The following is a 72,089-nucleotide window of genomic DNA, read 5'->3' as shown; positions in this document are numbered from 1 at the left end:
CAGTAACCCCTTGTTTGACTGGTATAGCTCAATCCGTAAATTGTGGTCCTATTGTCATTTTCATTATGTTGGTACAACCCAATCATAAGCCATGACCATCCCTCTAACATCTTTCTTTACTTCTTGAAAGAATATTTTGTAACCTTATGCATATAAGTAGGGGTCCTGCTACATTATTCCCCACACCTAGTAGCCCTAAACTGGTTCCTGCTTGGGAGCAGGAGAGGGAAGGAGGATCATAAAGAAGGGCTGATGACTACTCCCAGCTTCAAAGTATTCTGTGGGTCGACACTCCTTCAACTACAGCTCACAAGCTCCCACCAGTGTGCTTCCCTTTAACAGTCAGCCCGGGGACATAATTAGTTCAAAGCAAAGGCATTGACTGGAATGGCATGTCATAAACGAGGGCAACAAAACATTCCCCCCAAAAAACCTTAGGGCTACTCTCCCACAACTACATAGCTAGTGGCAAGAGTTGGCATACCCAGGGTACACTAGAAGAGACACACAAGGAACGCAAGCAGATTCAGCAAGTCCTATTTTTGGCACTGCAGAACCCCAATGTCCCACTTCTTCTCATGATGTCTTCATGCCGCTCCTCCTGGGTAAACTGGGGCAGACGGCTCCGCTAGGCTCTCGAGGCCTGCTCGTTTCCACAGCTCAACTCCCAACGGTCAGGGTTTTCTCCCTCTTGACTCACGAAGCTCTTCTTACCTCACTTCTTGACTCACTGGATTTGGATAGTTTCTTATTGAGGGAGTAGATCCACTGTAAGACACCACGGCCCTTGTGGATGAAGGGAATGTGGAGCTGGGAGAGGAAGTGAATCAATCATTGACACTATAAATAAACCAGAAGACAAAAGGAAGCTGTTGACTAAATGCTGAGCGCTCCCAGATTCTCCTTGTAGAAACAAATAAAGGAACTGGGGGATGTGGTTTTAATGTGTATCCAAAGGAAAACAAGAAACATCATTTCATGGTACATTTGGTCATCTCATACTGCAGTGGTAACTGCAGCTTTATATATACATATATATATACATATATATGTATATATATATGTATATATATATATATACGTATATATATATATGTATATATATATATATATATATATCTCAACAGTTCTTGCAAAGGATTAGAAAACAGAATTCTGTAAAAAAGTTGCTAAGACCCTCCAAATTAGATCAACATATAATTTAACCTTTAGAGACTTCAAATGAAAAGGTGGCCATAGGGGAGGATATAAAAAAAAAAAGGGGGGAAATATGGCATAGGATTAAAAAACAGACAAGATCAAAGGTTTGTAAGCTACACAGAAGTCTTGTACCTACATATCATGAATATTTTCTTCGAGAGTTGGGAGGCATTGGATGTAACAAGAGCCAAATACCACCAAAGAGGAAACTATTTTGGAAAATGATGGCTTACCAATGTGGGTGGTTTCCAAATCAGCTGTCTGTGTGGAGTATGGCTATCAACTGTTAGAATAAACATAAAAATCAACTCCACATGAGAAAGAAAGAGTATAAGGGGTAAAATTAAAATGGCTCTTGCCTGACCTAACAGTTTTCAATGCCCTTTCAAATAGGGAAAAGGCATTAACAAAGACCATCATCATTTCCTAAGGAAGTTTAACCTCTGTAAACCAACTGCCATAAAAGCCTAGAAGCAGAAACTGCCTCCTCCAACAAATACAAAGTATATTTATGGCCAAGTACAAAGAGATAGTAGGCCAAAGTAACAGCAGTTTAGAAAACCAAATCATTTGAAAATGTAAAATCTTATGGAAGATGATGAATGATCATGAGCCATTATAATTCACAAAAGTAAATAGTAGAGGAGTAAAAAAGCAAATTACACAAGTTTGATGACTGACCTGTATGCAGTTATTCTGAATACATTAAAGAGACAGAGAAACAGATGAAAAGACAAAAAATATCTATCAAGATCTTTATAAGAATCTATTCTTTTAATCAGTGAGAGTGAAGACACCATGTTCAGACACTAACAGAGAGACAGCTACATGAAGAACGGTATAAGGAAGAAGACGTGTCACCAAGTAAAATAAAGATGGGAAGAGCAGCTGAACTATAGACCTCTATGCTGGAAAGGATGCAATTTTTTTTTTTTGCTTTTTGGTGAGGCAATGGGGTTAACTGACTTGCCCAGAGTCACACACGGCTAGTTAAGTGTCAAGTGTCTGAGGCCACATTTGAACTCAGGTCCTTCTGACTCCAAGGCTGGAGCTCTACACACTACACCACCTAGCTGCCCCCTAGGATGCAATTTTGAGGGCACTCTCAAGATAATTCAGAGGAGGATAGCAAAAGCTTGGGGAAAATCCTAGATATTACTACCCTGAAAAGAGGTGATCAAGAAGATATTACTAACTACCGACCCACAGGCCTACTTTGCAATCTTTACAAACTATTTAGGAGAATGAGTTACATAGCCTATCAAGGACATTCCAAAGGGCACACTTTTGCATCAATAATCCTTAGCAGGCCACATCTTTACAATCACACAATTTACTTAAAGGTACAGAAGAATACAACATCCAGTTGAGCTTACTGTTTATGCATTATAAAGCATTTGATTCAGAGAAGCAAAATGTTGCTTTAAAGGCTTTGCTCCAACAAGGTGTCTTCCAAATAGATACTAAAAACATACAAAATTCTTGGAAAGCTGTCACAGGAGAGATAACTTTGATTAGTAACCCTCTGATTGTAAATAACAAGTGAGACATAAAACAGGAAACCTACGTTCATTAAAGGTGTTACTATAGTCATGGAGTAAGTACAGCATAGAGTCCAGATTAAAAAAAAAAAGATTCCTTATAGATGGTAAGGGTCCTATTTCTGAGTAACATTATATTGACTGCATCAAGCCCAAGAACATCCTAGAACCTCCCGTTTCCTTGTCTGTAAAGAGAAGGGTTAGACCAGATGGCCTCTGAGATCTCTTTCCTGATTTATAATCCTATGATCCCAAGATTCATGATTCAATAAAATTTAGTTGAGAAATCAAGGAAAAACCAAGTGGAGGAAAGTCACCTGGTGGTATTTAGTTGGATGCATAGCTTACAGAGCTGGTCTTATCAGAATGTATACCTCGGACAGACAATGCAGGTAGATAATGAACCAGGTCCAGATTCTCATAGAGAGCAGGCTACACTGCATTTGGGAAATTGTACAGCACTGATTGATAACCCCAAGCTTCTCCCTGAAATAGGTCCATCTTCTTAACATCAGAGCCTCTGAAGAATTAAAGATGTCTCATCCAAAGGGCAATGGAGAAATGTATCTTTAGTAGCTGGAGTATGTATTAACTATGAAGAACTACACCAGAAATGACATTAAAGAGATCAGAGATGTATGGCCGGAAAAGGAAGTAACCTGGTCAAAATGGCAAAAAGTGAGGGATGAGAAAAAACAGTTCACACGCTCCCTGATTACTCATGTAATACCTAGAAATCTAGATAAAAGCCCCCAGCCCATTAGGTGGATCCCTGGTGCAGTGTTAACAAGAGGTTATGGAATGAGGAAGCATAGATAAGAATAAAACATAACACTGAGGAGCTATGCATGGGTTGCAATCTTCACAAGTGGAGGTTAATACTCACATGGTTTATCTCATAGAGCCACTGCAGTATCAAAATATAGTGACAAACTTTACAATACAGGCTATAAGAATACTTGATAAACAAATTTTCACTTTACACGATCTACTTATGAACGCAAGGTCAAGGCATAAATTTTAGGGTTAATAACCAGACCTGCATAGAGCAACAGTAGCTTTGAGCATCTAACTTTTATTTTCACAGGGCTTAAGCAATAGATCTTAATAGATTTAATAAATCTATAGATTTTTTTTCCACTATCATCAGCTGCTACAAGGTTTCTGAATGTGACAAACATTTATTAGGACTGAATGAGGGATAACTTGCTATTACTTTAAATGTTAAGCATATGTAGATTTCTTAATTTTTCTCATGCACAGGCCATGTGAAACCCTTCTTCTAAAATGTCAAGGGTTCCAAGTGCCTACACCACAATATACTGGAAAGCACAGAGGGCTAGGGAGTAAGAAATCTTGTCTTCAAATTCCTGCTCTCAATCTACTCGCTAATGTGAACTTGGGCAAATCACAGACGGGTCTCAGATTTCTCATCTATAAAAAGAGAATGCTATTGGAACAGCCAATCTCAAACACTTGTGAAGAAAGCATTTTATAAAGCTTAAAATGTTACAGACTTGAGTTTACCCAATGCCAAATTAAATATAAACTCATTAGCCTAGTATTTAGGGCTTACCACAATATGGTAAACTTACAGAATCACAGGTCACAGTATATTTAGGGTTGGAAGAGTCTGTTGAGAATTTTGATTTCTATTTACAAATCTATAGCAGAAGGAAACTGGAATGAAATTACTTGCCCAAAGTCACATTACTGGTAAATAGAAGCAAAATTAAAATTTGGGCCACTGGATTCTAAATCACTGGTTTAAAGAAAAGTATCATGGTATAGTCTAGGAAAGGTGTTGTATTTTCAAGCCATAAGATCTGGGCTTGGTACATAGAATCTTGACTCTGGTACATATTAGTTATGTGACCTGAGGAAGTCACAACCTCTCAAGGTCTATTTCTTCTTCAAAAAACAGTAGCTGGGAAAGGGTTGGTTTCATGATCTCCAATGTCCCTTCTAGCTCATAATCTATGGTCTGATGAGTTTTCCAGCATGAATTCACAATACTGTATGACATATAAACCTATATATTAGCCAATCTCATCCTGACCTCTCATTTCTTTGGCTTTGTTCACACTGTCCTTCATGCCTGTTCTTCTCCCCAATCCCTATCTCTATTGACATTCTTTACTTTCTTCAAGGCCCAGCCTCCATTATAAAGCTTCCCCAGCTAGAAACAACTGTCTGAGCACCTATGACAATACTGAAACTTAGAGAAGAAAGCAATGCCATAATGTAACATACAAAAAAGAGAGCAGACAAGACAGAATCTTCACAGTTCAGTTTTCCAACACTAAGATTATTATCTAGTTGCTTTTGCAGCATTTCATAATACCACAGATTCATTATACAGTTCCTTTAAAAGACAATCTAGTCATAGCAGCTGATTTAACTTATACTTTCAGGCCCAGCCCTAATATATCAAGTGTTCTAGGTAAACAGTATGAAAATGGGGAAATTTAAAACAATAACTCTGCAAAATATCCAAAAGTACAGAAATCAGATCACATCAGTCTATTAAATAACCAACTTTCTTCCTACGATATGCTAGATTTCCTCCTACCTCGTATTAGTTCTTATGCAAAGAATTGACATATTGAGGGGAGTGCTCCCAACATACTCAGTTTATAACATTATCGCTTCTTAAGTAGCAAGAAGGAGAACAGTAGGAAAAGTCAACAAGCTTACAAGGAGTCTAGCATATTATAGTCCAGTAGGAATATTCCCCACCCCAGACTGTTAAGTTACACGAGGGATGTAACAGACTGTTTTAGGTTGGCTTTGAGTTGGACCTTTCCCCTGAAACCCCCAGTTTCTGTTATAATGCTCTATGCACAGTAGATAATAAAAGCATAACCATGACATGGAAATGACTGCCATTACTTTGGCTTGAGGAGTCCAATATCATATACACAACTTTAACTAAAAGTCTGTGTAAGTCTATAGTAGCTAAGAAACCTGAACAGAAATGTTAATGCTCCAGGGGGCTTAACAGTTTAAACCTCTTGATTCTGAAGAATCAAATATCCAATACAGTCTGTATAAAAGCAGTTTTCTCAGGTTGGTACATATTTTTCTTCATCATTAACAAAGGAGTTCAAACAGTTATCTATCCAAACTCATAAACATCCCAATGGTTACAAATTATTTTTTAGTCAATCATTTATTAAGCACCTACTATATGCAAGCCACTCTGTCAGGCACTCAGGAATTACAAGTACAAAGAATGAAACAACTCCTACTAGGCTCATTTTAAAATACTTACAAATAAAGCATTCATTTTTTTAAAAGCTCAACATAGTGGGCTCACCTAAGCTTCACACTTCCCCACCTAATTTGTCATTTATTACTGTAACAGAAAAAAAATGTTCCCAGAAGAAATAGTTTCTATTAGTCTCTATCACCAAGCTTCACAGGTATGTTTGATATGGTTTGTTTGGGTGCTTAAAGCTTCTCAACAGCAATAGACCCCTGGATCAAAATCAGAAAAAAAAAATTCTTTTTCTATTATTAATAGACATAAGACATGTAAACAAAAAAGATGAACAGATAAGGATTTTCAGATCCCCCTACCACAGGAAATTCCCTCCAAAATACTTTTAACAAATTTGCAACAGCCCTAAAGGGAAAGATGTTAAAGTTCAAATTCATGTGGTTTAGGATTTATACAAAGTGTTACAATTTGGTATGGCTTAAAATAGTATCATTGCTAGGTAGATGACTTCCCCAGAGTAAAAAAAAAATTGCTTGTGAATTTTAGAAGGTGGGTTAACTATCTTTACTGAAAAGGGAGTAGACTGTTAACACATCTACTTTTATCATCTTCCTCAAAGGATTCCTATTCCTTCCTCTGAGAATTGCAATTATTTTGTGAAATCTTTATTGCAAAGTATTCAAACTACTTCCCATGTGTCGCATTTATCTTCACACACTTGTGAGAGACTCAAAAGGAAATTACTATCCCCATTTTATACCTGGAGAAATAGGAATGCAGTTTAAGAGATTGACATGAGATCTTTATGATCTAGTTGAGGACTATATCAAAGTTGAAAACCTTCCACAAGTGGCAGCTAGGTGTCACAGTCGATAGAGCACCGGCCCTAGAGTCAGAAGGACCCAAGTTCAAATCCAGACTCAGATCAGACACTTCACACTTACTAGCTGTGTGACCCTGGGCAAGTCACTTAACCCCAATTGCCTCAAAAAAAAAAACTTCCACAAAACTATGCTGAATCTGCTTAATGAAGATGGGAAAAAATAGAAAGGTGCCTATTAATGACACGTAATCAGCTGACTTAAAATGTCAGAAACTGGTATTTAAACAGATTGAATACTTATTGCCTTCATGAATAAAATGGTCTTATGTGTGCATACATGTATTCTAGTTACATACACACAATGGCATATACGTGTGCATCTACATATACCCATCTTTTTGCACCTCTCCCCCTGCCCCAGAACAAATATGGGTGTTCAACTATCAATTTCAATTTTGTGAAAAGATATATTTGCATTATTTTTTAAAAAAGAATTCCTCTTTTAAAGTTCAAAATTTGGGTCTGTTTCTTCATCAGTAAAAGTTGCTTCCAGATCTAAATCTAGTGTAACAGGGAAAAGCCTGAGCAAATATTTAGTCTAAACAGAGCAGTACTCTGCATTAAACCACATTATCTGTTGCTCATCTTGCAATGAAAAACGCAGTTAAGAAATAGCATGATATTAATATTAGAAAAACATGTAAATTGCTTAATTTCAGTAGGCTTTAGTATTTAAAGAGAAACCTTTTCTAATAATCATCTTGTATTTTCCCAACTGATACACAATCTAGACAAAAACAATGGATTCCATTCATGAACTATGAGAAATTAACTGTGAGCCCATTTCTAGAGACCCCCAAAAATGGCTAATTCAGCCCAATACCGTCAATAGCTTCAGCACATAAAATCTGGAATGATTTTCAAAATATCAGTGACAATATACTAGGATATATTTTGCTGGCTATAACTTTGTAGGATTTGCAATCAATAAAAAATGACTGTCATTGGAATAGCGGAGATGGAAGGTACCATAGTTTCGTAAAAACTTTGCAAATTATTTTTAAAGGTCAAAAACATTAATTTTTTTGTGCTCAAGAATATAAGCCATTACATTACAATCCTTAACACTGTCCAATGAGCTACTGATAAATTTCAAAATTCTCTTCAACTGGGGTGAATTAAAAAATCAAATAAAACATTTTTACTACATTAAGACTCCAATAAACAACAAATAGCTGATTTTCTGAGGTCCAAAACAGATAAAATCATAAAAATCTGAAAGATGTTCAGTACTCAAAAGTATACCTCAAGACTTTATCTACTAATAAGTCACCTAAGAATTCTTATAAATTCACTTTATTTAATCTGGAAAATGTCTTCTTTTGAAATATTTTGTGAATATAACAAACTTATACGCTATTTCTTTGGAGGAAACCACTATCTAGATATTATAAAAGGGGTTATGGGAAAACATTCTGTTAAATACTAAAACTTTTACAGTTGGTGAGGTCAAGCAGGTTCAAGAAATCCTAATCTGATAGAAAAACATTGCTTCGTATTTTGAAAAGAAATATGAATTCGCTTTCTAGATCGTGAGGGAAAATAGCCTCATCCTGTCAGTTCTAGAAAGCAATTAGCCTTAATGCATTCATCGATCAAGTACAGTTATAGTGGGCTTGGGGGTGATACAAGCCTCAGGCCTCTAGGCACAGAAGTGGTGAACAACAGGTGAAGAATGAGGCAAATGTTTTCAGACAGGCTCAATGCATTGATCTGTTCTGCATGACTGAACTTGTTATACGGGAGAGTTCTAAACGTGGAAGAGACACTGTGAACTGTTAAGTGATGTAAAAAGAGTATCAATAAAACATTTCTAAACGACTGTTTTAAAAGACCACTTGTACCATGTTGAATTTTTGCATCCTCTAGCATGAAAAGATTTTTACCAATTGTGTGAAAGAGTCCATCAGCCAAAAACTTTCCTTGAGTAAATATTGCTTCATTTTTAGGTTTATCTCTGTTCAATATGCTTTTTATCTTTGATATCACGAAAGGGTAAGAGCAGACGTCAAAATAAAATCTAATATTACAATACCAGCTAAGATAGAGCTGTAACATTTGATTTGTTACGGGGCAACTTGAGAAGTTCAATATTAAATAAAACCCTGATTAAACAGAATGTTTGAGATTTGAGGTATTCATTTAAATTTCCTACTAACTTTTGAGAATTCTAATATTAAGCAAAATCTTGATTAAACAGAATATTTGAAACTTGGGGTAGTCAATTAAATTTTCTATTTGACTAAAATTTAAAAGAAAGCCCCTTTTATTTCGAACCACTACTGAAAATGCTCTTTAAAATGTTAAGAGTTCACTTTCCTTTTTAAGTTAAATGTGGTGTAATAAACTAAAGATCTTAGAGTATTTCATAGCTATAGTAATCATTAATAATGATTACATAGCTCTATAAATGGCACTGGGCATTGGAATGAATCTGTACAGACTGTAGATATCTCTCAGACGTTGGTGGCTTGAAGAGAGCTCTGATGTTACATTTGCTTGTCATTTGTCTTTACGGTAAGACAAGTGTAAAGGAAAAATGTTATTATTAACTGACCTTTTGTACTTATAAACTGTCAAACTTTAGTAACAAACTTATAGCTTGAATTATTTAAGAAACTTTCAACCTCTATAATGAGTTAACACGATATATAGAGACAACTATTTTACAGCTGTCCTTGGGTCAGAAGGGTATAAATATGCAACAAGTCTAATAGGTCAAAATTATGCCTGAGGTCTTCATACAGAACTTGCCATGTCAAATTTCCTATTTCTTAAACTAGCCAGAAACAAAAAACAGCCCACAATGTCCACCCCAATGAAAACTCCTAGTAATGAAAATCAGAAAATAAAACTTGCAATACTTTTTGCCATTTCCTACTTTCTTTTGCCTTTCACAAATAATCCAGTTATAGAGTCACTAAGTAAAATTGCCTGGAGTGCACTGGAGTTAAAAGTCCAGGTAGGGATGCCCGGAAGGGAAAGTAGCATAGAATACCAAATCCCCAAGCTGCAATTCATCTAAGGTCACAGAGAGCATCTGGTCCAACTTCTACCATCCATCTCACGAATACCATCCACAGCATCCAGATAAATGGTCTTCCAGCCTCTGCTTCAATGCTTCTAGTGATGGGAAACTCCTGACTGAAGTCAGCCTATTTCAGCTTTGGACACCAATTGTTTGTGGGGGCTCGATGAAGAGATTGTGTAAATACATGTCTGTTCTAAACTAGAACATTCACATAGCCCCATTTTTCATGCTCACAGGGAATAAGTGGACAGAGTTACTATAAAGCAGAACTTATAGGTAAAAATCACACAAGCATTATCATTGGAATGGAGTCCACATAATAAGACCACTTCTGCAACCAAGTAGGTAGTTCATGAAACAGCAATACGAAAGAGGGTAGTGTTGGCATTAAGAGTTGAGTCACTGACCCGAGTTCAAATCCTGCCTCAAGATAATTATTAGCCATGGAATCAAGGGCAAGTCACTTAGCTTCTAGTATGATTGTTTCTCTGCTGTAAAAATGAGGAGGACAGACTCAAGTGCTTCTAAAGTTCTTTCCAGCTCAGAGTCTATGACCTTATAAACTGCTTATACATGACTGGCTACAATTTATTGCTAATAACTAATACAGCATTTCTTCATTCTCATTCACCTTTTTTAAAGTAAGGTCTTTATATAATATTTACAGAACGATTCTCAGCTGTTTAGGATTTATCACTGGCTCATCTCATCAATGGTCTTCTCAATAACATAGATGAAGATATATAGAAGGTATGCTTATCAAATTTGCAGATGATGTGAAGCTGGGATCAATAGTCAATGTTAGAGAGCAGAATTTAGCACCTGATTTCCAAAAAGATTGGAAAAATGGCCACATCTAACAAGGAAAAAACTAAGGATAAATATCAAGTCTTACACGTCTATTAAGAAAATTAAGTACAGGATGGGAAAAGGTAAGACTCAACAGAAACTAATTTTTTTAAGTGCTTTTTTACTTCACAACAAACTTATCGAGTTAAATAAACTAATGCCATTTCAGGGCACAAAGAGATACAGAGCATCAAGACCAATAGTTTATCTTGTGCTGATTAGGTCATATTTAGAATCTTGGATATGAAAGGGCAACATTAACAAACAAGAGTAAGTCCAACAGACAGCAACCAGGACTTGAAACCATGTCACATGAGAAATTCAAGGGTTTGGGGCAGCTTATCCATAAAGGAAAATGGGGGAGGGGGAGGGAGAGCAAGAGGATGGGAACATGACACTGTATGGACCACAATATAGATGTATTAAAACATATTTTAAGAGCTATCATCAGAAGATTTAGACCTATTCTGTATAATCTTCAAAAACAATTTAGAACAAAGGGTATTAGCTATAAGATTGTAAATCAATATACGGTATAATTTTCTAAAAAGCAAAGATGTCCAAAACTGGAAATAAATGGACCTTTTTGGTACAAAAATCTCCTCTACATTAGACCACTGCATTAGGAAAGAGGCTTAACTAAATGAGGTGCTTTTCGATTCTTAAAATTGCATGTGTTTATGAGTTTACTACCTACTTAGGGAGAAAGATTATTAACAGCTGATACTGCAGATGGAAACAGAGGTCTCTATTAGCAAGTCACACTTTTTGGCCCTTAGTTTACATATGTATGTAAATGAAAGATTTGTGCTAGAATTTCCAAGTTCCCTGGAGCATTAAATTCATGTAATTATAATATCGTTTCATTATAAAAGTTAAACTGGGAAAAGCTCATCAGCTTTGAAAACATTTTCTACCAGCCATTAGCAAATGCTTTTAAACAACCAATACTAAAGAATCGGTAATTTGGAAGAAGAAAGAGATGGGGATAAAGACACAGATACATGACATCTCCCTCTTCACAGGTGTTTTCTTCACTCAAATCACTACCCACTTTGAGGAGCTGAGCAACAGCTATAGCTAATCCTTATGGACTGATTTCTAATGATGTAATCACAACAAAACTACACAGTGATGAAAAAGGAATATGCCCCTGGGATTCGTTAAAATGTATACATTTGCATAAAATACTCTGAAAAGGGTGAACTGGTAAAGTTCTACTTCAATACCTCACTGTGGTCTAAGGGTTACCCGTGGACGTCTCAGAGGCTATCTCAGCCCAGAACACAGATTCTAGCAATCCTTACAGGAAAATGGAAAGGCTTCAAGTATAGGATCAGTGATGGGCTATGTGTTATTTGACCAAAGACTAGCATTGCTAAGATCCAAGAGCCTCATCATTACACTGGCTGCAAACTGATGCTTTTTCAGCTGCAAGATACTACTGAGGAAAACATTTTTAAGTCACAGAAAGGTCATAATGTCAGGAGAAGTACTCACAAGGACAGAATCACAGATGTCTGAAGTATTGAGTAAAAAATGGAACGCAGCACTGATTGTAGCCTAACACATAATCTGGCTGACTCCTCGGACTCCTCTTTACTTTAGTAATGAGGAAACCAAGAGCCAGGAAAATAAAGGTGACATATCCCTGGTCAAATGGATAATTAGTGACTGAGTCAGGCCTCAAACCTGTCATTAGTGTTCTTTCCATATAACACTGTCTCTAGTTAACAAAGGTAATCAGAAGTCTAATTCAGCACTTAAATCAGAAGCAAGAGTAAGGAGAAGGAGGGTGACTGTTTCTCATTTCAGTGCAACATCAACCATTCCCTCTGGTATTACAAAATAGAATTCCAGATATATCAGAAAAAGCAGGCTGCAAAACTCAGAATAGAACACGTGTTCCAAAAGTTTAAAAAAAGAAACCCTTGAGAATAAAGAAAAATCCAACATGTGAAAATGCTAGGATTTAACTTTTAGGTAATTAACAATGACATCCCCCCCAAAATCCATGCATGTCAACCTCCTATTCAGTCCTAGAGCCTGCAGTATTGTAATTTATTGTGAAACCAGAAAACCAAATACTTAAATATATCCACAACATCTACACCTTGATAATGCATAGTACATAATATACTAACATCTCTAAATAAATTTCTAATTACACTTCTATGCAAATTGCTATAAGAATATCAACTGCCACATATAGAAACGGCAGAAACTTCATAAAAGATTCCATTTCAAAGAATTAGCCCGCATCCTTAATAATAGCAATGTGTTGTGCATTATCAGAAAATCCCAAATCAGAGCATGGAGCTGACAATTAATCACTACAATGTGCAGTTAATTAATACTACTGCATATGCAGATGTGTAAAGCAGTTAGGTTACACAGCAGGGAAAACAATCTTAATTCACAGTTTCAAAAACAAAGGGTGCAGTTTTCAAATATCTTTGCTTCCCATTAAAATTGGCCATTTAGGGAACCTAATGGCTGCCTCTTTCAGTACATGTGAACTACTATAATTGAACAGCATTAGGAGATGCCATTTATTTCCAGAAGTCACCTTTTTGTTACACAAGCGCCATACATTTCTAGGAAGAGGCTACAGTGTGAAATGAAGATTGCTTAAGTATGTGTTGAAAATTAGTCAACTAAGGAGTTACTGCCCAAGATTCCCCCACCCCCCACCCCGCCCCAGAACAAGTCCTACATTCAGGAAAAGCAACTAATGTTTACCAAATATAGTTCACACTCCATAAAGGAGGAAAAAAAACACAAACCTTATTAGCTAACAAAAGTCCTGGTAACTTGATACAAAATTACCTTAAAATAAAATTTTTAAAGTTCATGCCATAAAACTTCATAACAATATATATAGAGAGACCCAAAAGGATGCAGAATATGGCTCATGAACTTCTAGGTGGGGAAAATAAACAAAATGGATTATGAGAAAACCTGAATACTTAAATAATTAAATTTAAAACAAGAAAGTAAACTTAGTATTAATAGAAAAAAGGTGGCAAAAGATTAAGGGAGTAAGAACTTGATTTGTTGTAAAATCTGAAATTTCTCTCAAACTGACATTAAGAAAACCAATGTAATCCCCTCTCCAGAAATGTTTTCTGTGCAAAAATAAATATCTGAAAATTGCACTGATACAATACTTATTTAACTTGTACTATGAATAAACTGCACATGCTGCTTTACAGACAATATATATTTGTAAACTTGCTCATGCAAAATTAGTGTGTACAACAGGGGTATTATTTGCTAATCCCCACACTTAAAAAAAAAAAAAGATAGATACCTTCTTTTTGTCTGTTTTTCTAAAATGCCAAAACCCTCTGCGGTATAATAAATCTTACACAGAAATTCTTATCTGCCAGCCAAAAGAAATAAATTTATATTGTTGAAACAAAAACAATAAAAGTTATACAAAAACATGGTATGTGTCTTGAGGCTTTTCTGATTTTGTTTTAAAACAGTAAAAGAAGGAATTATAAAAGAAAGAAAATTCATGGTCACAAAATTTTAACATTTTAATCCTAAACATTACAGGGCAAAATGGATACTGGAACCTAATTCCATACTCCATAAATTCTAACTTTATTTCCATTGAAATGTGGCTCAAACCACTAAAACATTAGTAGTTTTACAACCTTTGGATTATGGAAATACATATTTTTGAAATAAAAGCTACAAAAGCAACAATGGAAGAAAGCCAAACTGTCTCCATGAAAGAAAACAAAAGTGGAACATTATGAAGTTTCAGATACTTCTCTTTCCATTTTTATGGTTAACCTGTCAATTCAGTGCATTGTTCAATGTAACGGTCCCCATGGTGAACAAACATTTAACTAGTGTCCATTGATTCCAAGTTAGCAGATGATGAATCTTTCTGGATACTTTCAAAGATGGCTGCCAGCTCCGGATTAGAGCTGATTTGTGACTGGAATTCGCTCATTAGCGGACTCTTCTCCGCTTCTGGAATGGTTAGGAGCGCTGCTACAGCCCTCATGGCAGATCGCTTTAGCTCATCTTGTTTTTCAAACTCCTGCTTCACTGAGTTTGCCTTTACCTACAACAGAGAGCAAAGGGAAGAAATTAAACACATCAATTTCTTCAGATTCATTATCTCGAGATATTTTTTGGATGGTTTATAAAGTTCCAGACAATAATCTAGCCTACAAGATGTGCAACCTCTAAGTCCAAGCTTTACCATCTGCCACCCAATTCTGCACTGTCTCAGTCCTGTTACCTGACCTATACTACCTGATGCTGCCCAAGGGCTCCAGCCTTTGCTCTGCCCCCTCCAGACAAACTTTCTTTCACATACTATCTCCTCTAATTAGAGGATAAGTTCCCTGAGAGCAAGGAGTTTGTCCCTTTTTCTTTTCTTTTTTTTTTTTTGACCCCCAGTGCTTGGCATAGTGCATGGTACACAATGAATACCAAATAAATGCTTTTTCATTCATTCACTCATTTAATTAGACAAAACATTTTGAGATTCAACTTGATAAAGAAATCTGAAATCTGTTCTAATAATTAGATATTCCTACTTTCAATAAATTTGGATGATTAGAAAGCCTATAAGTATCATCAAGTTCAACTGAAGTCAGCTCTCCGAAATATTTACCTTAGTTGTACATGTGGCACGTAATGGCTCAACAAGTCGGTCCAATCTCTGCAGTACTGCACTTGGACAAAGGGTAGATAGTCTTACCAACATTAAAAATGTAAGCATCTATTAGGAACAAAAATAGACAAAAGTTTAGTTTAGTACAATTTTCTGAATTGGGGCTGCATTATAAGGAAGTTCTAGATGGTCCTGTTAGAAATGACTAGACATTAAGTACAATCCTTAGTCAATACTATAACCATCCTTCTTCTTGGGCTTTTAGTTGGTATAAGATAGGAACAGGAAAATATGCAGGTCATGGTGCCCAAAACTCCCCCCCCCTTTTTTTTGAGGGTCTCAATTTATTAAAATCCTCACAGGTCACTGTCCATAAGAGGATTTCCCTTTTCTATTGTCACTGTGAGAGGCAAATAATTGCAGCTAACTATATACTACTTCTTGCCCAGTTAGGCAAAAGGCCCTAACTGAAGGTAACAAATAAGAGACATGCAACCCCACTTTACTAATAATTTGATTCTAGAACCTAGCTTTATTGTCAATTTTGCAACCCATGGCTAAAAATCACTCAATTTTCTCAAACTATTGTCCATGTGGGTTGGGAATCATTGCCATTAAAACTAAATTTTTTTCACCAGAGGTTGTATTAAAGTAGACAAAAAGAATGCTCTTAAACTAAGCACCTTAATTATGGATGAAAGACAGTCATTTTCTTTTCTTTTCCTAAATTAAACATTCCTCAATTAGTTTTTTTAAGCAATTACCAAGATTTTAAGTCACATAACAGTGAAACAGACAAATTCTGATAATTTTTAATACTGCTTAGAGATATATCTGCAAAACTGTCCAACTCTTTCACAAAGATGAGAATCATCCAAAAGCTGTAATATTTTAGGACATCTTCAAAATCACATCTAATGAAAATAGCCAATATTTCTGATATCAACACTTGAGGAGTACCTATTATGTACATGGAACTCTATGTTAAAAAAATCTGGGCCTTTAAAGACTTTACATTTTAGATGGGAAATTAGGACACATACATGAAATTAACCACTAACACAAGGTAGCAGGTAAAGTGCCAAATGAATGGAGTGATACAGCCAATAGTACTTAGTTGGTTGTCCTTCATCCATGAAAAGAACGAAAGAGACATCACTATGCCGGGGTCAAGGTTTGGTGTGTCTGTGTCTGATCAGAACAACATGAACTCAGAAGGCTCTAGCTCACGTCAGCCACAAATAGTCCATATGAACATTTGGAGTGGATGTCTCTAAATTTGTCCAACTCACGTGTCTTTTGAACTACTGCAATTCTACTTCGCTCATGGAGCTCAGAGCCTTCTTTGATGTGAACACACCATGCTGGGTGGTCCTGTGCCAGCTTCTCCCATTTCCCAACTGATTCCAAAGTTCACAATCATCTGTGAACATCTCTCCACTTCAGTCTTGGCTTGTAGCTTTTTCAAGTTAAATAATTTACTGTCACTGCTGTAGCTGGCCTTGATGCCATTTCAATCTCACTGAAGGTGTCCAACAACATCACTGAAAATATTATTCTAAAAAGCATGGCAGCATGAAAAAGTTTTTGTACATTTTTTGTGTTCTGACCACAGAGTGGGATCCCTGCCTGCTGCGGCAAACAGGCCAGGCTTGGGTGAAACATTCAACTTTTTCATTCATCTTTTCTAGCTCCTTCCTCATGCCAGGAGGTAAGCAATGTAGTCCTTAAAGAAAGGCTGCTCAGACACTCAGGGGACTGCCAAATCCACTGCTGTTTTTGGCCAGTAAGAAGATGACTCTGTGGTCCAGGCCGCCTGCACGCAGAGCTGTGACTACAGCTCTCAGTGTATCCACACCTGCTGCTTTGCCACTCGCTTGTCCCCACAGGACTTTGAAGTCGATAAAAATGGTATGGGTGATGTCTTCTGACTCACGTACAAATTGTATTTAAGTGAAGCAGAGTTAAACGAAGTCATCAGCCTCACTTTCTCTTCCAGTCATTGGAGTCCAGGGGCAAGACAACAATCAAGACGACCAATGATGGCCTGGGATGCAGCGAATGACCTTGGCATCTTTGATGTCTGACCAATCTCCAAACACTCCACAGTGCCTTCTTTGGCCATCAGAACAAAATGTTCTCATCCACCCATTCCACCATTGGAAGTCTTTATATGTTTGGGTTAAGCACCCAGCTAACTCATCGATGGGTCTGAGGTCCCTCACTTGCCCTTACCCTGCTTTAGCCCATCTGCTGAAATGGTTTGCCAGAATGTGGCCCCTGTACATGCTATAGCTTCTTGGAGTCACAGGTGAGAGCTGAGTGAATCAAGTGGACACCAAAGGAGGAAAGCAGTCCTGAAAAAGGCTTGGCAGCCCTTAGACCAGAGATACTAGTATTTGCTGAACCTCCATACACCCCAACCAATACTATTATACTAATTCAGAACAGAAGAGATCACTGTGAAGTGCAATGATGGGGGAAATTTGCTCCACAAAGACTATGACAAATGTCCATACTCGGAGAGAAAATGTCATCAGTAAATTAACACTGTGATACCTTGGCACAGAGCTATTTCTGGCCCAGTACAACTCATGGAACCTTACTCCCTTCTACAATAATCTCTTCTATAATGTACACAAACAGCAATAGTCTGCTTTTTCTAAAACACAACTAACAGTCATTTGTCTGGGTCATTATTACATATGCTAACTATAAACAGTATACTATGACTACATATGCAAGATTATTAATGCTTATAGTAACTGTAACCAGTAATTCTACTTTTCCATTAAATTACTAACAAATACTTTAAGTCATTTTAGTACTTCTCAAAGACTTTCTGCAAGACATTTTATAAGGACACATAAATATCTCACCTTAATATCATAATGGTCCTTCAAACCATCTTCAACGTGGTTTAAGAATTCAAAGATATCTAATCTATCAAGACAACTGTCTAGAAGTGTATACATACACTCAAAAGCTGCCTTTCTTATATCCAGTCCATCATCAACAGTATGCTTAAATGGTCCCATTTCTACCTGTTAATAAGACAGAAAATTTGAGTACATATGTGAGTGCTCACACAGTAAACTTAAACAAGCTTATTTAAGCATTATTTAATTTAACTTACCTCTCTTATAAGTTCCTTTCTAACTTTTGTCTCATTGTAAAGATGTGGAAGAACAGTATCTAAAAGATCTCTTATTAAGGATGGTTTGTTATGTGCTGCTGAATTAAATGTTACCAGTGCTACTCGTCTTACATTCAAATCCGGGTCTTCTAAAGTTTTTAAGAAGTCACCTATAAGTAATGAAAGAAGCTACTTAAAAATCAAAACAGAATGAAAACTTTACAACTTATTTCATATTTCTAAACGTGTTTCCTTTGATCATTACTCTTCCCAAACTTTTTTATCTAAGAGGAGGCTGTCATGAAACTCTAAGTTCTAAAATGGGGAGAGAAAATGAATGAAAGAGGGAGAAGGAAGTGAGGGGGAAAGGGTAGATAATAAATTGGGAATTTCAGAAATTCCTTTATCCCTGTGTAGAAGCTGAATAACTCCCTATTAGGTGGCTTCACTCTACAAATGTGCAGTGGATTCCCTTGATGCTCTCCAACAGAAATCACCCTAACGGTCCAAGGACATTCAGTATCACTTCTCTACACCTCCCTTCACAGATGCACAGAAAAATAAATGTTGGAGTCAAAAAGCAGAGTCTACAAACTTGAGAACAATGATCTTCCCACCGCCATTTAGCATAAACTAGGGTCTAGAAAAGACCATGGAAGAACATCCCCTTTCTTAGTAAAGGAGTATAGACTGGGGCAGCTAAGTGGCACAGCTGATAGTGCTCCAGTCTTGGAGTCAGGAGAACCCGAGTTCAAATCCAGCCTTAGACACTTGTACTTACTAGCTCTATAATCCTGGGCAAGTCACTTAACCCCAACTGCCTCACCAAAAAGGAAAATAAAAAAAAGAGTATGGACTATAGTTACAGAAATACTTTACTGGTCAGTTCTGCTTCACTACTTTTCTTTGTCACAATAGCAAATGACATATAAAACAACAAACAGCACCAATTTTAAAAAGATTAAGAAAGGACAGGAAATGCTAAGGTGGTAAATCAACTGGATTAATCATTAAAAGCATGAAATCAAGAAAAGATATTAATTAGTTCTTGAATTGTTTCTCCAGAAGATTCTCTTCTAACAAAAGAAAAAGAAACAAGAACCACAGTATTTGTCAGTATTTTATACAGTACATACAGTATTCTGAAACAACCATTTAAAGAAACATTATTTTAGAGCTGAAAGACCTTAGTCTTTTAGATGAATCCAGTTCCATTAAGAAACTTAAGTCCAGAAATTTATGTGTCTTGCCCAAGGCTATACATCTAGTTAATATCAGAGCTGGGTTTAGAACCCAGACCTCTTATTATATAATTAAAGAGCCTGTACTATTCAATATACCAAGTGTAATATCAAGTCTGTGTCTTTCAGAGCACAGGCACACTACAAAGCATTTACTAAATTATTGTTTCTGGTACAGTCTGTATCCTAAGAGAATTCATTCATCTCTAAAGAGTAACTGTAATTTACTCCATAAATAATTAAAGCCTTTTTTTCAACAGATAAACAATAGAAGAATCTTATTTTTTCTTATTTCCTCTTCAACTCCATTAAAATCTGGCATTTGGTGATGAGTGGCTAGAAGAAAATTTTAAGTTTATAGGTTTAATTTTAGACCCATTACGCTATAAATCGTATGGACTCCAAAACTGGATGTTGGAAGTTAATTAAACGAGAGTTCTAATCCCAACTCTGATACTACTTGTATAACCTTGGACAAGATATCAAGTCCAAATATTTCCAAAAACCAAGAGAGATAATCAGAGAGATAATCTTTGTCCATACTTACCTATGCAATTCTTTAGTAGTGGATCTATGGGCTGTGGATGGTCAGAAATAGTAAACTTCACAGCCGTAACCACTGAACTTCGGGCATAAGATGAGCCTGATAAAGAACAATAATTTATCCATAATTATTTTCAAGTTGACAGAGTCAACCAAACTTTTTACTTCTTTAATTTATATTCAATGTAGAATGGCATTTTTATTTTACTATTGTTAGCACAGTGAAGACTCAAAGTTTATGGACTACTTTATAACACGGAAAATGTACTTTGACTTTATATTCTACAACAGGACAACTTTGTCCAATTAAAAAATTAAAAAGTAACTATTTCCATAATCATTAAATAAAACTAAACCGGGGGGGAAACAAATCAGAAAAAAAAAAACAAAACACTTGCTTGGCTTAGAAACCTTAAAGTTTATTTTAAAAGAAAAAAAATTCAATGATATTAGTATAATAGTTCAGACACATTCTAAGTATTTCTATATTGATCTAAATCCAAAGATTTCAAAGTAATCAAGAGCATCATCACCTATATGAATTTTTACTTGTCTAAATGGTTGAGATACTCAAGTGAATCTGAGGGACCACAGCAAATGATACTCGTTTCAGAGAAGAACACTTTATGTAGGCTGTTAGGACTAACCATATGTACTTAATAGCATTAAAAAGTAGCATAGTATACATTCCTAATCCAAATGGATGACTAATATTGTCCACACTTATGTTCTTCAAAAGTAGAGAAAATGGCATTAAAGTGGAGTATTTGCTACTAAACAAAGTAAGTATTTCTTATGTATTAAATAGAAACAAACCTAGCAATCATCTGACTAAATACTATATATCTTTTGGTAGTAACAGAAATCAGAAATGTGGGTGACTTCATGAATTAAAATTCTATTTCATTGAATAAGTCTCTTACTGCTTCCCAGTATCTAGGCCTCACATGTGCCAAGATCTTTTTTTTATACTTAATTACAATATTTCACATATAGAATAATTAAAGACTACCCACAGCAAAATACATATCCCTTTGATTCAGAAAGCTTATATACCAACCTGATACTAAGTACCCTTTAAGTCGTGGAAGCAGAGTTTCTGGATCAATTAAGGTGAGTTTGCCCAAGCATTCGGCAACAACATTCCTGGTTCCTTCTTCTGCACACTCACAGTGCTTCAGCAGTAAGGTCCAGATGTTTTCAACATATGGTTTAAGGCCTACCACTGACGCAGAGCTAATAATTTCCTTCAAGGAATGAAGTAGAAGATACTGCCTCTTAGGCTGACTGGTTATTTCTTGCAAGACAAACGGCAGATATTCAGGAAGATTGCCAACACTAATGCTACCTAATGCATAGGATGCTGCTGATTTGACTTCTTCACTAGGAGATGAGAAGGCTTCTAATATTACAGATTTAAGTTCAAGTTGCCCACTTAAGTCAATGTGATGTCCAACTTCCCCAAGGGAAAGTAGAGCTAGGAGACGAATGGAATCAGTAGACCTTGAGTTCTTGACATCTTGAATAAATTGCCCTACTACAGCTGGTCCCTCTTTAGGGCATGCTCGAGTAAGGGCAGCTACACATTTGGCAATGGAATAATAAGACTGCTTGTGAGTAAGTGCTGTGCTCTGAGCATAAACTGGGCCTGTCAACATGCGTAACAAATCCATGTACCCTAAATTATTTGTTCCAGTTACAACCAAAGCTTGGAAAAATTCTAACATGGCGCTGAGTGCTCCTCCCTGCAGCAAAGGTGATCTCACAAGCCCGATAAGTTCATTGAGTATGGACCCGCTTATCTTTGAAAGGGAGGAGGGGTACACTTTAGCAAGTGTAGTCAGAAAGCTGATAGCCATCTGTGATACATGCATATCACTTTCACTGATAAGAGGTGGAAGCTCATCCAAAACAGCATCAATCATGGCAGCTGTCAAGCTGTCGCTGTAATTTTTAATTAGGATGTCTAGAGCTGAAAGGGTACCCAGTTTCAAAGCTCGCTGGTTTTTCCTAAGAAAAGAAGCAAGAATAGGTACCCCTTCTCCTAGAACAGGTCGTAAATCTATCTTCAAGGGGGACCCGGCAATCAGTGTTAAAGCCTTCACTGTAGTTAACCGGGTAATTTCATTCTTTAGTCTCTCCAAGAAAATCTGAAGTGTACTAGGCAGATCACTACCTAGATTGTCTCCAAGGCTGCAAATGATTTGTCCCATACAGGAGATAGCCCTCTCTTTGACTTCCTGATCAATGTCAGCTGCTTTTAATCGTTTGATGGTACAGGTAAATAAATCTTTGATGTAGGGAGTTGCATCAAACGAAGAAGGTTGATCTAAAGGACGAATAACTTTGACAAGCTGCTGGGTAACAAGAAGTGCCTCAGATGTGATCTTGTAGAATGGATCACCAACACAAGCCACCACTGGAGGCACCAATGCCTGAACATGAGGATGGAAGACTTGAGGAGAGTGGTTACAGAGGATTACATACAGGCATGACAAAGCATCTATCTTCAGATTAGATGAGCTGGATTTGTCATTCAGTGAGAAAATTATTCCTAAAATGTTAACAAAGAAAACCCAGAATCATTATAATGCATTTTGGTGGGGGGGGGGGGGATGCCCCCAAAGGTAATGGAATTGTTCAAATTATCGAATAATTGAATTGTTCAAATTTCTTCCAAAATTCTTCCCTAGTTATATTTTGTACAAACATCTACAAAAACAAAAGATAAAAATAAAAATTAAGTTCTTTCCACTTCAGTTATCTGTCAATCCAATTTTTCTTAAAAACAAATTACTGTGTTCAGAACAATCAGTTAAGAAACCGAAGTTACAAATGTAATTTAGAGTTACAACTGTTTTCACTTTTCATTTTGGAGGAAATATTTTAAAACTCAAGATAACAAATCTGTAATAAAAATCATCACAACTTCTAACAGCAATTCTTTGTTACTTTTCCTACCTGGTACAAGTACAGGAATGTGCTGTGTGAGTGCCCCAGGTAATACATTTACCAGCTCGGTTAACATGTTAAAACAACACTGTCGAGTCTTCACACTTTTCTCCTTCATCTGTTTGTGAAGAGCTTTAACAATGTTGGGAACCTGTAATTATCAAAAACCTCCATTAGCCGGTTTAGTCATTGGGATTTCCTCAGTGTAATTATCACAAATTACTAGGGAAAGGGCAAATGTGCAGGCCGGAATGCATCTTTTATTTTTTTCTTCAGTTAAAACTCTTTCACCATGGATCTCCAACTCATTTCTTCACTACAAAAATTTTAGAGGAAGAGCTTCACGTTTCATAGTCACATTTAGCATTTTAAAAAAATATTAGCATTGGCTAGTTTTATGTGAAAGTAATTTTGCCTATGTTAAAATTATAGGCTAATTTATTTCTGTATAAAAAAAGTCTCTTGGTACTAATCAACTTAGAAATCTAAGAAATGTACTGTTTAATCTCTCAAGATTATCAAAGCTGCTATATAGTGAATAATTTTTAAATGATTCAAAGGAACACAAGAAACATGTTTAAAAGAACACTGACCTTATTTTAACTGGAGAATGCTCTAGCAGAATATTGTGAATAATAGTGGTACTGACATATATAGTTAAAGAAAGGCTATTTCTGGTCACCCTGTAGTTTTTCTAAAGGTTGCACACAAATCTTTCCCTTCAGCTCTGCCTTGTAAGTATTGTGCCAAGGAAATAAAAACCACTTATTCAAACACAAACACACACACACACACACACACACACACACACACACACCCCTCTCTCTCTCTCTCTCTCTCTCTCTCTCTCTCTCTCTCTCTCTCTCTCAATCCTAAATGCTAACTGATGAAATCCACTCTGAGAATACTTGTCATCAAGTTCTTAGCTTAAAGATACCAGCCAGCTATCCAAAACAGGATCTATTAACAAATATTCACTGTGAAAGCTAGGTAACTAAGTTTCTAAAAACTCCTTAAAAACAGTAATACAAAAGCATCAGGCAAATAAATGCACAATAGCAAGACAAAGATGAGAAAAAGGAAACTTTCCCCAGTTCTCTGAAGAACCATCAGTATTTACTTCAGATTTCAAGAGGAAAATATAGTTATATCTATATCCCCTAAAGGTAGCAGGCATTGCACCGTAGATAGCACACTTGACCTGGATTCAGAAATCTTGGGTTTAGATCCTGCCTCTGTGTGATATTGGTTAAGTCATAATCATTACCTAATGATACGTAACTCAGGGAACTCCCTAGGACTTATCTTCTAAGCCATTAAGGATGCAACACTGGAAGTGAAAGTTTCCACACCTCAATTCTATGTGTACCATCAGATGTATCACATCACTTTAATTTGGAACACTTTGTTTGCGTGGTATATTTTTCAAAGAGTTTCCAATGTTAGAAGCTTTATGCACACTACAAAAAATATATAATTTTTAAACTATATGGGCAATGCTAGGAACTCCATGGTGGAAATGTAATGCAAAATCCTAAGTTATAATAGTCAACTGAAATTTAAACAGGAAGATTAAAACTATTATTGACCACTTAAGCTTTATTCTTCTGCATTAATCAATAAGTAGGTAATAAACCGACATATTCTAAATCCACATTATTACATTCTGTAAAATGTTTCTGATGTGGCCACATGGCAAAGAACATTCATATTATGATCATTATGAAACAGAGAACTTGATTTACAATCAAATAAAGATTTTCTATAACATTAGTAAACAACAGCTTTTCTGGCCAACTTAAGTTTGTGTGTATGTAAGCACGATAAATAAATAATAAATAATGAACATTTAATGACCATCAGGAAGCCTTTCCTAAAACTTAACTTTTTAACCAACCTGACTCTGAAGCATTGTCAAAGGCGTCTCTCCTTGTTCCATTGCATCAGGATCACAAAGCCAATTCTGCACAGGACGAGTTTGCTTCAAAAGGGAAAGATATGCATGGAACACATCTGCTTTTACGTTCTCTTCACGTTCTTTAAATCTGGCTATCAAGGCTGGAGACACAGTCTTGTAGAATTCTGGAAGCATTTCATGTCGTGTGCTAACTACAGCATCTAAACATTTAGCTCCTGCACGTCTCACTTTCCAACTCATGTCATCATCATCACTGTATTCATCATCGCTCCCTAAAGATAAAATTTTTAAGAATAGATTAAGAAAAATATACAAATTTTAGTAGTGAAAATGAATTGAGATTCTTCACAACGGAAGCAGATATTTTAAGTTGCCATTAACTTATCCAGCAATTATAAAATAAAACCTAGCTAAATAACCATACATAACTATAATGCAATACCTAAGTAAACCTACTTCTTAAATCTACTGCTATAGAACATGACTACAGAAATCACATTTTTTCTAACAATGTTAGATGTATTAATTTAATATTCATCCCCCTAATGTTTTAAGGAAATTTATATGGAAATCATTCTGAGACCACATTCTTACTTCTCTGTCTTATTAAGCAGTATATGAAATCCCCCTAGCACTAGCTCACTTTGTGGTCACTTGCCTTTTGTATGAAATCTACAGATCCCTCCATAAATATACTGCCATCACCTAAGTTCAGTACTTTATCCTTCTGGACCACTGTAATACTTTTCCTTAAATAGCCTCCCCTCTTTAATCCACCCTTCACAGAGATGCTTTAACCATGCCACTTCTCTCCTAAAAATCCTTTCATGGAAAATATATTCCATTGTTTGGAATTTAGGGCCAGACTCCAACCTCCAGGTCATAGACTTTCTGCATTCTAATCAGACCACATCTGGAATATCGTATTCAGTTCTGGAACCCATAGTGTTAAAAAAAAAAAAAGACGTTGATAAGTTGAAGAGTAGGGAACACAGAGGAGCGAGCAATGGGTTTGCAACCAAAAGAAGTGAAATTCATATCCTTCCTCAGAAGCTAATTGGCTATGTGACCCTGGATAATAAAATTTGTTTGCTGTTGAGTGGTTTCAGACGTGTCTGACTCTTCATAACCCCATTTTGAGGTTTTCTTAGCAAAGATACTACAGTGATTGGCCATTTCCTTCTCCAGTTCATTTTACAGATAAGGAAAATGAGGCAAACAGGGTTAAGTGACTTACCTAGGATCATCACACAGTTAATAAGTGTCTGATGCCAAATCTGAACTCAAGTCTTCAAGACTCTAAACCCGGTCCTCTATTTATTATGTCACCTAGCTGTCCCATGGAACTAGCACTTATTAAGTGAAAATAAACTGAGATTTGTGCCAAGCACTGTACAAAGCACTTTCCAATTATCCCTTTCTTTCTCACAATCACCCTAGGAGAGAAGGTGCTATTATCCCCATTTTATAGATGAGGAGCTTGAGTCAAACAGAAGTTAAGCAACTTGACCAGGGTCACACAGCTAGGAGTGATGGAGGCTGGATTTGAACTTGGTTCTTCCTGCCTCCCCAACCTTCTACCCATTCTGCAAGTCATTTGATCTCTCTGGGTCTTAGCTCCATCTGTAAAATTAAGGCACAGGAGTCAGTAGTCTCTAAAATCTCTTTCAGCTTTAAATCTATGATCCTGTATTTGGCCTGGAGAAAAGGAGATTCAATAGGGAAAAATAGGAGCAACTGGGGAAGAGGGACTGGGCTTATTCTGTTTGGTCTCAGTGGGTAGATGCTTCAAAGAAGAAAACTTAAGTTTTAATGTCAGGAAAAAACATTCTACCATTGAGAGTTATTCAAAGGGAGAAAGGCCACAATGATGGCCCATCCTAATGGTACTTGGTTCTACCTTACTAAAGGACAGATAGGCTAGCTGACCGCTTGTCACCAATACTATAGTAGCAATTCCTTTTAAATAAAGGTTGGACTAGACTGCTGCTGGGGTCCCTTTCGATTCTCAAATCCCATGCTTCCTTTTCTGGACTAATATTTTGTATCACTCTTTTTCATGAATTTTACATTTAAAACATACTCAACAGCTGGCTGTTCCCTGAACTCAATAAAGAATCACAAGATTTGGGACTCAAACACACCTTGCCTAAGGTCATTTAGTCCAATCCCTCCCATGATTTTAAGTGAATGTCTTTGGTTTTTCATACAGCAATAATTTTCTGATCAAACTGTCCCCACCCAAAGCCAAACACATGCCCCAATAAACCGTTCTTTGTAACAAAGAAAAATCATTCTGATTGCTTCTGCAGACAACATTCAGCACTTATGCGTGCTATAAGCTGTAGAGACTTAATACTTAACTTTCAGAAGCTAGAGGATTATGTTTCAAATTTTATATTACAGAATAAAACTACTGCCATATATGTCTATCATACACCGACATTTGTTTTAAAGATCTTTTCCATCATTTTGTTGCTGGCTTGTTCTCATTCCCCTGTCTTGCCCTCTTCTTCCTCTTAACTTTAATCTTTTATTTTCCTTTTAAATTTTACTGTTGCCTTTTTTTTTTGATATCCCTACTATCACTGAACCTTTCTCTGTAATGGAAAAAAAAAAAACACAAGCAGGCAAAAGCCAACAGATACCAATCACCTGTGACAGCATACGCTGCATTCCATATCCAGCCCCCACCTCTGGGGAAGGTATGTTTCTCTGGCAGTTCTCCAGGACTACTGAGCAGCTGACAACACAGAGTTCAGCTGTTTCTTTGTGTTCTTGTTTATGTCACAGTACTCTCTGTGTACCATGTTTAGTTCTGCTTTCTTCATACCATAGCACTTCGTCACCTGAGGCTTGCTAGGTTTTTCTACATTCTCTGTATCTGCTGTTTCTCACAATGCAATAATAATCTATTTTACTCATATACTACAATTTGTCAAGCTATTCTTTAATAGGCTTTCCACCCTTATTTTTCTACCACAAAGAATGTTACATGACAGAGACAGAGAGAGAGAGAGAGAGAGAGAGAGAGAGAGTGTGTGGTGTGTGTGTGTGTGTGTGTGTGTGTGTGTGTGTGTGTGTGTGTGTGTGATGGCCTCCTTTAGCAGTCTGATGTATGGAATCCTTCTCAGAATGTTTTTAAAAGCTGGTAATGTTTTAAAATCATGGTTCTGCCAAACTACTTCACTGGCAGTTCCTAATGAATAAAGAGTCCATCCTCAAGTAATTTCAACATCATCCAGTAGAGTGGTCCCTAAGGGTTCTTCAGGTTGTCTAACACTGAACTGCTCTGCTGCCAGAGTTTTATTTATCTAGGCAATCCCACTTTTTTATTTTGAAACCAATACTATTAGAAGGTACAAAATCTTCAATTACTGCAAAGTCTTTCAATGTTTCTTCACTGCAAATAACGCTAATTTTGTTTTAGACATGTAAACAGTCTTTGTAGAAAAGTTAAATTTATGCTATTTGTCATAATACAGAAGGCCTCTCCATGTCTGAGTTTTTTCAGATTATATAAATACGATTGCCTGATTATTCATCTGTCTCTCTTCCTTCAGTTTTATAGCCAGTGCTGATTTTTTTATCCTTCTAAACTGGAAAACTGGTCAAATTCATGACATAATATACAATCTCTAGGTCTAGCTATTTCCAACATTGTTCACTGCTCAAGGACCCTTTCTTCACTACATTCTTCTTAAAAGCTTAGGTTGACTCTTGTTTCAGATGTTTTCAGAAAGCTGCCCTAGTTCTAGATAGAACCAACCACCTCCTATCCCTTCAGAATTGAACTATACCTTTCTAAATCAGAAAGATAAAACACTTAATATGTTCATCTGAACATGCACATAACATGTACGTAAGCTATATACATTGAACATAAGCTTTTAACTAGAGGTAATATTTGATTACAGCTAATTTTTTTCTTTTACCTTTATGAAATTTGGAAAGCATGACAATCCCAATTTAGCAAATGATAAACATCTACTTACTTTTTGCATCTTGAAACTCATTTTATTATATTTTGTCTACTACCCTCCAGTATTCATGTACTTAGGAAATTATGGTCAATTTTGTTTTAAAATGACTTTATTAAGTATCTAAAGCACAGATGAGGCTGATGTTTTGTTCGTGTCAACAAATACTTCTAAAACAATTTGTACTCTTTTTGAACTTTATTTTTCTTGGAGTTTTTGTGGGTGCTTTCTTTTGCAACACTGCTAAAATGGAAATGTATTTTGCATGACTTCACATATACAATTATTATCATATTGCTTACCTTCTGAAAGGGTGGCGACCAGGAGGGAGAGTATTTGGAACTCAAAATTTTTTAAAATGATGTTAAAAATTATTTTTTACATTTAATTGGGAAATATTTAGCAAAAAAAATACATTTAAAAAACATACATGCTCCCTATCCGAAAGTTATAATCCATGAAATTTATTCACAAAAGTTTTATCTGAAGCTTACTTTTTCTTTTTTTTTTGTGAGGCAGCTGGGGTTAAGTGACCTGCCCAGAGTCACACAGCTAGTGAGTGTTATGTACCTGAGACTGGATTTGAACTCAGGTCCCCCTGACTCCAGTGCCAGTACTCTATCCGCTGCACCAACTAGCTGCCCTGCTAGTTTTATGCCCTGTATTTGCCTATAGTACTTATTTTTCTTTACATACACGTATTGTTGTTCAGTTGTGTCCAACTCGTCTCCACTGTCCCTGGAGTTTTCTTGGCAAGGATACTGGAGTGGTTTGCCATTTCCTTCTTCAGTACATACATGTGGGGCTTTACAATTCTCATCTCAAAGGATGACTTACACATTTTGGCTTTCTACTATCATCTGAATAAATCAACATGACTGCAAGAATTTAATGTGTACATGTAAATATTTGTTTTTAAACTCAGTGCCAAGGTAATTTTCCTCATCCTTGTCATGGAGGAAAACAAAATTAAAAAGAAGAAGAAAACTTACTACTAAGGATTGGATTCAATACATATTACAATTCTGCTAAGACAGGAGAGTGAAAAATTATTTGTGAACTCTTGCCAGCCTTTGGAATAGTCAGCTCTATAGATAAAGAAGTCTGATCTTTTAATACAAACGTACAGATCTGACCAAGCCCCACAGAACTAAACTGCATAGTTCAAAATTAAAGTGTCAGCCAATTCCTCCAAAATAACGATTTAACCAGATCAATTCTTTACAAACAAGTTAAATATACTTGCCACATGAGTGACAAACTACCTAGATAGATACCGGGCCTCTAGTTATCCAGTCACATACCTCTGGCCCTGCCTGCAAACCTGGGTGGCCTAGCCTAGGACCATCGTTTAAAATATCAATCAAATCAATTCTAAGCTAAGTCCTTGAACATGCTTACCACTGCTGCAGAGAAGGATGTGACACTCTTCTGTGTTACATCTAGTAAACTTTCTCCTCCAGTAGGAATAGAAGGCTCTCCAGACAAAAACAAACCAAGAAAAAAAAAAAGCCTTGCCTGTTAATCCTCCCTACTCCCTCATCTCATCCCTGTTAGTCTCTCCATTTCTGCCCTCCCTTTCCACTGTGCCCACAGAAACCAATTCTATTGTTAACAAGCAGTCATTCTTATTAGGCCTCTTCCTTTTACACTGCTTCTCCACAATTCAGGAAACCTGGTTCCCCCCAAGATACTATGTAGACTTTAGTTCCTTTCTCTAGTATTTGATGATGTGCCTTCTATCATCATCCCTCAGCAGTATCTCTTCTGTAGAGTCCACTCTATTCGGCTATCACCCTATCCAGATCCCGGTGGCAATTACCAACCGGTGCCCTGAGGTCAATCTTTCTCCTTTCAAGTAGTTCCTAACTTGACTTGGTCTGCGTCTTCCTCTCAAGCCCAATCCCTTGACCTTAGAGGTCAATATCATGCTAAAGAGAGATAAACCTTCAATCTACCTCACCTACAATACAGGAATGAACATTAACTTTGATCTTATCACCCATGGGTATTCCACAACCACAACAACCCAGTGAATTTGTTCTATTGAAAAATAATCATGTTTCCTTCCATCTTTCCTTGTATCTAACCTCTTCTACAAATACCTGGGCATTACAAACAAACCCAACTCAACCTTGAGAGAACTTTCATTTGCCCCTACTATCCCCTCAAACTATTTTCCTATATTTCTTCCTTTTCACAGGAAAACTCCTAGAAAAGGTGCCTATATTCAATTATTCCTAATGAAAATTCAAAATTAAATACACTGATGTGCTTGAAAAGGTATACAAAATTTGGCCTGTTTATAGTCACTTAATAATACAACTAAAATTAGATAGTTTTATAAAATAAAGTTTTTGGAATTTTAAGCACTAATCAAGTCATTCAAAAATCACACTGATCACACATTTATACTGGTTATATGCAGGGTGTTCCAAAAGTCTTGCTGTAGCCCAAAGCTCTAACAGTTTCAAGCTAACAACTTCTAATACTCTAACAGCTTCGAACTGCACCAAGATTTTGGAACACCCTGCATACTGTACTCCCCACACTAAGGAATGGTTGTATGAGTAGTTATTTATCTTTTTTTTAACTCTTCTCACACCTAATATATATCTGCTGAATTGAGTAGTTTAGGGCCAGAAACCTTAGGCTCATTCACCATTGTGACCAACATTCAAGACCCACGGAGGTCATAAACATTCCTTCCTTCAACAAATGCTCACTCTCTTAAATATAAATTGAACTTCCAAAAAAAAAAAGTTAGAACTGAAATGTGGTCACTATCTGGGGCAAAAAAGAACTGAAGACTGTCAATCATGTACTTCCATTATGCATTCAAATACTCTGTCATTTCTACCATTTTTCTACTAACAAAGGCAGCAACTCCATCAGTGGATAACATGGAAACAGAAGAACAAAGTCAAAGCTGTGTCAAAGTCTATGGGGAAAAAATGAAGCCATTAAGAGAACCAGTCTAAAATGTTCTATTACAGGCTACCAAGGTCAAATGAAACAATGTTCTTTCAAAATAAAAACAAAATTATAGGCTGATTTATTTTAAGACACAACTTGGCATAAAGCGGTTCAATTTTGAGCCAGAAGACCAGAAGCCTAAAAATATTAATTGGAGAATACCTTGATCATCATCATCACAGCCATCTGCATCCATAGCATTTTCATCTTCATCTTCATCATCATAATTATAATTGGGATCATACGTAAGATATTTAAGACAAATATTTATAATTGTTGAAACATGGGGATAAACTTCCTTGGGACATCTATAAATAAAATTTGCCATTATATTAGAAGCAAATATTCAACTCGAACAGAACATTTTTTTTCTAGCACAATATATATATTTTTTCAAGACATGACTTAAATTCTCAAGTCAATTTCCTTGTAGACTAGTGTTAACAGTGCCCAATAGTAACTTGCTTGATCTTTCTAGAGAAAGAGATTGTGTACAATCACTGTGCTGGCCAGAACACTAATCAAGTAGTTAACTGCAAAGGACCTGGCTCTGAAGCTGATTATTGAATTATACTTTCATCATTATCTATCTCTCCATTTACAGGTAAGTTCCACATAAGATCATTCTAATCTTAAGTAATAATGTATTATTTAATTTAATACTAAAAAATGATAAAAACGAGTATATCCAAAACACTTACCTTCTCACAAACGATTCAAAGGCTTGAATGCAATATTCTCTTAATTCATCGTCATCTACATTACAAAATTTTACTACCAAGGGAATTATCTTCTCGAGGTATTCACCTAACAAAGAAAATTTAATTTATTCATAAGCATGTGAAAACATTTAAAAACATACAAAATCTCAACATCAAATTCCTTACCTATTCTATGACCTGCTTGTCTACTAATAGCGGCAATACACTGTATGTAGGTCCTTGTTGTTGACATGGAATCATTTTTTGATAGCTCTGATAACAGATGCTCAATGAGATCAACAAAAACTATATTTCCACAGCTCATAACCAGGTGGCCAAGAGCAATGATAGTTCTTTTCCTCACTGCAAGCCTGGGGCTGGTCAACTGGGGGAGCAGACATGTCAAAATTGAAGGATGGAAATTAACAAGAAGTCCTCCTTGCCTTAAAACAAAACAAGAAGACAACAAATGAATTCATAACAATCAACTGCTTATGAATCAGTGAAGAATGTCTGACTTCTTCACTTTCACCCCAACCGAATCAGACCTTTAAAACAAGTTGCCAACTTGTCACCATAAATACAAAGAAGAAAGAACCAGTTATAGAGGAAGGAAATCACTGACTGTGTCTCATTCTATTCCACTATTAGATATAAACTGGAGAATGGAGCACCTTTATAATTAAAAGCGTAAAAGGTGGTAGAAGCCTCTAACCTAACACTCTCTTTACCCTAAGGAGATTTTGTTATACTCCAAACCACCCATGAAGACTATGACAGAATTGCATTACCTCCCAAATCTGCACATTTCCCTTCTTAACAATTCTAATTATTAGAAAGCTTTTCCTTTTGGTGAAGTAAAAGCTGCCTTTCTAAGTTCCGCGCTTATTTCTGTGAAGCAGCATGGTGCTGTGAAAAAGCGGTGGGTTTCAGAATCAGACCTTCAGTTCTCTTTCATCACAATCTGTATGAAGTTGGATCAGTCAATTTATCAAGGTCTGTTTCTCCAGGTATAAAATGGAACTAGAGAAGATAACCACTAAAGTTTCTTTCAGTTTAAACCTAGGATACTCCTCCACAGCCAAGTTGAACCAGTTTTCTTCATGACGTCCTTTCCAATATCTGAAAGGAACATTTGTTTGTCTTCCTACCCAATCCCTACCCTACTTCCTCTTTTCCAGACTAAAAACCTCCAGTTCTTTCAATTGTCTTCTCATGTTTCTTTCTTCCTACCTCTCTGCTTCAAGTCTAAGGCATATGAGGATGCCAAAGAACATTCTCTTTGGTGCTGCCCTCAGCTCTCTCCCCTCTCTTGGTGGTCTTATCTACTCTCACAGCTTTGATCATCATCAACATGCAAACTATATACATGAATGTCTAATATTCAGCTAGAGGAAACATTAGATTATAACAAAACCTCTGTGGTTAATTCCCTAATCTTTATCCCCATTCTCAACCTCTCCTCAGGGGTCCAGTCTCAACTGCCTGGATACACCATAAGCACCTCCAATTCAACATATCCAAACTGAACTTAGCACCTTCCCTTCTAATTACCCATCCACACAGCCCTGTCAACTAAGCTCAACATCATGGCATCATTGACTGCCCTTTCTCTTTTACCTTCACCAAATAATCAACTACCAAATATTAAGTATTCCACATCCATTCTCTCTTTTCCATTCAAACTTCAAATTCTTTAGTTCAAATTCTCATTCCCTGTCCCCTGACCTATCGTAATTAAATCTAGCTGACCCTGCCCTCTGGCTAAATCCCCGCTCCAAATCAATTCCTAACAATGTTACCTATGTGTTATTTCAAATACACTACTCTTATCAAGCTAATCTTCTATTCAAGAAACCTTCAATTGGTTCCCCACTGTCTTTATTCTGGCATTCAATGTCACCCTCTCCTTTACAAATCTGGTTTCAACCTATATTACCTAGTCACACTACTTTCCTTCACATACTCAAAGGTCAAGTCAAATTAAACTTTTTTCTCATACCTTTGCTCACCTCATTCCCAATACCTGGAATAGACTCTTTTTCATTTTTACCTCTTCTAGCATCGAGCAACTTCCTCATAATTAGGAGCTTAATCAATATCTATTAAACAGAATGATCTCTGCCTGCCTTCTTGACTTCCTTCTTTACCCTCACAAATAAAGGTGTTCATTCCCTCATTTTTTCATAACACTTTGGTTAGACCTCTTCTGTCTAGATATCTGTATTTTTTTTCAGTTATTTTTATATTTGTCACATCTCTCTTATTAGACTATAAAGGCTTCTTGGGGGCACAACTTCTTATTTCATCTTTGTGCTCTCAGTGCCCTGTACCAAATTAGCACTTTGTTGAACTGAATTGCTCCTCATATGGTTGCTATTCTCCTTACCACTACTGTCACTCTGCATCTTGTCAAGGTCCTTCTAAACTGTGGCACCCAGAACTGGACAGAAATAGATGTGTGGCTCAGTAAGGTCAGCAGCCCTCTATTCATATAACTTTAAAAAAAAGTTTTAGCTGTTTTGGCTGCCATAAACTTGAAGAGTTGGCTAAAATTGCCTAAGTCTGTGCACAAACTGTTTTCTGACCATACTTCCTTCACTGCACAGCTGCTATTTTAATCCAAATCTACAAATGTATTTATCTGTTATATTTCATCTTACTAGATATAAGCACACATTTCATCCTTATGATCCTATTCTTCCTAACTTTGGGACATTTACACAGCTGACAAGAACACTATCTGTATCTTTGTCCAAGTCACTGACTAAAGACAGTACTGAAAAAAATAGGCCCAAGGACAAAGGTCTTTGGCACTCCCGCAGAGACCTCCTTCCAGGGTGACATTCTCTCAATGATTAAGTTCTATTTGTTAATAAGATCTCCTAGACATTCTTCCCTAAGAGGCCTATTCTTTTGTCTTTGGTCTTCTCTAAAGTTAGAAATGGTGGAGGCTTAGGAGAAAAAAGCATATCCATGCAAAACTAATCATCATCAAATGAAACACAAGTATGCTTCATACAAGATAACCACTGTAGTCAAGAAAAGAGTTTTATGATGAACTTAAGATTTAGTCCAAAGAAATACTGTGTGAAGTTTTCTATGAACAATTTATTCTCGTAATCCAAAAAATTTTAAAGAATAATAGGTAGTAAAAATATGAAATATGGTTAAAGGTACATGGCATTATATACTATACACATGAGGAGCCATAATTACCTGCTCAACATATCAGCCATAATATCCAAGGCTTCTAACTGAACAGAGACATCTTCCTGCTTCGCTATAGCACTTGTAAGACGTCCTGTGATCTTTTTACAAACATTAGCTGCTAACGCAGAGCCTTGTAAAGACAAGAAAAACAGTAGCCATATTAAAATGAAAATGCATAAATGTTAAATTCAACCCAGGTCTCAGTTACTTACAGTTATTTACAATTACTTAAAATACTTTATTATAACCAATAAAGACAGTATTACAACTGAGTGGCTTACTCTAAGGAACTGAGTGAACTATTTATTCCAAGAAGGAAAAATGATCAACGAACAATTACAGTAAAACTTTTTATCAATGACAGAGATGCCAATAACATCCTGGGTAGGAGTAGCATGGTAAACAGAGAAGTATGTTTCCATATATCATAAAAGGGAAGAGGGAGAGAGATTCAGAACCATCCTACAGATTTGCAGTAACATTAACCAAAGGCAGCAAACAGAATTATCTTCTACTTGACTCCTTAGTCCTCCCCAAAGTTCCTGGACTTGAAGCTCAAAGTGATATAAAAAGCAATTTTATCAAACTGCTGGTGTAACTTCTACCCCTAATAAAGTCCAAGGAATTTTAGAATCTTTCAGAGACTACACCCAGGAAAAGATCTGCCTCTCATCTCTGAACACAATGAAACTGTGCATACCTAATCTGACCCTGATGAAATCAACACTAGCATTGCCTCTGAAAATGATAGGTCAATGGACTCCCCAGTGTTCCCTCCATCATCCCAGTGATTTCGGGACCATTTAGCTACTGATCCCCTACATGTCTACGTGTGTTGTTTCTCCATATTACAATGTAAACTCCTTACAAACAGGACCTATCTCATTTTCATATTTGCATCCTATACATTTGGCACACAGTAAGCACTTAATAAATGCCTTTTCATTCATTCCATCTTGCTCTTTAAAAGAAAACAGAAATGATCCACTGTCAACAAAGTGTCACATGATTTTAAAAGATTTTTTTTAAATTGGCTTAGCATTACTGACTTTATTACAAAAAGACTAATTCCCAGCAGATTACTTACTTAAGGTGTCACTATAACTGAAAAGCAGGCAATTCTTTACAATAAACAAACAGAAAGAATTACCAATAGATGACACCTGACTAGCCAAATTGGTTATTTTTTATAGAAAAGTCTACACAGAACTAAGAACCCACAAAAAGTTTCAAGGGGAGGGAAAGCTAGGAGAAAAAATATATCTAACATAATATAAAACAATAATTTCTGGCTATCAACAGGATGCTTTTATCTCCTCAAAATAATGTCCTTAATCCAAATTTCTCAATGGAATAGGTTCAATAAGCTGAGACAGTAACTTTTACCATATTGATTTTTGCAAATAAGAGCTATCAATATCACTAAGGTTCCAAAAGTTGCAATGCTACCTAATGTTCTTCAAAAGACTAGAAATTGACTAGATCCATTAAGTACAATTGCTTAGTCCTTAATTCCAAGGCCAGATTTTTCAGCAAAGGCTCTATTTTAATTATAGCTATTAATAAATGAAACAATGCTTGTTTTTCTCAGGTCTATAAATTTTTAAAATCTAACATTTCTAAGCTCCACAAAAGCAGTTTAATGTTCTACTACTAATAAACTATTAGTTCCAATCAAGGCAGAAGTCTCCCCTTATACAATTAACACTGGTAACAGAAAGCTAAATAATACTTATGTTTATTAAATTTTTCTTCCATTAATATTGAAGTCAGCTTAAGTTTAGTCTTACTAAAAATTAAATCCTGGCCAAACGCAAAATCAAGATCACAAATCCTATTAAACTAGTATTTAAAGACCATATTCAGTAAAAATTGTTTATATCTGCAAAAGTAAAAATCACCAAGAAATCCTATGATGGTTAAACAAACACTAAAAATTGCTAAACAAATTTCAACATTTTATTTATTCAAAGGAATACTCAAAGAGAACAACTACAAATAAAAGCAATCAGAAAAGAAAAGAGACTATTTTTCTTACCACTGGAAGCAGGAGGAAGTTCTCCAATTACTGTTTTAAGGCCAATGCTCGATATATCTCGTAGCTGTTCCTTATCAGAGAGCATATTAGTACACAGAGTATCTACAATTGTCTCCACTTGGTATTCTTTCACTTTACTCACCAAAGGGCCAAGACTGTAATGTTGGGAGGGGAGAAAAGATTAAAAAAAAACTACTAGTAAACCAAACTAGAAAAAAAATCATGAAATATATAGAACTTTAAATATGTAATGTTCAAATATCAACATATTTGTGACTTTTTCCTTTCCTAAGAATAAAATTTTACTTACATGTAATAAGTAAATCTAACAGCAATATTGTAAAATAAAATAAAAAATAAAAAAAATAATATTGATAAAAAGAGGCAGGGTGGTATAGGGAATATAGAGTTGACCTCAAAGTCAAGAAGACCTGGTTCAGGTCTTAGCTCTGACACACACTGGCTTTGTGACTGGGCAAGTCACTTAATCTATCAGTGCTCCAGATAACTCTAAGAATAAATCGCAGAAAAGATGTATTGGTAGAGAAGTTTTTCACTTGAAAGGTTCCTATACAGATGAAATCATATGTCCAGACCAAAATATTTAATACGTAATATACACACGTGTGTACGTGAGCATATACATCCACATTTTCATTACAATACTGACTTTGAAAATCATGTTACTGGACCATACATTGATGGATTGCTGTATTTCATGTTAATTCCCATATAATCGCATATTTTAAATATGTTGTGCTACCTGTAGCAATCCATTTTTAAAGAAAATATCAGTGCATGATAATTGAAAGGTCTAACAAAAACTTACTTTGTAAGAGCCTACAGGTATAACTTTAACAATGGAATGTGTTCTAGCAAAGTTAACTTTTTAAAGCAAATCTTACTTTTCCCTAGTGAATCAGTTATAAAATTCAAGATGCCTTCTCAGAGGGAAAAAAAAAAGCAGGGGGAGAAAAACTGACAGACTACACCAAAGATTTTGTTTTACTAAAAAAGATGCTAACATGGTTTTGCCATAACACACCAAACTTTTAACTTCCCATCCCCCCCATCACCAACCACCTAACAGTGTTCTCATTGGTCTAAGGATTATCAATACACTTACGAAATATCTGTTTTAATTCCTGCGATGCTCAGAACTTTGGGTTTTACAAAAGCTAATACAACTGACTTCAGTAATTATCTAACATATACTCTCATAGTGCTAGACACTATGGGGTATATAAAATAAGTATCAGACTAACAGCCCCCTTGATTTCAAAGAGAGAATGACATTACATATATAAAACAAGAAAAAAACCTGAATACTAAACTACTAAATATAATCTATGACACCACATAAATTTTTTAAAGGCAGAAAATCACCAAGACCTGGATAGTCAGAAAAGTCTATTTTAACAGTGTTATGAGACCCAAAGATTATACTTGGATTTCAGCTAAGTAAAATTTCTCAGGATACCCTCATGGATAGTTGTGGGCTAGATGATAGCATAGTTAAAAGTATCATTGGCCTCTGTCCATGGCCATTTAATATTCAACATTTTTAATAAGAAAAAAGGTATAGATGGCATACTGATCAATTTTGAAGAAGACACAAATCTGAGAGGGACAGCTAATATACTGCATAGCAGACAAAATCCAAAAACTGCAAAAGAAGCAAAGAATGGACCAAAAGATGAAGGTTTGTAGAAATGAATGTGAACCCCTACACTTTGTTACCCCCACCCCAAAAAAAGCTACTAATAAATACAGGGGCATTGTTAAACAGCTCACGTTTTTTAAAAAGTGTGTGTGTGTGTGTGTGTGTGTGTGTGTGTGTGTGTGTGTGTGGTGTGGGGTCCTTAGTTGCCAGTTCAATGTGTTAACAATGCAATTACTGGCAGCCAAAAAAAGCTGATTAATTCTAAGAGTAAAAGGGAGTGGGCTGGGGAAATCTATGACAAATCAACAACCGAAGATCACTTATACTGGTTATGTTGTATTAGGAATGCCTTCCAGAGACCAAAGGGTCTCTGGGGTCTCACTCAACTCAAATCCCTTGAGTCCACAGTGAGATCTTTACAGTCTAGGTAAGTCTATAATGTAGCACACACACACACTGAAAAGTATTAATGACTGTAGATTCTTCTTTGGAAGTTTGTAAAAAGACAAAAGATTCACATCTGAAAAGATCTGGTGACAGTTACACTAAAAGGCATAGATCATTCAAGGTCCTCCTAGCACTATTAATTTTATATTTTATATTTATATTTAAGTTTTATATTTCCCAAATACTAATGAACTTTCAAGAAATTTTAATATAATGATTATCCATGTTATTTGTAATAAAATCAATGCTTATAACTTGTTGGTCATCATCTTAATGATTAGATTCTATATAGCATTAAATAACCTAAAATCTCAAAGAAAAGCTATTGAACAGATCACATTGATAATTCAAAGCTATTTAAAACAAAAGCAAATTTAATTACTCTGATGTTACACGTTAATAAACATGAAAACCAATCTCTGATTTAAAAATTAACTTAAAAGATGATACTGCTTAAGAACAGTGTCATTCTTTTCTTGAACAGAACTGCTTACAAAGCTTAGTTAACTGAAATGAATACTAAAATCAATAAAGATGTAAGAAGACAGATTTAACTTATTCTACTACCTCTGTAACATTAACACCATGGGGATATATAACATCATCATTTTGTACTGGATGCATAGAAATTCATTTCATAAGGCCTCCTTTCTTTTTGTTTTTATTTTTCATTTAATCTATTTCCCCCAATTACATGTAAAAAACCAATTTTTAACATTAATTTTTTAAAATTCTAAGTTTCAAATTCTCTTCAAAAAATTCAATTCTCCATAATTTACCATGAACCTGGATCTAAAGAGTAAGTGTTCCTGTAAAAGATGCCAATGTCTTCATAACTCCTGAACAGCAGTGATCACAATACAGTTTCTTGTACCAACAGTGACCACAAGCTTGTGAAGTTTAGTCAACTCCCAACTTTTTTAGTCATGTAGACCTTTTGTAAAAAGTTAAGCATGCATCCCCAGAATGTCGGATCTTTTTCAATAAAAGCCTAATCTTCAGCCGAAATAGAAGCAATAAAATATTTAATTTAGAATTAAAGAATATCAGAAGAATTTGTTTACTCATTTTACAGTTAAGGAAACAGGCCTGTGTGGTCAAAATGCTTCTGTTCAACCCTTTAAAAGATTACAAAAATTTTAAATATGAGCTGTAAAAATGTTCTTGAATAAAATGTTTAAGAAAAGTGTATTTATGTTATTCCTAACTAGGCTTGATTCTTCCAAAATGATTTCTAAAAACCATGCAATAAAAGATTGATGAAAACTATTTACAGTATCAGAACAGCAAAATTTTTAATAAGGTAAAGACAAACAGGGAAGACCAAGTTGCCATTTATGCCTCCAGGAAGGGAAGTATATTTCTCTAAAAATAAAGAAATAAAATGAAAATAGTAACGTAAAAGATAGAATTGTGTAGTAAGCCAATCGAAAACAGAAACATCAGGAATGACAGCACCACTAGTTCTGGACTTATCCAGACCACAAAACAAATATGCAATGCTGAAAATGAATTTTCAAACATCACAGACAACAGAACTATTTAAGTGTTCAGCCCAGGACTGCAGTCTGACATTCTGCCAAGCACATCCAACAGGTTCAATAGTGAGAAAACTTTTGCATAACAAAGCATGCACTCTCTCTTTTTCCCTACACTTCACATTCTTCTATCTTCTATGGAATACTAAAAAAGAATATATTTGGAAATATGCCAGCTCCAGAAATCAGGAAAGAAAAATAGGAAAAGAAAAGGTTATTTTTAATTAGGCAAAACAGTTGAGGAGTCCCGAAAAATGAATACAAGAAATTGGTGATAACAGGAGCCCCAAAATTGGATTCACTAAACAATTTCAAATGAAAAAATTTAATTCAAAAAGTTCATGTTACTTCACGTTATGCTTGACACTCTCTCCACAAAATATTGTGTATGTGTCTTACTATAAAATGCCCTACCTCTCAAATTGTACCAACTCAGGTAAGCTAGTCTGACAGTATTTCAAAAACAAAACCATCAAAGAGTAATGTAGTCATTTGAATAAACTATGCTTTAAATTTATTACACAATTAATAATAACATGTATTAAATTCTCTCTCTCCCTTCCTCCTCTCCGGCCTCCAAAAAAAGCTCCCCATAGGTTCAATCTTCTCAGAAATGATATCACTGGCCAAAAAAAAATTCAGGCCATTTGCCTGAGGTTACACAGTTAATAAATAAAAGAACTCTAACTAAAACTTAGGTCTAACCTGCCGTTCACTGACTTTTTCAAGTTAACAGACCCCTTTTAGATACTTCTAGGAGTTGTCTTCCTACCTTCCAATTATTATTTTAAGAAACATCAAATATATGTTCAATTGAAAACTGATGAACCAAGTTACCACATACATAGAATCAAAATAAAAAATTATTAGTTCATTGTCAGGTATCCTTAGTAAGAAACTTGTTTAACAAATAAAATATTGGAATAGCTTCTGTGTGATAAATTACTTGTCAGTAATTACACAACACCTGTTTATGGGGGAAAACGGAGAGAAAATGAATAAACTTACCATTTGACGGCTAAGTTTTGTACCTCTCCATTTTTATCTTCCAGTAATTTCAAAATCATTTTCACTACTTTTCTTTCACTGTCATCATCCAACTTGATAGAATCTTTTTGTAGTTCTGTCATCAAATCATTTGTTGCCATAAACCTATTAAAAAATAAATCCAACTGTTATAACAACACAGATATAACACAATAATTTAATCTAACCAAAAAAGCCTCTGTAATTTTTATTTTGTTTAAAAAAAGACAGTTTTTAAATAAGCATATTATTGTCATTTCTGAACAGATCAGTAAAATGTTTCATGTGTTAACATCACACAATCAAGCCATGGCAGAAGACATCTACTTTTTTTAAAAAGGCAAATCTCCACTAATTAAGTGAAGTGGATCTCGCCCTTCCAAGTTACTGCCAAAACCTACAAAGGCTTCCATTTAATTACATGTGCTGTGGTCAAGAGCCTCAAAGACACATACAAGTCTTAAACATAAAATAAACCTATTTTAACATTTAATAATAAATCTTTATACTTTTCATGTAACTTTATAAAACAACCGTAACACTATTACTACTAATGATAGATGAGCTTATTTTTATATCAAAATTTCTCAAAACATGGTATTATTGACTGCTACTCATAATAATTTTTCAACCAGAGATCAATGTTTTGTCATTCTAAAGCAAAAAATAAAACAAATTATAAAACAACCCTTTCTTGCAAGATGTTACAAATGACAGTCAAATTTATATTGGTTTATCTAATAACCAAGTCCTTATTCACACTCAAGACAAAACATAATATTTTCAGGTTCAAATATTTATTTCACATTATGGCGACAAGTCTGTTTTAACCATTCCTGTTTACATGGAGAAAGATTCAAACACGTTATATTTATTTGTTCATGGCATATATGTTCCTTATTCATTAACATTTAGAAACATCAAGGTCTTTTAAAATAAAATGTAAACTGCTGCAATTAAGTGATAGATAAGCAGGTTTTTCATTTGGAGGGCAGCTTTTTAAAAATAGGAACATATACAAATATTATTTTGTAAATTATCCATAGCTAAAATGTTGTTTTATATCCTTCTGGATCAAACCATAAAACCTGAGGATCTTAATTTTAAGTATGTAGTTTAAAAAATATGAACCAAATACTATATTTTCAGGAGTAAATTTATGTCGTTATCTAAGATGAAACAAATTCATTTTAACCTTAAGAAAATTGGCAATTGCTTCTTTTAGCTCAAATTGCCTTCAGGATGTTTTGACACAAGCAAGTCTAAGGGTTGCAATAATTTCACTGCGTTTTAATTTGCCTCCAGATCATACAGTTTTTGCCAAGAGACTTCCTTTTAAAAAACAAAGTTGATTACTTCAAGAGCCTGAAAAAAACTGCCTACTTTCTCATTCATATTTCTCCATAAGTATGATTTGTGAAGCACGCAAATTGCATGAGGGGGTCCACATTTTTAGCTAGTGCTTGAAAATCTACATTTTGTCCTACTGTCAATTGAGCTGTTGCAGAAGTCTAATAGAATTTCCTACATTAACTTTCTCTTGATGTAATATATTGCAAAGTAACAGTTTTCCTAACATTAGTTTCAACATATTGTACACATATAATCAAATGAGTATTTTTTCCCAAAGATTTTAGTTTCTCAACTGATCACAAGTCTATAGATATGAGCCCCACCATATCATCTGCAAATGGAACCAAAGCTGCTTTGCGTATGCCTTTATAAGCATCGTTTCTACGCTATCAATAAATAGCCAGTTACAGGTAGGACCACAGTTTCTCCTACTAAATGAGGCTTTTTCTACTGAGCAATTCTTTAAGTAACTCACACAATGAAAACAATCTTTTTGTTACAGGTAGGATTTCTGGAAAAAAAAATATGTATGAAGGCACTTAGTTTTCTCTGGATAAATACTCATATTGCTAAATATTCTGAACACACATTTTTAAGATGTCATTTCAAAGTTAGAATTCGTGTGAACTGCAGCTAAAGCAATCATATGGACAAAGCAAATAATGATCTGTCCTCTTCATGAATAACAGTACTTGTGAATCCCAATCATGCAAACAGTGGATGGTATTTCTTAGATCTGGGCTTTTATTTTCCGATTCTGTAATACTGCTACTTAAATGTTCCTAGTCTTTGCTTGCGTCAACTGCTTGAGTGGATTTCCTCTTCACACTGGTTATGTATTCATCCATCACAAACATTATTTCGTTTACAAGAAATGTAAAACAAATTTAAAACCTGAGATTTTCAAAATTATTACCTATAACCACTGCATTTCAATTTTTTTTTAAAGCTGCAGGCTTTTTTAAAAATCAGTTTATTATATTTACCAACATATTGACATATTTTGACTGGGTGATTCAGGAGATTTTAATTTCCCTATTCAGAGGAAAGAGGTGGCTAAAATCCAACACCAGAGTGACAGGTGTGTGAGTGAAGAGCAAACACACTCAAGAGATGTTGTAAATATAGAAACTACAAAATTTGATAACATACTGGTTACGTGTAGTGAGAGTAAGGTGTAACAGTAAGGCCGTGAGACTGGGTAACTAGAAAGATAGTGCTACTCAACAATAACATGGAAGTTGGGAAGAGGAGAAATATAATAGAGCGGATGAATCTGAAGAAGTTGTACTGGAAAGTATCCACAAATTTTGGTTTGAATTCAGTATTTAGATATTTTTAATTGAATTATAAAGTCCAAACATAATATAGCAAGCACAAGAAAAGTCCAAGATGCTAACTCTTAAAACAATCTACATACAGATTACACGATCCACAGGTCACTGCTATGGCCATTAAAAATGTCCTTGTATGCCCATCAATTGGGGAATGGCTGAACAAGTTGTGATATATAATCATGACAGAATATCACTGAGCTGTAAGAAATGAAAAGCAGGGGGCAGCTAGGTGGCACAGTGGATAGAGCACTGGCCCTGAAGTCAGAAAGACCTGAGTTCAAATTCAGCTTCAAACACATAACACTCACTTAGCTGTGTCACTCTGGGCAAGTCACTTAACCCCAATTGCCTCACCAAAACAAAAGAAAACAAACCTTTAAAAAAAAAAAAAGAAATGACAAGCAAAACCATTTCAGAAAAATCTAGGAAGACTTAAATGAACTCATACAAAGTGAAGTGAGCAGAACCAGAAGAACACTGTACATAATAACAGCAGTACTGTACATTGATCAACTGAATAACTAAGCTATTCTCAGAAATACAATGATACAAGGCAATTCAAAATTTTTCATTCATGATGAAAAATGTTTTCCACCCTCCAGAAAAAGAACTGATGGAGTTTGAATGCAGTTCAAATATACCTTTTTTTGGTCTATTTTCTTTCTCAAAATGGCTAATAAGGAAATACGTTTTGCATGACTACACATGTATAATCTATATCAAATTGCTTACCTTCTCAAGGAGGGAAGGGAGAGAGAGAACTCAAATTTTTAAAAAATGAATGTTAAAAAGTGTTTTTACATGTAATTGGAAAAAATATTTTTAAAAGTTATTTTAATGTTCTTGTTGTCAGAAGGCTTAGGAACCTTTTTCCAATAACAAACCAGTGATATACTCTGAACCATTAACTTCTTTTAAGAAAGTTATACCACCATGAAATGATCCAACCATTTTGGAGAACAATTTGGAACTATGCCCAAAGGGCTACAAAAATGTGCATACCCTTTGGTCCAGCAATAGCACTTCTAGGGCTATATCCCAAAGAGATCAAACAAATGGGAAAAGGACCCATATGTACAAAAATATTCATAGCAGCTCTTTTTGCGGTGGCAAGGAATTGGAAATTGAGGGGATGCCCATCAATTGGGGAATGGCTGAGCAAGCTGTGGTATATGAATGGAATGGAATACTGTTGTGCTATAAGAAATGATGAACAGGCTGACTTCAGAAAAACCTGGAAAGACTTATATGGTCTGATGCTGAGTGAAGTGAGCAGGACCAAGAGGACTTTGTACACAATAACAGCCACATTATGCGATGACTAATATTGTTAAACTGAACCCTCCTCAGCATTACAAGGATCTAAGACACCTCCAGAGGCTTCGGATGGAAAATGCCATCCACATCTAAAGAAAGAACTATGGAAGTCAAATCGCTATCACTTATTTTTACCTTCTGTTGAGTTTTGTTTCATCTTTCTGATGGTTCCTCCTATTGGTTTTAATTTTTACTTACCAACTTCACTAATGTGAAAATATGTTTAATGGGAATATAAGTGTAAAGCCTATATCAGATTGTGCGCCATCTTGGGGAGGGTGGGGGAAGAAAAATTTTCAACTCAAAAGCATATGGAAATTATTGTTGATAAATCAAAATAAATTAACAAAAATTTTTTTAAAAAGGGGAAAAAAAGTTATACCACCAGCCCAAAAGCTACCCTAGAAGAAGAAATGCAAGTTGAACAAAGGTACTCTTGAAACAGGGATACAGATATGATGTTTCTTCTATTACCTTGTAAGTTTTTCCCTCCTCAATACGTTATATGCACAAACCTCAAAATCCTCATTTCTTCTTCTTTCCCTCAAAAAAAAAATCAATTCTATTTCAGCTATTCTCAAAAGTATACACTAGTTCTTTTCAACCTCCTCATCTGTCTCTTCTAACATTCATCCAATTACCTCAGGAAACCTTCTCCCTCCCTGCACTTAATCTGTGAGGCGAAACACAATCCTAATCATGGTTGATAAGCCCTAAGCATAGTAGTGCTAGCAATATGCCTATGAAGGAAAAAGAAAGTCATAAATCACCACAAGTCTCATTTGTCAAATCAAACAACGAGCATTTGCTAAGATCTTGCTATGAACAGGGTACTCTGCTAAGCACTTACAGAAATGACTTTTTTTTAAAAGTCCCTGCCCTCAAAGAGTTTATATTTTAATAAAAGATAGAACATATAAATAAATTAGTATATAGATAATGCAGGGCAGGTAAAAGACAGCTTTTGATAGGTGCAGGCACTATCAAGCAGGGGGAGGAAAGGGTTCCTGCAAGAGGTAGTGTCTGAACTGGGGCTTAAAAGAAGCCAAGAGATTCTGAAAGTTGGAGGTTAACAGGAGAGCATTCTAGGCACAGGAGAGAGCCAGTACAAAGACATGGAGCCAAAAATGTAGCATAATGCCTAAGAAAATAACAAGCAGGAAAGTGTGGCTATAGTTATCAGGTGACTAATTTGTTAAAATAATTTGAAAAAAATAGGAAGGTATATCCCCTCTAATTATTGCACTTCCCTCAAGTACCAATATTCAAGGGAAAATATTTCTGAATTGTTGTTTTCCTGTCCTGTATAAACACTAATATTGCCTAAGTCCTGTTTTCCCATCTTCTATTGCATACGTGTGTAATACACACATGAATTTCAGCTACCTAACAGGTCCAATCTACTTCAGTCCTACTACAGAAGGTCATCACCCTATTATTTTTTTTTTTACTACAATAACTCCTGCAACTATTTACCAAGGCATGGGAGGAGGAGGGAAAGAGGTTTATGATGAAACTATGGGTCTTTTAAGTATGGCTTAAAAAGAAGGAGGTGGGAGGAATTATGGGTTAACCATGTATACACAACTATTTATAACATTTTCCCTTGGGGAAAATAGGGCCAATTTGTTGATGTACTTTTGGTACAACCTTTTACAAGGTGTCCCAAAAAGTTTTAAGCTAACTTAAAACTGCACTAAAATTTTCCCACACTCTAGTATAAGTGAGGTCACAAAGTTTCCAAAGAAAGCTCTCAGCCTGAATTTAAAGCCATTAACAAATACCACTCCCCTTCTTCCTGCTGTTCATAAAAGATCTCCCCAGGAATCTAAATGTATAAATTCTTCAATCAGATAGCATTCTATTACTCACCTCTGTGGACTCTGCAGAAACTGTCTCCCAAGCCTGGATTCTTCCTTGGCCTCTTGGAACCTCTAGCATTATCTTCAAGACTTAGACCAAGTGCTATTTCCTTTAAGAAGCTCTTCACGATTCCCAATATTGTTAGCCCCCACCTCAATAAAGGCCTAAATAAATTAAAGAGTAACTAAGAAGGGACAAAGATGTATATTGAAATGAAAAATTGCAATGACTTTAGGAAATTTCTCTTAGGTAAGATATTAGTTATTATATAATACATATTATATAATTGGTGATTACCTATATTTGAATAGCAAATATCAAATGAGGTAATAACTGCTTCACAAACCTCAAAGCTATAACTGCTAACTTACTTTTATTTACTAAAATATTCATTCTATGAACACTACTTAATTGCTTTGAAGATTGAGGGATAATAATCTGTAAGCATTCTATATTCCCTCAGTAGAATGTATACCCCTTGAGTACAAGTACTTTTTCCATTTCTGGGTTTGTATTTCCAGAACCCAGCAATGTACCTGGCATATAATATATGCTTAATAAAGAGCTATTGATTTATTATCCCTCAATCTTCAAAGCAATTAAGTAGTGTTCATAGAATGAATATTTTAGTAAATAAAAGTAAGTTAGCAGTTATAGCTTTGAGGTTTGTGAAGTAGTTATTACCTCATTTGATATCTGCTATTCAAATATAGGTAATCACCAATTATATAATATGTATTATATAATAACTAATATCTTACCTAAGAGAAATTTCCTAAAGTCATTGCAATTTTTCATTTCAATATACATCTTTGTCCCTTCTTAGTTACTCTTTAATTTATTTAGGCCTTTATTAACAAAAAGCTTAAATAAAGGGCTTTCCATTTAGTTATACAGAAGAGTCTTAAAGCAATACAAGGCTTCCTCAGTAAAGGTTTTCAAGCAAAAGCTGGATGACCATTTGTTGGTTATGTTGAACAGGATTCTTTTTTTTTCAGGTACCCCCTGAAATAGATGACATCTAAGGTCTCCTCCAACTCAGTAACCGCTGTATAAGCAACAGCTAGCACCATTCAGGCTGGACTATAGCTTTTCCTTAAAAACATACTGAAACAATCCTCAGGATTTCAATGGTCCAGGGAGCTAAGGCTCAAACCACTGAGGGCACCTTCTTAGTGCTCTATGGACAGAAAACAGGCCATAAAGAGTTGGGTGCACCTTCCTCAAGCTACCTACATTTAAAATTCTGGTGGTAGCATCAACATGACCAACAGAGGCTAGAAAACTGTGCCCAAATGAATCAATACTGCATCCTCCCTAAATATCCCTTTTTGGACTATGGCTAAATAAAATCCCTTTTGTTAACTGTTCAGCTGTCTACCAAATGTCCACTTCATTGCAACCAGTGGACAAGCCTGAGTCAGGCCTGGCCTATAACTACTGAGGGGACTGGAGCAGCAAGTGGTGGTGGGAATTGAGTGAACCCCACTGACTCCATCTTGTGACTCAATTTTAGAGCTAGCTCAGCTCCTTTCTATTCAATTTTGGGTTTAAGCCCAATTTTTGTGTTGGGAGAAAACTTTATTCAACTGTGAGAATTGGGAGAAAACTTTATTACATCGTTTGTACCTAGCCCTATATGGCTAGGAAACTGGACCGCCTCTTCCTGCTGCTCAGAGACCCTTAACGGAGGAGCTACGTTATACTGACCAGAAAGTCAGACCCAAAGACTGACACAAGGAGTTCTCTCACAATTACAAGTCTCAAGCAACCCATATGTCTTATCTGAAAAGTGGCCTCGTACTGATTAATCAGTTATTGTTTCCATGTTCTTTTGATTGTTTACATACATGTGGAGAAGATCTCTCTTTTTCTGATTCCAGGGAACTGCACCTGTTCACTCTCTCCCTCCCTCCCTAATCTTTTCATCCAGATTATCTAATGTTATATTGTTTCTTTTTAACTAATTGGCTTTATTTGATTGTTTATAATGTGCAAAAGTCTGTCTTACCCTGTATTTGGGGTCCAAACCAAGCTGTAGTGGTCTGGTCCCAATTTATTATGCAACTGGCCCGCACTGCTTAATAAAGTGATTACGCTCAGAAGCTCAAACCTTTGTTCCCTCAGTCATTTCTTCTTTCACCTGCTATACTATAACCAACTAGATTGAGATACTTAGTCAAATATTTCTGCTTCTGGTTTCCATTAATTTGTTACTCAATACAATCTCTGCCCAACCTAACCAGCCCTTCTCCACAAGTGTCATACACTTAATTACCTAAACAGAATATAAATGAACTTTGTTATTCAGATTTTAACCCTCATTAAACTCTGACTCCAGTGTCTCATAGCATGTAAATCTCCATAGGTTAAGACTAAACAAGTAGATTTCAATCTCTAGCAGAGCTTACACCAGGACAGAAAAGACTCCGAGTACAAGTCTAGCAAAGAAATGCTGTATCAGTCTTCTAAGGACTAGTCCAGTAAAATTTGGACAGGCTCATCATCATAAAATTGGCCAGTAAAAGATGAATTTTTTTTCCTGGTATAAGGGGAAGGATCTTTCAGTCACATGTCCCTGACATGAAGTATTTGATTTTAACAAATTCATTTACACCAAAGTATTAGCCCTATCTGGAAAATTTTGCAACAATCTTGGAATGAAAGAGCTGTAATTCCTTTGAAAGGAAAGGGAGCATCAAAAGCAAGCTGGAAAGAGTTTGTTGCTGTTGACTTTGGGAGAAGGGAAGAGGAGCTGTACAGTGGGGCTTCCTTTGCCAATGAAATTATTTATTACCTTAGGCTGACTTTAAATATTAAATTGCTTTAGTCATATGAATTAAAGCTAAAAGGGAACTGAGAGAATATCTAGTCCAATCCCCTCATTTTACAGATAAGTAAACCAAGGCCTAGAAAGGATAAGTGACTTACTCAAGAAAACACTGATCATTTTAGGGTGCCTAGAAAGTAGCCAGGTCAAAAGGTACTACATAGCCAATCTCTTCTTCCCCACATACCAGCTTTCCAGGGAAAGGTAAGGCCTTACTGGAGATGAGTTGGCATTGCACATATCTTGTAACTGTAGTCACTAAACCAGGATACCAACTGAACATGTGGTTCTCTAAACTGTCCAGTCTCCCACTCCCTTAACCCTAGCATCTACCTTCCTACTCCTGTACCTAAGAATACTGTGCATCCAAAAACCATTCACATCCTCCTGACCAACGAGAGAATCCACAGACACTAGGAGTTCCTCCTGTTTGATGTTTTGGAGACTTTCAGCACCTTGGAAAAATCAGGAATTGAAGGTAGACAAAAAGGAGACCTTTAAAATAGCCTATCTAAGGACCCTTGGGGAGGGAAGAGGTTTAAAAAGGTGAGGGGAGGGGGATAGCATGATGAAATATCTTTGGAAGATGGGAGCGGCTTTCTGCCACCAAACCCCAAAGGAGTTTTTCAAAAAAGACACTACACCAGGAAAAAGGAGAAATCTTTACAGGGTGAACTAAGACGAAGACTAGTAAGACAGAAGCAAATGGGAAAAGCAATCTTAACCTCTCAAGAAAAATCCAAGCTATTAGAAAGACAGAAAAAGGATCGTGACTAAATATATATATCAAAGAAAATTTCCCCAAATTTAGGCTGGTTACAGATCCATTGAACAAAAAAGGGGGAAAAAACTAATTATGAAAATACAAATTACATTTATATTAACTGCTTACCATTTATGCAAAATCACCACAAAATATAGTAACAATTTGGGAAATAAAAGATGTGCTGGATCAACTTTAAATATTATTTTGGCAAGCTGTCAAAACTTACATGCAACATCTTTTACTCTGTTGCTTATTTAACATGATTATACGCGCCAAAGCATGGCCATCTATGCACAAATTTAAAATATATGCAGAAATATTGGCTTGCACTAAAGTAGACTCAAATGGTCTCTCCAACACTATTCTCTACCCTACTACAATCCATCCTGCACACTGTCCCTAAATTAATCTTTCTCAAACAGCTTTCATCACACAACTGTTAGGGTTAAAAAAAAAATTCAGTGGTCCCCTACTGTCTACAGAATAAAGTCTAAAACTCCAGCATGGAATTTAAAGCCCACAATATGGCTGTAACCTACTTTTCTTTCTCCTGTGTCTCATCTACTACCATTCTTTCACATCAGGTATTCTTAACAAAGGGCACAGAAAATTGGGATTTTTTAAAAAATGTTTTAACTCTTTCAATATGACTGGTTTCCTTTGTGACTCTGTGTGATTTAGATATTTTAAAACATTACTCTGAGGGGGGGAGGGAGAGTGTCTGTCTATTAGGCTTCACCAAACTGATAAAGGGGTCCATTATTTAAAAAAAAAAAGTTAAGAATAGCTGCTCTACAAAAACCTAATATTAAATTACAATGGACTGGGAACCATACAACCTAGGTTGATGTCTGATCTTGGACAAATAAGTCAGTTTCTTCAATGTTTCAGTTTCCCTCTCTGTAGAATGTCTACATGCTAGAAAGTTCTATGCTTATGTCGGACATTCCCATTTATTATTCCCGAAAGTTGTTTCCCAATCCTAAATTTATTTACTTATATCTCTCCTACCTGGAATTCTTTCCTCCTTTACAAAACTATCTCTCTTCAGCCCTGAGTTAAATCTCATTTGTTCCCACCAGATACCTTCTCTGACTTCCCTAGACCAGAATATCTTTCCCTCAAATCAACTCACGGAGAATTTATTTTTCCTTACTACTTATTTGGTACTTAATTTACATTACCTTACTATTTAACTTTCCAGATGTTTTATTTCCCCAAACTAGATTAGAAGCATCTTTGATCCAAAAAAAAAAAGTCCTTGAGGGCAGAGACTTTGTCTTTTTTTATCTTACCAGAGTCTAGCACACAGTGATTAATAAACACATAATAGATAGATTGATTTAAAGCAAGGTTCGCACCTCCTATGTTGTTCTCTATTCCCCTCAGCACCTAGGACAGAGCCTTGCATAAGCAAGAAAATGTTGGGGAATCATCTGAAATTTAAGTTCCTTCATTTAAACTAAAAGATCCACATTGTCAAAATAACTACCTTGGGAGGGAAGAGGCAAGGGCCTAAAAACCAATGTGTTTCTTAAAATACTACACACATATTCAAGTTTAGAATTTTTTCACTAAACTAAAATTTCAGTTTGGCTATCTGAACATTACCACACAACTTCCTCCACTGCCTCAATCAAAAAATAAATAAACAAACCTTCATTCACACACAGATTATCCATAAGGTGGTTTATTCAAAATAAATTTTGCAGGAGTAGCTAGATAGCGCAGTGGATAGAGCACCGACTCTGGATTCAGGAGGACCTGAGTTCAAATCCAGCCTCAGACACATAATATTAGCTGTGTGACTCTGGGCAAGTCACTTAACCCCACTGCCTAACCAAAAATAAAAAAAAATTAAAAAAATAAATTTTGCTTTAACCTTACTGAGAAAAATTACAGTCCTTTGTGAGCACTGTCCCTATTTCTGCTTAGCCTTCTTCCTGTACAGAGCACTTAGTCTAGCAGAAGACCGAAGAAACTACTTCACTGACTCCCAGCGTCCAACTATGCTACAGAACACAATGACTGTCAGCTTAGTGAAAAGATGGTATTACGCTGGTTTGATGCTGCACAGGTATTTATTCAGCACCTATTACGCACCAAATATTATGGAACCAGCATGGAATATAAGAGAAATATGAGGGGGAGAAAAAAATAAGAATGCTTGTCTTACATTTCCTACTAGATTGTAAACTCCATAAGAGTAGGAGCTGTTTCTTCTCATCTTGGTATTTCCAGTGCATTAAAGACAGTAGCCACTTCAATATTTGTTAAACTGAAGAATTGTAACGGGATGAAGAGAAGAGGTGTCAAACAAAGGTTCACTAATTTGGACAACTTTCCAACTATTTCTTAATTTATGAAATAACAATGAAATCGTACTTATAAGTACTATATTCTTAGAATACCCATAGTCATATGTAAACACCAAGTATGAATGATTATTGTAGGACCCAGTCCAATGCTCTTTTATTTGGGTAGTTTGCATTAACATATTTGTTCTGGATCATAAACCCAGTACAAAAGTGTTAAAGTCAGTTAAATTTTTTGCTGAAAAATATAAATAAAATAGATGGGGAGAGGGGAAGTCCAGTGTTGCCATAAAGCAATAGATTCTAACCTTAATTCCAGATCGAGTCACCAAGAAGCTACAGAAAAGTATCTAGCTATCCTCTTGAAAAAAATCTTAAGGAGCAAAAACACTGGCTAATGCACTTCTTGGACCACACATGAATAAGCAGCTCCAGCTTACCTGTTCCCCACTGTAACCCTCGAAAAAGTCTTTTCTTCTCCCCCTTGCATCCTTAGCCTATGTCCAATCTGTAGCAAGTATGAAGGCTGAGGGGCAGCTAGGTGGCGCAGTGCATAGCACGCTGGCCCTGAAGTCAGGAGGACCTAAGTTCAAATTCAGCCTCAGACCAAACACTTGACACTTACTAGCTGTGTGACTCTGGGCAAGTCACTTAACCCCCATTGCCTTTAAAAAAAAAAAAGTATGAAGGCTGAGAAATCCAAGAAGACACCAAACAGGTGTCCTCAACTGTCTTCATCCAGTGGTGTTCTCTAGTGGACTAAGGTTTCTTTTTCAGTTAAGTGATGATAAAAAGTAAATAAATAAATACGCAAAAACCACAAGAACCAAGGACATTTCTGTAGTAAAATACTAGGTGCCTCGATGAAAACTGCTTCCTTTACTAGGTGCCAAGACCCAGGCTACTGATCTCTGCTTTAAAGTTATTCCCAAAGAACCAGGTTTCCTTATATTTCTTATTTGAACGACTAGTTTGGTGGGGACAAAATAATTAAAAGTTTTAAAAAACTCTTTCCTGAAACAACCTTGTGGAATTGGTGGGCTAAGTATTATTATTCTGATTTTACAAAGGGGATAAGAAAAATAATGGCCAATTTACATACAACATATTCATTGCCTCATTCATTTAGAAAGTTACTCAGCACTACTATATGCAAGATTATGATGCTAGGCAAAAACTACAAACAAACCTGTTCAACAAGTATCTCTCTCTGTATAGACATATATCTATATAAAGTCTATCTTAAACCACTTTTAAGGACTTCAAAACCATGTAGATTTAATTAGGAAATATGATAAAATAAAGGAAAAAACAGACCAAACTTCATTTTTAAAAAATAAAAAATGTAAGTAACATCAAATTAAACTACTTGGCTAAAAAAAAGAAATAACAACCAGAACTGAATTTTCATGATGTCAGATTTTTCTTTAAAAAATACTGTTTTAAAAACTACTTTAAACTACATTTAATTGTTTTACATTTTTTTTCCTATTTACAATAATGTGCTACACAATTTGCAGTATTTGTTGTTCACTGTTTGTCTACTACAGTCAAGGGTACGCTGGTAGATGTCCAATAACCAGCTGTAAAAGTACAGGACACATTTCATTAATCTGTATTATTACCATTTTCTCCATCACTTTTTAAAAACTAGACAATCAAAAAAGAAACCAAAAAACCCCCCAATAAACTAAAGCCTTGATATGTGTAACTTGCCAATTTCTGAGGTATAAATGCTTACACTGAAAATTTAACAATCAGATTATGCCAGTTAGAGCTAGCTCCAATATACTCTTGATGTCTATAGTCTAACCTGAATTTAGAATGAAAATTCACAGAAATTTTGAGCTGAAAAGGAACATCAAATTCAATAAACTCATTTGGAATGATGGAGTGATTGAAAGAACATGGGCTCTCTTAGAGTGAGAACTTGACTCAGAGTTCTGAACCTGGGTTCAAATTCTGCTTCTGATGCTCACCCCTTTGTGACCCTGAGCAAATCGCCTAACCTCCCCAGGGCCTCAGTTTCATTACTGGTAAATTGAGGGGGTAAGATTGAATGCGATGGCCTCTTCAGTTCCATACAATTCTACTACTCTCATTAATACTAAAACTATAGACATTACATATTCTATTTAAAATATTTTAGATGAAAGTTTGTCAGATAACTGGATAATTAGATGAAAATACATCAAACATTTAGAATGATACCTATAAAACACACTTAGAATGTTCCACAGTGTTTTACCATACGCTTCATGATTAAAGGTAGATCTCCCTACTACCACCACCACAAGAAATATTAAAATCTGAAACTCAATACCACCACTTTTTGCACTTTGAGTATTTTAATGAACAAGCTAGGACATAAAGTAAATTTAAAAATCGCACCATGCATTTTGCTCAATATGCAAAAGTTTAGAACTTGAAATACTTCAGTGACAAGTTGGGAACCAAGAAAAAATTCAAAGAATGTGAATAATTTTTTGGTTTTAAGCCTAACAATTTTTATTTTGACCTATAATTATTACTAAGTAAATAAGGTTTTTAGAAAACAAATAATTAATCCAAGAGTGAATAACCCTCAGGATTAGTTAAATGCTGAATCTTGCATATAAAGAGTCCTGGTAGAGCAAAATTACTTAAAAAAAAAACCCAGAAGTCTATCTGGTCAAAAAGTCCCAGAACCAGAGTTTCAATATACTGGGTTATTGAAGATCATAAGTATAACAACTTAATTAAATCGGAATCACAAAATTTTTTTTCTCAGGACCTTCCTGTTTCATGAAATAAAAACACTGCTTCTGTGTCTAGCTGGACTCGTATATTTAAAAAGGGGGTGGCGGGAGAGAAGAAATAATACACAAAGAACATGAGCTTCTTCACAACACTGACTGAACACAGGCTATGCAGACATACAAGTCTCATTCCAAAAAGCTTCAAACCATAAACTTAAGTACCAAAAAGATTCTTAAAAACATTAACTTTTTCTTTCTTTAGCACATAGTGTGTATTCAATAAATAAATGCGCCTCGACTTGATTTTATACTAGAATGTATTACTAAGAGTAAAAGAAGGACGATTGCTATAATGTATAGCAAGGTGTCAAGATAAGCCAGAAATAACTCTCCAAACATCGTTCTAAGGAGGAGTAGATGGAGAGAAAGTCTGTGGCCTTTACTTTAACGGGGTCGACTCAGGCCACGAGCATTTATAAGGCATTTACTACTGCTAGAGAATTCAGCTTGGGGTAGGGATACAAATAGCAAAACGTTAAAAAAAAAAAATTTAAAGCACGATCCCTGCTTTCAAGGAGCTCACATTCTAATGGGGGAGCACATACAAACAGGCCCTTGCAAAATAAACACGCACAGGGTCAATGGGATCGAGCTCCAAGTCCTTCCTGCGGGTCCCAGATCTCCGCACCGCCCCCCTTCTCCCTGGGCCTCGGACTCAAGAGTGACGCCGGGCCGGGATTTGGAGGAAGCTTCGGAGCAATTAAGGATCAAAAGCCGTTCCCCCCCAAATCTAATTTAACCAAGAAAGAGGGCAAGGATGCAGGCGGGAAAAAAAAAGACCCCCCCCACACACGCACGCTGCTTCTCGGGCAAGTTTCCAGCGCCCCCAACCCTCCAATGAATCCAGCAGTTCCCCGCGCCCTTCCCGGGGGGGGGGGGCGGCCAGCAGCGGCTGCGCCCCCCCAATGGGAGGCATAGGACCTCGGGAGAGGCCGGACCTCCAGTGACTGCCCCGAGCGGGCGGGCGGCCCGACCTCCCCCCGCCCCGCCCCCCCCGCCCGGGTCCTGGTGGATCAATCGCGGCTTCGGGGTGCGCCCGGGCAGGGCCTCGCGGCGGGAAGGGGCAGGGCCCGGCAGAGCCGGAGCAGGGAGGGCGGCGGCGGCCCTGCAGGGGTGGGGCCCCGCGCGGATCTCGAGGCCTCACCTGAAGTCCTTGTCGCTGGATGTCATCTTCTCCAGCAGATTGGAGATGTGGTACGAGGCGCTCGCCATGTTGACGGCCTCTGTCTGGGCGGCCCGCCGAAGCCGAGACTCCTCCTCCTGCCCTCCTCTAGCTCCGGGGCTCGCGGCCCGGCCCGCTCCCGCTCCCGGCGCTGCGGCGGCGGTGACGAGGAAGGCGCCTGCAAGGGCTGCCCCCTCCCCGGCGGAGCGCGGGCTTGTCCCGGGAGGAGCAGAGAAAGCGGCGCGGCCCGCCTAACTACAGCGCTGCTCGCGAGGGGCCGGTCTCATGGGCGGCGGGGAGGGGGTGGGGGGGCGGGAAGTCCGGCGAGAGCCTCTCCCGGGAGCCAGACGGTCCTGCTCCGGCCTGTCGCTCGCTCGCTCCCTTCCTCCCTGAGGCAAGCGGCCAAATCCCGCCTCCTGCACTCCGGGGGCGACAGCGACCGCGGCTCCCGCTGCGTACTTAAGTACCAAAGGAGTACGGAAACCCGGGGTCAAGGGTCACGGAGGCTCAGACGAGCGCGCCCCCGCAGCGGCCCGGATGGGTGGCTATCCAATTGGCCCAGGGGCGTGTCAGTCTGCGCGGGGACGGCCGTGCGTAAGGCGTGACTGGGACGGGGAGAGGAGTGTTCTCTCGAGACTTCCAAGCGACGGTTAAAGGGCGCGGGGATGCAGGTTAGGGCGGAATGAGCTAGGAAACGGTAAAGGATGAGTTTGAGCGTCATGCGCATAATTGAGATTACAAGTGCCGGATTTTGGACCCGAAGAAAAGGGTTAAAACCCCCGGGCTGTGTTAATGAAGAAATCTAATCGAAGTTAAGAGTCAGGGCTTTCCTGCGGGACGCGTGGCCTGCGGCATCTTAAAGTGCAGCTGCGGGAAGACTACGAATCCCATCATGCACTGTAGACGTCATATTCGGACACAATCCGATTGGCTGCTGCCGTTGTCAGCTTCTATGTCTCCCCCCACTCCCATCACCCCTTTCCTTCTAGGAGAGAGGAATGAATGCCGGGATTCGTGGGTTGGCCTAAGTGGGCCGCAGGCGCGGGGATCTCTGGGTCCTGGAACTGGCGAAGTTTTGACGAATCACTTTTGGCCGTGCACGAAAACTGATTCGGCCAGGGTCGCCCTCAGGCTTCTGTACACGTGCCTAGGCAGGCCAGCCATGCTCTTCCTCCCTTGTCGGGACTGCTTGTACTAGCCAACCCACACCAACCTGCGTCTCTTAAGTGCCTTACCACGTTCTTCGGTGCTGGGGATACAGAGTCCAATGGTTCCTGCCCTCAAGGAGCTTATATTTCTAATGGGGATGATATGTGCTGAAAGAAAAAAACAACTTTCTTCCTGCCATCTGTTTTACAAACACGTTGACACATCCTTCATAAACCAGGAACATTCCCCTTTATTTTGCAGATTTATTTGCTGCCCCCCAAGCAAGCCCCACCCTTGCCCCCCACTTTTAAACCAAAAGCGTAGTAAATCTCTTAGTGCCAAGATATTAGGAAGATGCAGTAGAAAAGAACACTACAGGGGTGTTAACTAAGCCAGAGGAAAACGACCTCAATGAAATATCCACATTTTTAGCCTGTTGGGCCTGCAAGGAGACATTTTCCTGGCCCCTTCTGCTTGTCAAAGAAATCAGTAATTTACTGAATGCTAGATTTTTATCTAATATCTCATCTAGGGGGGCACCTAGGTGGTGAAGTGAATAGAGCACCAGTCCTGTAGTCAGGAGGACCTGAGTTCAAATACAGTCTCAGACCAAACACTTGGCACTTACTTACTAGCTGTGTGACCCTGGGCAAGTCACTTAACCCCAATTGCCTAAAAAAAAAAAAAAAGACTAATATCTCATCTATTTCTCAACTGTAGGATAATTACTGTTAGGAATTTTGCTGCAAGTGAATGACTAATATAGGTGAATTTTGACCTTGCAAGTTCTTTCTCAGGGTTAATTTCAGTTCAGTAAACGTTTTTGAAGTTCTACTATGTGAGAAGTATTATGCTCAGCTTGGATAGTTATGACAAAGGAAGTCAGTATGATAACTGTGGAAAGAGGGAGGGATTCTAAGTTAGAGGGCTTAGGTTTGAAAAGGCTCTGCCTGCATGACCTTGGAAAAGTGACTTTATTTCCCAGTTTTCCTATACCATGAGAGTTGGAGCAGATAATCTTTAGGTCCCTTCCAGCTCTAAATTCTAGAATTCTAGAAATCCCTGTTCTCAAGGGAGTGAGGGTAAGGGATATATACTTATTTTGTATATTCCTCTTCTATCAACATTCTAGTTCAGCCCCTATTTACTTCATATCCAGACCATAGCCTACAAATTGCACTCTCCACTTTCAGTCTCTCCCTGTTCCAACCCATCCTGTATCCTACTGCCAGATTACTCTTCCTAAAATAAAACTTTTATTATATTACTGCTATTCAGAACTTTTGGTGGTTCCTCCATTGTTCAAGAATTAAAACCATACTTAGCCTGGAGCTACAATATGTGCAGCCTTAAATACCAGGCTAAGGAGTTCCCTTTTCATCTTTTTCCTGTTATTTAAGTTACTTAAGTTCACAGTTACAGCTAGACTAGGCCTATGAACTTTCCTTAAGTACTTTCTCCTCTGGGCCTTTTTACATAATGTCCTTCTTTCTTGGAAAACCTACTAATTGTGAGATCATAAGTTTAAAGCCAGAAAGGACCTTAAAGATCATCTCATTCAATCCTCTTGTTTTACAAATGAGGAAACAAGCTCAGAGAGGGTAAGAGACTTGCTTATGGTTACACAGCTAATAAGTATAGGAGGCAGAATTTGAACACAAGTGTTCATGACTCCAAGTACAGAGAATCCTATCCACCTCACTATGCTCTCTCTCCTTTCCACTTATCTAAATCCTAGCCATCCTTCCAGGTTTAGCTCAATGCTGCCTCCTCTGAGAAGATTTTTCATCAACTTGATTACTCAAGGTCACAGTGAACTCTCCACTGAACTGCTTCCATATTATTTGCTATAGCACATGTAATTGACAGTATCTTTGTGTTGTTATCAATCTATGAATTAATCTTCCCAGGAGACTAAAATGTTCTTGGGAGCAGGCTAAACAGAATATACGATAGTGGAATCTTATCACTTTAGAATTTGAAAAGATGGATAATCCATCTAGTCGAACTCAATCAATAGTACTAATGAAGATTTTAAGCATTTCCAGTTTTAACAGTATAGGTGATCCCACTGGCAAAGTTCACAAGCTTATATAGCTTTTGAGAGTCCCTGTGGCCAAAAAAACTCATCATCCTATGAAGTATCTGCTGTTGAACCTCTTCAGATTTAGGGAAGCTGGTGTTAGGTAACAGAAACACGGTCTGTTACCAGGCCAGTAAGTGAAGGCTTTCCAACATGTTGCTTCCTGCCACGGTTTGCCCTACACTGGCATAGCCTTCAAAAAATCAGGGTCACCTCCATTCCATGACGAGATCTAATAATCATTGGTTGTTGTCCTTCATGCTTTGAAGAGGACAAAATGACATCACTGTGTTGGGGTGAAGATACATTGTGCCCAACTATGGCTGATCAGACCAATGTATGCTCAAAAGGCTATACCACAGGTCAGTCACAAATAGTCTACCTGAACATTGGGAGTAGAGATATCTCTGAAGTTTTGCATCTCATGTTTCTTTTGAGCTATTGCTCATAGAGCACATCACCTTCTTTGATTCTGGCATGCCACGCTGGATGATCTGTGCCAGTTTCTCCTTTGTCTCAAAATCTACTCCAAAGTTCTTCAGAAAGACCTTGGGAGTATCCTTGTATGGCTTCTTCTGACCTCCATGTGAGCACTTGCCTTATGTGAGTTCTCTGTAAAATAGTCCTTTAGGCAAACAGTATATTTGGCATTCAGACAGCCCATCAGAGTAGCCCTCTCTGCAGTAGAGTTTGAATGATTGGCCTCAGTGTCCAGTCTTGCCAGGTAGTCTTTGGAATCTTTCTCAGACAATTCAAATGGAAGCAGTTCTGTTTTCAGGCATGGCGCTGGTACACTGTCCGGGTCACAGGCATACAACAATGAAGTCAGCACAACGGCTCTGTAGACTTTCAGTTTGATAGGCTACCTCTTCTCTCCCACACTTTCCTTTGGAGAGCCCCAAATATCGAGCTAACTCTGGCAGTTCAGACATCAACCTCATCATCTATGTGTACATCCCTGGAAAGTGTACTGCCAAGGTAAGTGAACTTATCCACAGTATTCAAAATTCTTCCATTTCCTATAACTGATGATTCGAAATATGGGTGGTGTGTCACTGGCTGATAAAGAACCTCTGTTTTCTTAGTGGTAATTGTTAAGCCAAAATTAGTACAAACAACAGAGAATCAATCCATACATTGTTGCATTTCAGCTCAGAGGCTGCACTGAGTGCACATCTAATAATATGACTACGCAGAAGGCATTTTACAGCATGCCTCTGAAAATACTTATTGATTTTTTTCTTGGGGGTTCATATGACTTTGGAAAATATAAATACAAACTAAAGATATTTTACTTATTACCTACAACCAATACCTTATTTAATAGAAAAGAATAGTTTCAAAGACAGCTCCCTATTTGAACACGACAGATCAACTCCTATTTTTAAATGCCTCTCTACTCCTTCGCTGTGATTATACAGATAAGTGCCAAGTAAATATTTGTTGATTGATGTTTTCATGCTATTTACTGTCATGTTATATGTGTTAGTCTTGTCTCCTCATTTGGTTTTTAAGTTCATTGTAGGGAGTGTCCAGATCCCACACTTATCTTCCAAACAGTTACTACACTGTTAACCACATAACAGGCACACAATAAATACATTTTGGTTGGCTGATTTGCAGCTTAACCTAGTGGTTGGCAAATTTCAAGAACCAGGTCTCCATGGTAACAATTTCATCATGGCCCCTAACACTGTCAAAGCTAGCTCAGGACCGTACTACAAAAGTACACTTTGTTCTTCCCGCTCACTTATATCACAGTAATTTAAAAGAGGAGTCCACAATACCATATTCATAGGCACTAGTAAATGCATATGTGGCAGACCCTTGAATTTCTGATCTGCCACTTCCTACAGCTCAGAATTAAGCTATAATCACAAAATCAGAGAGTTGGAAAGGCCCTACCTGATAAAGAATCCTCTTTATAATACATCTGACAGATAAACATCCAAGTTTTTCTTAAAGACTAGTAAGGAGGAAACTCCTACCTCCTGAGGAGGTCTGTTCCAGTTTTGGTTAGCTATATTTGTTAGGAAGTGTTCTCTTACAAGTAACATCTAACTCTTTTTACAACTTGCTGCAAGTTCTAAGGGGAATAGATAGGTAAGGTCACTAGCCAACAATGCTTCTGTCTACCACTATGTAGTTGGGGAAGTACTGTATCCTCAACTCCCTCTTAAGCCTTTCCAAAATTTGGCAAACTAATTTGAATGTCTACCGAAGATGGAAAACTAATTTTCTATAGTGGCTTGCTTCCTTTCTTTATGCATTTCTTGAAAGCTATAAAATTCATCTAGCTTCTAAATTTTGGGATTGGTTTCTAGATTCAAAGTAAATTTGTCAAGTCCTTAATTAAACAGGTAGAGGCTTTAACCGCACATGTACTACTGTTAAATTTCTTGCCCCTAGTCACTTTCCATTGATCTAAACCTGCAAAACTTTAACTGTCATGACCTGTTTTCTCAACTCCTGTTCTAGGGCTACAGGACCTCACTAAAGAAAATCATTAATAGTTAAGCTTGAAGACTTTCCAATTTGCTTGTGCCTGCCACAGCTTGCCTACGCTGGCACAGCATTCAAAAAACTAGGGTCACCTCTATGCCATGATGAGATCTAATAAGATGACTGTACTTGAGGCATTTTATAGAATGCCTTTGAAAATATTTATTGATTATTTTCTTGGGGGTTCTTAACCATAAAATCTTATGACTTTGGAAAATGTAAATACAAACTGAAGATATTTTACTTATTACCTACAACTAATACCTTATTTAATAGAAAAGGGTAGTTGTGACTATCTATTGAAGTGTCATATAACCTTGCTGCTGCTCCACAATCCTTCTCTGTGTTTATGGGTCCCCTATCTCATGTTGCATGGTTTTCTAATACATCAATAGTCGGTCCTGTAAAGACTGGAATAAGAGAACGTGTTTCCTGAGAGAACTGGACTTAACCCTTATCTTGCAAAGGAACTTGAAGATAATTCTTTTTTTAAAAATTTTATTAATTTATTTTGATTTCTCAACATTCACTTCCATATGCTTTTGAGTTGAAAATTTTTCTCCCCCTTCCTTCCCCCCACCGTCTCCAAGACAGCGCACAATCTGATATAGGCTTTACATTTCCATTCCCATTAAACATATTTTCACATTAGTGAAGTTGTAAGTAAAAATTAAAACCAATAGGAGGAACCATCAGAAAGATGTAACAAAACTCAACAGAAGGTAAAAAGAGAAGGTAAAAATTAGTGATCGCATAACATGGCTGTTATTGTGTACAAAGTCCTCTTGGTTCTGCTCACTTGAAGATAATTCTTCAGAAAAAACTTTAATTGGTATCCTGAGAGAACTGAATGCTGGGACTCTTAAATTCCTGGGAATGCTAGGACTTAAATTCCAAAATTCAAAAATCACGGAGTTTAAGAATTTGAAAAGACCTCAGAGGTGATGTAATAAAACCCACACGTGAAAAGAATCCCCACTATAGCATAATTGATGAGTGGTTTGTCCAGCCTTTGCTTGAAGATAGCCAAGAAGGGGGAAGACACCACTTTATTAGGGAGCCCATTCTACTTTTGAACAGCTAAAATGGTTGGGAAGCTTTTCCTGGTATCAAGTCTAAATTTGCTTCTTTACAACTTCCATCCATTGCTCCTGTTTGTACCCTCAGGGCAAGCAGAGCAAAAGTAATTCTTCCTTCACATAATGGCTCTTTACACACTTGAATACAGCTATCCCTGAGTCTCCCAAGTCTTATTTTTTTTTTCCAAACTAAACATTCCAGTTCCTTCAACCAATCTTCATAGGACATTGGTCTCAAGGTCCTTTACCATCTTTGTTGTCCTCCACCAGACACTCTCCAGCTTATTGATATCCTTCAAAAACCAAGGTGCCCAGAAGAGAATACCATAGTTAGTAGGCATTTAGAAAAGGAGGTGGTGATCACAAAGAGCAAATGTAGCCTTATTAAGAAATAGAGTAAGCCAAGGTCACTCCACTTTTCTGCCAGGCATACCAGACTGGGAATTGAAAAGAATCACCTACATATATTTTAGATTCAGGAATTTGCCTAATGGTCAGACCCAAAAAGTAGTCATTAATGGTTCAAGTCAACTTGTAGGTGATCTCCACTGGATCACCTAAGCAATCTGTACTTTACCCTCTGCTATTTAATTAATGTTTTATTTTGGAGAAAGGTGTAGATGACACCTTTATCAAATTTCCGTAAGGGGTAGGTAATACGTATGATGATCAGGACCCAAAAAAAACTCAATGGATTAAAATATTGGGCCAAATTTGACTATATGGAAGTTAAGAGGGATAAATGTAGTCTTATATTTGGGTTAACAAATTTTCACAGGTACAGTATGGGAAAGGCATGATTAGACAGCAATATACCACAAAAAACTCAGGTTCTTACTGGACTGCATGTACAATATGAGTCCATAATTTGATACAGCAGCTGAAAAATTTTTTTTTGTCTAATCTAAGGCTGCATTAGGAAAAATATGGTGTTCAGACTAAGGAGGTGATATTGTCCCATTGTCCTATGCCCTGGTTATTATACCATATATGAAGCACTACATTCAATTATGAATGCTAACATTTTAGGAAAGTAAGTAGTAACCTGGACAGCAGAAAGTGAGATATTTAAACTGGAAAAGCAACAAAGAAGTGATAGGATAGCTGTTTTTAAGTAAATGGAGGTTTATTATACATAGGAAGGATTAGACATGTTCTGTTTGGCCTCAGAGGCCAAAGTGAGGAAAAACGGGTAGAAATTACCAAAAAGGCACATTTAAGCATTCTGTAAGGAAAATCATCCTGGCAAGTAGAGTTTTTAAAAAGGGAATTGGCCTACTATACCAAAATATATGCCAACAAATCTGACAATTCAAAAGTAATAGATTATTATTTACAAAAATATAAAAGATTTAATTGAACAGAGCACCAAATGGAGATTATAAACAATCCCTCTTAAGAAAAAGAAATTGAACTAGCTATAAAAGAAGTATAAAAGAAAAAACCATGGTCCAAATGAATTTACAGGACAATTCTATCAAACGTTCAAAAAACAGTATCTATACTACACAAATTATTCTCAATATCTGAGAAATAAAGCACTCTACTAAACTGCTTTTATGAGACAAATATAGTCCTAATACCCAAACCAGGGAAGGATAAAGTAAAGATAGAAAACTATAGGGCAATATTATTAATTAATAATAACAACAATGGATAATAATTTAATTTTTAAAAAATTATATCTTGGCAATAGGACCATGTATTTTTAAAAATCACTAAATGTATTCAAGTTGAGTATACTAGGGATTCAAGGATGGTCCATCATTGGGAAAGCAAAATAATAATTATAATGATAACAAAAGTGCTTATTATATGCCAGGCACTGTGCCAAAAATACTTTGCAATTTTTATTTGAGATAGAATATTATTTTTGAGAAACAGAGTCAGAATGCAGGTCAGTTTGACTGGACTGCAAAGTACAGGGAGAAGAATAATCTACAATGAATCTGGAAAGGTAGGTTAAAGGCAAGTTGTGAAGGGCTTTAAAAACTAAACAAAGAAGTTTTCATTTGATCCTAAAGGCAATGAGGAACCTATGGAGTTTGCTGAGTAGGGAAATAACATGTTCCAACCCACACTTAAGGAAAATCACTTATGTGAAGGACAGAGAGACCTGAGACAGGGAGAAATTAGGAGGCCATTGCAATCTAGAGATGAAGAGAAGAGTTTCTGAACTAAAGTAACCACTATGTGAGTAGGAATAGGGTCTGGTATATAAGAAATATTTGGAGGTAGAAAGAGCAATATTTGATAACTTATAGCTATGTGGTTGAATATGTCCATTAAAGAGGAGTGGCTAAATAAATTGTGATGTGTGAAAATAATGGAATACTACTGTGCTGTAAAAAAATTATGGGTATGACAATACCATTAGAATCATGGGAAGACCAGACTTCTCAGACGGGTGAAATCTAAAATAACTGAGGAAACAAAATTCTATCTCACAAGACAGAAATTGGACTAGACCTGTAATTGAATAGAAAGGGAACTGAGCTAGAACCAGAATCGAGTCACAAGATGGAGTCAGTGTGGTTCACTCAATTCTCACAATTCCCTCAGTTTCCTCCTTTGATTCATGGAGAAGGAACCAGCCCTCTCCCCCCATGGATCACTTTTCTATAAGTCAAATTTATAAGGTACTTAATGTGCTCATGCTCACCATCAACATTAAGTAACAAGAAAAGACCACTGGGAAGCATCTTCTCGAATAGCCTAGTGTAACAGCTAACACAGAGTCCAAGAATAATAATGATGACATATAAACCTTGTTAAATAGACTCTACAGGTAAACTAAGTCCGGCTACCAATCAAACTACTTAGAAGGTTCACAATGGGCTTATTTTGAGAGGAGAGATTTACATGTCACCAGGGTAAGCAAGAAAATTCAGCAAACACCATGAAACAAAAGGTCAAAGCAATACAATGATGATCATTAATATCAAATAATATCAAGCCTTCCTGTATCCTTGTAACCCACTCCCGATGTCCATTTATTATCACATTTTGTCTTGAGTCCCAGATGTCTCATGTAGGCATCAGATCCCTGGAAATGTCTTTTGTTGGACATTCTGGAATAGGCCTTGTTCTCAGGATAGCTCTGAAGAGGGTTCTGTTTCTCTAGTTCCAAATCACTTGCAGAATTTCCTAGATAATTCTGCTAAAATCTGCCACTAACAAGACTTAATACAATTTAGTACAATCTCTTAAATTTGGTTTTTCAATAACTAGTTCATGTGGTAAAAACAAGTTTGAAGCCTAATGCTTTTGAACCTGATAATAACAGTGCTGTAAGAGCATCAAATTAGAAACCCACAATTCACCTGCAACTTTAGAGAATTTCAGTTTTTATCCACTACCTGTAAAGTAAGCAGAAACAGGAAAACAATATACATAATGGTCACAATGATGTAAAATGGAAGAATGACAATACAACAATATAAACTGAATACTTTCAAATTATAATGGCCAAGTATGATAGGGGCAATATCTGCCCCTCAAAGATTAGGCTAATGAAACTCAAGAATTAATTTGTCCTAGGGAATAAGGCTCAAACTATGGATATAGTTTCTTAGTGACCTGAGTATTAAAGCCCAGCACATAGGAGTACAGGCTCCTCGGGCTTGACAGATGCCACAGACAGAGGGCACCACCATGGCACATCCAGGGGCTTGGGGACACCGTGTCCTACTGAACCAATGCTGCATCTTTGCTGAATACCCTGGAATCCTAGGTGGTCTGTGAGTGTCTCATTTTGTTCTAGGTCTGAGCCCGAACACTAGGACCAGCCTGAATTAGGTGTGGCTTAGAACAGCAAGCTTGTCCCAAAAGAAAACATATGAAAGGAGAGCTCCCCTCTCTTCTCTGACAAGGTGGGGTACTATAAGAGCATAACACTGCATCTAATGGTAGAGCTTTTCAACACGTTGATTAGTTTTGTTGAACTGTTTTTCTTCATTTTTATTCTGTGTCATGAGGGATGGCTCTCTAGAGGGGAAAAGATATGTTGGAAAAGGTAGGGAATGTAAAAACAAAATATGCCATTACTATTTTTTTCAATGTTGTGGTCTGTCATTATCAGTAGTGAGTTCTTCCCAGTGCTGTGCTTGTAAATGTTTAACAACTGCCTGGGGTGGGGGGGGGGAATGCATGACGCACTTTTAAATTTAATTTGCACTGTGATCATTTTCTCCATCACTTTCTTAATCCTGAACGATCAACAAAACAATAAATGAAGCTCTGATTTGTAAGTGTGGGTCTATTTCCAAGTGTGTAAATGCTCACATGAAGAAATCTAACAGTCAGGCTCTAACAAGGTGGTACGAGCTGGTTCCAGCACACCGCTGGTTCTCCCTGCTTGGAAGCTGTCAACAAAGACGGAGACGGGGTGATGACGTTTCCGCTGTGTTTTGAGAAGGGATTCTTTTCCATGTGTAGATTAAGCTAGGTGGTCTCTAAGATCCCTTTCTTTTCTGAGAGCCTGTGATTCTGAATCTGTTCCAGATCTTTGCTTCTCTTTTTTTCCCTCCTAATCCAACCACAGCATCTAGCCTAAAGCTGATGATCTAGTGTCTAGCGTAATTTCTTGTTGAGGCCATCCAGTCTCAACTCCCTTAGTCCCTCTGCTACATTCTCCAGAACTTCTTATATTTACTCTCCTTCCTTCAGATCACAAAAGAGTCTTAGAAGCAGTTTATCTCCAGATGGAGTCTATGGAATGGCTAAGGTCCAAGAAGGGAATCAAAAGGCTTTCCATGGGTATCAACCACGTGAACTCAGCCATCAACAGTTGACAAAAACGTGCCAAACAAGTGGCTGAATCATGTGGATTTGTTCATGGAAATAGACGTTTACAATGCCAATTCAAAGCCAGGTCATCACTAATGAAATTAAAGGTTTTCAGGCTTAAGCCTAACTCAGGAGTGTCCAATAGCTCTGGCTAAGGATATAAAAGAGCAGCTAGGTGGCACAGTGGATAGATTATCCAATCTGGAGTCAGGAAGACTCATCTTCCTAAATTCAAATCTGACCCCAGACACTTAATAGTGTGACCCTGGGCAAGTCACTTAACCCTGTTTGCCTCAGTTTTCTTAACTGTAAAATGATCTGGAAAAGGAAACCAAAACCACTCCAGGATCTTTGCTAAGAAACCCCAAATGGGGTCACAAAGAGTCAGACACAACTGAAAAATTATTTGACAACAACAACAACAAAAATATTACAAGCAATTCAGGTGGATAAGGTTCTCCTCTTCTTCCCTATCTTCCACGCTGACAGTACACAGTCCAAAAAGCATACAGACCCCATTGGCAATGGGAATTCTGCCAGATCTGAGGAGCATCACCTCAGGTCCCCAGATCAATTAAATCTTGTCCAGTCTAGGTAAAACAGATGCCTCTCCTACCACAGAAGGATGTTCAACACCTAATTGCTGCCTTCAAAAATTTAACATTATTTAAATATGTAGCAAAACATGACCAGATAGCTAGCTTATGATCTTTCATGGATTGATAACCAAAAAAAATCCCCATACTACAAGTACAGACCTTAAGATGTCCTTGAGAACTCAACCAAAAAATATTACTGGAAACAGCACTATCACAGACTGAACTGCTGCCTACAATTGCCTGGATATAACATGGAATGAGAAGCTTTCAAAATACAGATGCCTACCTGAAGAGATCATCATCAGGTGGGAATAGGATAAAGTTCTTCCCCCATTAGGTTGTAAGCTCCTTGAGGGCAGCAACTATCTTTCTTTTCTTATTTGTATCCCTAGTGCTTAGCTCAATGCCTGGCACATAATGAGTGCTTAGTGAATATATATTAACTGACTGTCTGACTTCTCCTTTCTATTCACCTGGCCACCATCTGAAAAACCTCTTGCTAGGACTGTTGGAATAGCTTCCTGAATGGCCTCCATACATTCAGTCTCTTTTCTCTCTAATACATCCATCCTCTCTGAGATGATATTCCTAAAGCACAAGTCTGACCATGTTGTTCTCTTGCTTGTTAGCCTTCAGTAGCTACATATTGCCTCTCAGATGAAATACACACCCCTATTTCATATTGAAAGCCTTTGTAATCTGGCCCCAACTAATCTTTTCACTATGATTTCACATTATTCCCCTTTATTTCAGTCAAACTGACCTACCTGATATTACCCTCCTCTTATCCCTGTGCCTTTGCCCAAGCTGTCACCCGTACTTGGATTGCTACCCCTCTTCATCTCCTTCTCTTGGAATCTGTAACTCCCTTCAAGGCTCAGCTCGGGTGCTACCTCCTAAATGCAGTTTTCTTGAACTACCCGCCATGTTACTACTTCTCTGACCAAATTACCTCGTATATATTTATCTGTGTATATGTTAAATCCCCTATCCCATGCCTGTGATATCCCCAGGAGAATGTATCACCCTTGAGAAGCAGGGCTTGTTTCATTCCCCTTTGTGTGGCACGGTTTTGGTCTGTTGGAGGCATCCCAGGTAACATTTGAGGTGCCATGGTGGCAGTAGAGCCTAAATTGGCTTGTCTGCTAATTTTTGTAAGTCTACTGAAAGACTTTTCCATTAAACCAGAAGGACCAGGCACATCAATAGATGCAAATTTTATTGGGTCCTTCAAGACATTCTTAATTCTGATTCTTCTAGTTAACCAGCATGGGAGTGTAGTTTATACTTGTGCCCACCAGATGGCTCTATCCTGGATCACCAGTACAATTGTCCCTTCACTGATGAGTGAGATGCTATGTGACTGAATAAACAGCCCAATCCCAATAAGCTTCATGGCCTCAAAGA

The 72,089-nt window shown here is 36.9% G+C and overlaps 1 protein-coding gene across 1 annotated transcript; it reads right to left on the bottom strand.

Moving 5' to 3' along the window:
* Positions 1-14,247: 14,247 nt before the first annotated feature.
* On the bottom strand, positions 14,248-58,989 carry CAND1 (cullin associated and neddylation dissociated 1). The gene is made up of 15 exons (XM_020990211.2): positions 58,465-58,989; positions 42,724-42,867; positions 38,068-38,222; positions 36,036-36,159; positions 33,003-33,259; positions 32,817-32,922; positions 32,278-32,423; positions 25,139-25,431; positions 23,251-23,392; positions 21,350-22,843; positions 20,294-20,389; positions 18,506-18,675; positions 18,249-18,413; positions 15,370-15,477; positions 14,248-14,811 (listed from the first exon to the last, which is right to left on the bottom strand). The coding sequence occupies exons 1-15, from the start codon at positions 58,530-58,532 to the stop codon at positions 14,587-14,589; spliced, it is 3,693 nt and encodes a 1,230-aa protein (XP_020845870.1). The 5' UTR covers positions 58,533-58,989; the 3' UTR covers positions 14,248-14,586.
* Positions 58,990-72,089: the final 13,100 nt, after the last annotated feature.

Source organism: Phascolarctos cinereus, unplaced genomic scaffold (assembly GCF_003287225.1).
Source record: "Phascolarctos cinereus isolate Bilbo 61053 unplaced genomic scaffold, phaCin_HiC Scaffold_1;HRSCAF=81, whole genome shotgun sequence".
In the NCBI taxonomy this organism is placed as follows: Eukaryota; Metazoa; Chordata; class Mammalia; order Diprotodontia; family Phascolarctidae; genus Phascolarctos; species Phascolarctos cinereus.
The sequence above is the reverse complement of the archived record's forward strand: the minus strand, read 5'-3'. Positions and strand labels throughout refer to the sequence as shown.

What these genes read in the sequence shown, in the direction of transcription:
- CAND1 (XM_020990211.2), bottom strand. Translation starts at nt 58,532, where the DNA reads ATGGCGAGCGCCTCGTACCACATCTCCAATCTGCTGGAGAAGATGACA. An exon ending in TGACAATGCTTCAGAGTCAG is followed by an intron (nt 23,393 to 25,138) that starts GTTGGTTAAAAA and finishes TGATAATTACAG; the next exon opens with GTTCCCAACATTGTTAAAGC. An exon ending in ACTACTAAAGAATTGCATAG is followed by an intron (nt 18,676 to 20,293) that starts GTAAGTATGGAC and finishes CATTACTTATAG; the next exon opens with GTGACTTCTTAAAAACTTTA.